We start from the raw sequence: 57,500 nt of genomic DNA, 5'->3' as shown, positions 1-57,500 counted from the left end.
TATTATTTTCATAATTCCCAACACCTTTGCTAAAACGTGTCTCGGTCACACAACCATGAAGTATTTATGGTTGAAGATAAAAGCACATTGGTCTCAGTCAGAACTATGAGTTTGTGACCCCATTTATTTAGGCCAATTACAGAATTCCTCCACACCAATCAAATTGAGTCCAAGTATGGTAATGACTGACGAGACTCTTCACATACACAACCGCAAATCTGTAAATAAGTAAAATAATAGCACATCTGCGGGATCAGCTGGTTTTGGTACGTGATGATGCAATGGAGGAAATGAAGGGTGGCCGGTCAGCTTCATTCCCTCATACTGTCTTCCTTCCTTCTCTCACCGCGTCTTACTGTGCTCTAACACCTCACTGAACACCTAATCCACACTCCCTGGGGCACAGCTTACCTCCTCCTCCTCGGGGTCATCATTGTGCACCTTAATATCGTCGATCGCCATGACTGCGGTGATGGCAGTGCCGAGGTGTACCAAGTCCGGCTGGTGCTGCTGCTGCTGCTGCTGAGCCTCCCGTCTCCACCCCCTTCTTGCCGTCTACTCTCAGCACCCTCACCGATCAATGCATGTTCTGGAGGTCAGTTGTACAGAAATTTCAATTGTTTGAGCATCAGTAGATTTTGCGGTATAAAAGAGGAAAAAATATATAGATCCCTTTATATACCTTATATGCAGCATACCTAACAAATAGGGAGAGGAAAGGAACGTGCAATGCTCCATCATAGCATAGGGAGAAAGGAGAGGAAGGGGTAAATTTGTTACAGTGAGGATCTTATGCCTTTAAACTTCAATAATTCCTTTGTATGTATCATAATAATGCCATAGCTCATCTAAAAGTACCCTGAACTATATATCTATGACTTCTATCGCATTACTGCTTGCTATTTGTGGGGATAATTATTCTGCAAACAATTTGCTTGTACCTTCTTTGATAAAATTATTCGTGTTACCTATTGCCATATTTCATTAATCATGTGAATCTCTCATATATCTCATACGTGATATTTTTATTCATTTCGAGACAGGCTGAGGTTGTCTTGCGCCTGTAAATTTAGTAGGTACATCTACGAAAGTTGTGTCATCATTACCTTGCACTCGGCTGAGATGCAAATTAAACGGTTCTAAATTTTCACTAGTCAGTCATTCAATTACTGGGTTCCATGACCCTGGTTGCCTGTGATCAGCTTTTGGGATGCAGCTGGCAAAAAAAAAAAAAAAAACGAATGCAAGACCAGCGGTGAACTTTGCAACATGCTAAGTTTTTTAATTAATGCCTATGCTGCTTAAGAACAATATGCTTAATGGCTGATTTGAATTAAGCACCTCAATATCGCATAACTGAAACCAACACCAACAACATCCACACCAACAAAGACCTCTCAACAGGGTGATACTTTATTGGTAATAAGCTAGCGAAGTTACTGTTACAATGTCACCATACATCACCTTTGTTGCAGGATTTCTCCTTCACTCACAACACCTTCAGTGCCCAGACAACATATGGGTTTTTGTTAAATGGCAACATCTTAGACAGACAAAATTACCAAAAGGCTCTAGCTAAGCTTGCTGCTGTAGTGTAATAGTTATTTATGTAAAAATATTATTGTTGCATCTGTGAAACCTCATTAGTTGGAAAACGGAAGTGGACAAGGCTGAACGGGTTTTCAGATCAGCATCATCCTTGGATAGAATATAAAAGAAAAAAAAGAAAAAAAAAAAAGAAAAATACTGCAAAAATGGCACATGCTCTAGTACAAGGCATCAACTCTCCTTTCCTGAAGGAAATATAATCTTTAGCATTAATTAATCAATTTACTTCATTCTGCAATATATAGACAAACTGTACCATTTTACCAAGGTGTGTACCTACTAACAGAACCAAATGGCCTCAGGTTATTCAGAACGTAGTTATGCTATGCTATCCATCCTTGGTATTGCTGTTAAGAGACACTAAGTACATGAACAAAAGCCTGCATGAAACCTCTTGTTACATATCTGCAGAATTGGAAGACTTTTGAATATAAAGACTTTTGAATATAGCTTTGATTTATACTCAGTCTGACATTTCATTTGCTTCATTCTCTCATCCACAGCCACACTGTAAACATGTTTCCTATCTACAAGAAAGCTCAAGACATCTTGAACATCCCACACATTCCATATAAGTACTCAGGCTAAACACTGAACACTTGAAAACAGAAATAAGAACAGTTTTTTTATTTGTGATATCTTGTTACTAGAACAAACAAGGGTCTTTAAAGCACTGTCAATATTACACACTTCATGAGGTTCTCAGAACAAAACAGAGTAAGTGTGAAATTCAATTCTTTCACAGGAGAAAGCAAACCTTGTAAAATGCTAATGATCATGTGATTTGAACAGGTTGAAGGGTATGAAAACAGCTTTGTCAAATTAGCATTTTATTAATTACTTATTCCTCCAAATGATTAGCTCAAAAGACATGATGAGAAAAATTATCAGGTTTCCATGCTGCACCTGAATTTATAATGTTAACTGACCTAAACTCAAGATTTAAAAAATTTAGCATGGTGATCAAAATGATCTCCCATGAATGAAGAAATGAAGTAGTAGGAATGGTCATATTCTTCTTGCATGCGCATGATGAGTGGCACCCCACCAGCCGCACATGATGTGACCAGAGCATCTGGTAGCAGTTGTCCTTGGGTAAGGAAGTTGTCAGCCTTTCCCTGAAGTGAAGCCATGAATGGTGATTACTTTAAGACTCATTCTGTGATGTTTATATTGAGTGAGATAAGTGCCTGTACTACAAATATGTGAAAAAAATATTTACACACACACACACACATGTATGTATGTATGTCATCAATGTCATCACCTTATATGAATCAGCTGCAAGACAAAGATCCCTCAATGACTGAATGAAGTTCAGCCTGATACCATGCAAAGTTTGATGTGTATCATGTCTTACCTGATCTACTAAGATTTCCAAGGGAGGTCCATTGTACTTCTTGACCAACTCACATGCATCATATTCCTTCCAAGAATCTTTTTTGTCAGCTCCCAAGTAACCTGAGAAGGCCTTCACTCCCCATGGGCAGTTGATAGGGTTGCATATTGGGGAAAATGCTGACACAGACTTGTACTGGCCAGGGTTCTTGAGGGCACATATCAAAGCACCATGACCCCCCATGCTAAGTAAGAGATGGAGAAAGAGATTAAAAAGGTATTCTGAATGCAGACCAAAGATAAATTTCAATACATTTTGATTTCATATGATTGAACAAGAGTAATATTGATTTTTAAGAAGAAAAATAGGTTTATAAACAGTGAATATTTAGAAGCAAAGTATGTAGCAAGAAGAATAATTAATTTAAACAAGTGATTAGTTTCATTCTATACAAGAACAGAAGCATGGACGGAAAGGAAATACAAAAAAAAAAAAAAAAGTAGTTGAATTATCACAATAGATATTGAGACGAGATGAACAATTAGCATAAAAGCTAAAAAGACAATTCTAAATGGCACAATGGTTATGCCACTAATATATATATACCACAGTGAGATTCCAGCAAGAATAAATTGCATGTTTATTAAAATCAAAGGTACCTAGGAGGTACCTGTGACATAAATATGATGGGAACACTGCAACTATTAATGATGAGTATGTCTGGTGGGAAGAAAGGAAGAAACTGTGACGATGAGAACTAATGCTGCAGGTAAGATAGGACATCTTTCTGTCAAATGTAAAAGAGAGAGAGAGAGAGAGAGAGAGAGAGAGAGAGAGAGAGAGAGAGAGAGAGAGAGAGAGAGAGAGAGAGAGAGAGAGAGAGAGAGAGAGAGAGAGAGAGAGAGAGAGAGAGAGAGAGAGAGAGAGAGAGAGAGAGAGAGAGAGAGAGAGAGAGAGGGTAGGAGTATGGGTAAGAGTGAGTGGAGGGTCTTCTGCTATGACCACCCTCTAATGGAATTTAAAAAGACTGGTTGCCAAAGGAGAAAGAACAAAATAAAAAAAAGTTAAGATGAGATTACCTGTGCCCCATGATAGCTGCTTTGTCACTTGCCACTTTGAAGTTCTCAGTAATGATGGCAGGCAATTCCTGGGTGATGTAGGAGTACATGCGATAATTCTTTTTCCATTTTTCTTCAGTAGCATCAACATAGAATCCAGCACCCGTACCAAAGTCCCAGCTGTCTTCTTCTCCCTCAATGTTGCACCCTCCTGTTGTTTTCAAGAATTAATTTGTTATTATATGCCATTACTGATTCTTGAATATAATATCTTGTTTAGATGATATTCCTGATATAAATACAGAGCCAGATAATAACAGTAGTTAAAAAGCAATGCAATGGGAGAAAAAATGACTAATGTTTATATTAGGAGTAACTTGAGATGGTATGGATATGATAAGAGGGATAAAAACAGAACTGCTTTAAAGATGTTTGGGTGTTGGGAATGAATTACAATCAGGAGAGGAAAAGATCATATGATGTAGACAGAGAACAACAGGTATGAGTAAGGGTGGAAAAAAGTGGCACAAAATAGGATAGACAAGATTTGTCCATGGACAGAATATTCTGAAGGCATTTCTTCACTTGCATGAAGGTTCCTAGAGAGGAATGAGGTGTCAGTGATAATATTCACCACTCTTTCTAAATTGGTGACTGTTATTCGGATTTAAGAACTGATGGTAAATTAACGAGGGTTCTTATCATTTGAGGCGGTACTATAAGGTAATTGAAGTGTTTGGAATTAAAATTGTAATGGGCCATTTGTTGTTGTATTTTGTTATGTTCTTTTACCTATGCTTCTGTGTGCACATTTTTGTATATTCAATATGTTCATTGTTATCTATTTACTTTCTTCTATGTGTCATTTGATAAAGGATTTTGAGGAAGATTATTTAAACTATACTGTTGTAATGACTGAAAGGGGGTGTTAGGAGACTCCGCCCATGTCAGTTAATGTGGAAAGGGGTCAGGTGCTGGGAATTCCTTCCCTTATCTGAAGGTGAAGTGGGCAGACAATGACATGTGGAGAGCTGAGGGGTGAAGCGACAGTTGTGACTACCCATACCTGGAGTGGGATAGTGGTGGCTGTCCCTACATTTATGTGGACTGGTGGAGTGGTGGTGTCACGGGTCATGTGTGGGGATACTGATTGCTGGAGTGGTGGCAATGTTTGCTGCATGTGTGTTGGTGTTGGTGTGTTAAATGGTATGTGTTGACATGATTAGTTGTCAAATGTTTTCCTGTGTTGGTGTGATGCATTATTCTGTAAAATACATTCAATCTTATGATACTGCATTTAGTTATCCAGAAAAGGAGAGTGAAACTGTATGTCTGTGTGCGTGTGTGCCCATGTGTCTGTGCTGTGTGTTGGATGAAACTAGTCCCCCAGGTTAGCTGTGTGTGGTAGTGTGTGGACAGCTATTTGCTTTCCTTGGCACTGCAGTGAGTGGACAGACATTGAGGAAGACTGGAGGTGACAATATATATATATATATATATATATATATATATATATATATATATATATATATATATATATATATATATATATATATATATATATATATATATATAAAATAGAAATTAGTAAATAAGTGAAATGAAATAAAAATTAATTAATATATAAAAGGAATATATAATAATAATAATAATAATAATAATAATAATAATAATAATAATAATAATAACATAATAGAAATAATAATGATAAAGTACAAATAAATAAAATAACAGATATAAATAAAAATAGATAAACAAATGATATGAAATAAATAAATGCAAATAAGTGAAGTACATAAGTGGTAAAGGCCACATATAAAACAGTAATGCATATGCATGACCATGAACCAAGATGGAATTTAGGATGAATCAGTAAGTAGCTAACTTACTGGGACTGGTGTCAGGTGCCACCACCAGGAAGCCATGTTTAGCCGCATACTGCTGGGCACCAGCTTTGGTCACAAAGTTCTGTTCAGTACAAGTGAGTCCTGACAGCCAATACACCACTGGTACAGGACCTGAATAAAAAGTATACATAAATTAAACATTTCATCCATCAATACATTCCTCAATCTTATATCAGTTAGTTGATTGACAATGCTGACAATTTGGATTGTGAAATATGTTTTCAAAATCACAGGATCTTTCCCCATCTTGGTGCAGAAGTATGACACACACACCTCTGGATAATGGTGGACAGAAAGATGGTAATTGTGCTTGTGGCAGTAAACTACCACTTAAAAATAAAATTACATATATGCATGAATATGAAGTTATTAAAACGTGAAGGTTGTTACCAGTTAACTCAAATAACTAATTTTTGGCCAGCTTACAGGTGCACTCCATTGCCATTCACACTGGTTAGCTTTTTAGTACAAATTAAGAGCAAGTTTCATGGTGTTATTCTTCTTTACATGAAATGCAAAATTTATTAATAGCTGACTTTACTGCAAATCACATTTTCTAACAAAAGCTACCTTTGTGATATTTTAAAGTATGATGAAAAACAGAAATAAAATAATCCTTCTGCTTACACTGTTACCCTCTCTTCGTTGGGGTACTCTGATCACAATCTCATATCTGCATCTTGTCCTATCACTCCAATCTCTCTTCAGGATCCCCTAAGCGGAAATGCCTCTGGCGTTTTGTTTCTGCTAGCTGGGGGGACCTGAGGAGGTATTTTGCTCATTTTCCTTGAAATGACTACTGCTTCTGTGTCAGAGACCAGTCTCTGTGTGCCCAGCGCATAACAGAGGAGATAGTGTCTGGCATGGAGACTTTTTCTCGACCTAAACCTTCCAAACCTTGGTTTAACACAGCCTGTTCTTGTGCTAAACATGATAAAGAGGAGGCCCACAAAAGGTTCTTGCACCTCCCATCACCAGAATCTAATGCACTTTATATTTCTGCCTGGAACCATGCCAAGTCTGTTCTCCAATTAGCCAAAACTCCTTCATTAGAAAATGTCAAAATCTTTCAAGATCTAACTCCCCTCATGACTTCTGGCACCTAGTCAAAAGCATCTCCAATGACTTTGCTTCTTCTTCTTTCCCTCCTTTATTTCAAGCAGATGGCACCACTGCTATCACATCTATCTCTAAAGCTGAACTCTTTGGTCAAACCCTTGCTAAAAACTCTACTTTGGAGAATTCAGGGCTTGTTCCTCCCTCTCCTCCACCCTCTGATTACTTCATACTACTTATTAAAATTCTTCACAATGATGATTCCCATGACCTTGCTGGCCTAAACCCTCGGAAGGCTTATGGAACTGATGGGGTCCTTCCTATTGACCTCTGAAACTGCACCTCCGTGTTTGCACTTATGGACCTGATGGGATCCCTCCTATTGTTCTCCGAAACTGCCTCTGTTCTTGCACCTTGCCTAGTCAAACTCTTCCAGCTCTGTCTGTCAACATCTACCTTTCCTTCTTGCTGGAAGTTTGCCTACATTCAGCCTGTTCCTAAAAAGGGTGACCATTCTAATCCCTCAAACTATCATCCTATTGCTTTAATTTCATGCCTATCTAAAGTTTTTGAATCTATCCTGAACAGGAAGATTCTTAAATATCTATCACTTCACAACCTTCTATCTGACCGACAGTATGGGTTCCGTCAAGGATGCTCTAATGGTGATCTTCTAGCTTTCCTTACTGAGTCTTGGTCGTCTTTTAGAGATTTTGGTGAAACTTTTGCTGTTGCCTTAGATATATCAAAAGCTTCTGATAGAGTCTGGCACAAAGCTTTGATTTCCAAACTACCCTCCTACAGCTTCTATTCTTTTCTCTGTAACTTCATCTCAGGCTTCCTTTCTGACCGTTCTATTGCTGCTGTGGTAGACGGTCACTGTTTATCTCCTAAATCTATTAACAGTGGTGTTCCTCAGGGTTCTGTCCTGTCACCCACTCTCTTCCTATTAATCATCAATGATCTTCTATACTAAACTTCTTATCCTATCCACTCCTATGCTGATGATACCACCCTGCACTTTTTCACATCTTTTCAAAGACGTCCAACCCTTCAGGAAGTAAGCAGTTCATGCAGGGAAACCACAGAATGCCTGACTTCTGATCTCTCTTAAATTTCTGATTGGGGCAGTGCAAACCTGGTATTGTTCAATGCCTCAAAACTCAATTCCTCCATCTATCAACTCGACACAACCTTCCAGACAACTATCCCCTCTTCTTCAAGGACACTAAACTATCCCCCTCTTCTACACTGAACATCCTTGGTCTGTCCTTTTCTTATAATCTAAACTGGAAACTTCACATCTCCTCTCTAGGTAAAACAGGTTCTATGAAGTTAGGCATTCCGAGATGTCTCTGCAAGTTAGCTCCTCCCCCCCTCCCAGCTGCTAACTCTGTACAGGGGCCTTATCCATCCACATAATGGAGTATGCTTCAGATGTCTGGGAGGGTTCCACTCATACTGCTCTTTTAGACAGGGTGGAATCAAAAGCTTTTTGTCTCAGCAACTCCTCCCCTCTAACTGATTGTCTTCAGCCTCTTTCTCATCGCCACAATGTTGCATCTCTAGCTATTGCCTACTGTTATTTTCATGCTAACTGCTCTTCTGATCTTGCTAACTGTATGCCTCCTTTCCTCCTGTGGCCTTGCTGCACAAGACTTTCTTCTTCCTCTCACCCTTATTCTGTCCACCTCTCTAATGCAAAAGTTAACCAGCATTCTCAATCATTCATCCATTTCTCTGGTAAACTCTGGAACTCCTTGTCTGCTTCTGTATTTTCACCTTCCTATGACTTGAATTCCTTCAAGAGGGAGGTTTCAAGGCACTTATCTTTCAATTTTTTTTACTACTGCTTTGGACCCTATCTGGGAACTGGTATCCCAGCGGGTCTTTTTTTTATTGTATTTTTGTTACCCTTGGCTGGTGTCCCTCCTACATGGTGAAAAAAAATATATAGAAAAAAAAAAAAAAAAAAAAAAAAAAAAAAAAATATATATATATATACGAGTATATATATATATATATATATATATATATTATATATATATTATATATATATATATATATATATATATATATATATATATATATATATATATATATATATATATATATATATATATATATATATATATATATATATATATATATATATATATATATATATATATATATATATATATATATATATATATATATATATATATATATATATATATATATATATATATATATATATATATAATTTTGCTTTCATATTTACCTGTTTCAGCCTCAGATGGGATGAAAACTCCAAACTTCATGCGACAGCCAAGTTCTTTGCTGAAAAAAAAATTATTGTTTGTAATGCATACGCAAATCAAAGTAAAATGTCATCATTGTATCTAAACAAGCCAGATAAACACAATGCATGGCAGTTCTTCAATGCTGTTCTTTGTACAAGAATTTATACAACCTGAAGAGAAGTTTACAGGTAAAACATATCTCAGAATTAAATCTTCATCTATTATGTAAAGACCATAAAAAAAAAAAGAAAAGGGAAGGAGACAACCCAAAAAAATATCAGAATTGAAAGACTGTGTGTAATAAAAATAGGTCATAAAAAAGATGAGACATACATCTAAAAAAGTTGAGAGCCTTATATAATATGAATACATGCTTCACCTTCATCAGGATTTTGGTTAACTCTCCCATACAACTCACCTGTCATGGGAGTAGACTTTCTGCCACCCTCCAAAAGATTTGTTGGAGCTCTCTTCAGTAATAGATGCCATGGTACTGAAATGTGCTGCAATAAGAAAGCAAGTGTCATATGCAGGCCTGGTCAAAAAAAAAAAAAAAAATAAATAAATAAAATAAATAAAATAAATAAAATAAATGAATAAAAAAATAATAATAATGAAAAAAAGATAAAATAAAATAAATAAATAAAATAAAAATAAATAAATAAATAAATAAAAAACAAATAAAAATAAGTAAATAAATAAAAATAAAATAGAATAAATAAATAAATAAATAAAAATAAATAAATAAATAATTTAATAAAAATGAAATAAATTATATATATATATATATATATATATATATATATATATATATATATATATATATATATATATATATATATATATATATATAATCAAAATAAGTAAAAACTCAGGAACAAGTGAGAGAGAGAGAGAGAGAGAGAGAGAGAGAGAGAGAGAGAGAGAGAGAGAGAGAGAGAGAGAGAGAGAGAGAGAGAGAGAGAATCCAGCACTAAGGAGTGAAAATGATGCTAAAAGTTTAGAGAAAAAAATGCACCTGGATCCTCACTAACCCACTATTCCCAAACAAAGAAATATTTCACTTCATATGATGTCATGACAAGTCACAAGACAGAGGCCACAACAGCCTGCCTGGATGATTTGATATGTACAATCTATTATTTAGGCATTATCTACCAAACATAACTGTAAATAGTTCCTTATTTATTTTTTTTATTTCTATATTGGAATAAATCAATGATGTCTGTCATACTAAGAAATGTGTTGGCTCTTCCACAGGCTGCATTTCTCTGACATGATCTACGAAATCCTATAGGTATGGATTCGCTATCTGGTGGTGTCACTTCCTGCTACCTGATACTTACACCAGAAATCCACTCAATAAAATTATTAAATCAACTTTAGATTTTCATACGAAGCTAGTGATGGGTTGCAGACTACTTAGAAACCAGTCATCACTAGGAATTTGCAAAACACAGTATGGGAATAACAAATTTCAAGGTCGCTTATGTAATCAGTTCTTTTCCATAAGATATTTACAGGCAGTTTGGAAATGACAAGCTATACATTAAATACTTCCCAATTACCGCACTTGGCCACACTACTAAAAGCTGGACTTCCCTATTCTTAGGGGAAGGAAGTCTGGAATTAGCTGTGGCACTACGAGGCTGAGGTCGATCGCATGAAATTCAAGTTATCTCGTAAGTTAAACAAGCAATATCACCTAAAACAAACTGCTAATATATATATCCCCTATATAACCTACTTCTTTCTCTACACAAGACGGCAAGACTCACGCTGCTGTGTTTCCTTGCTAAATGAAAGATGCCGGCGCGTTGTCAGTGAGGGTACAAATGATAAGACGGAAGAATTTCCATAGCAACAAGCTTATTACATTAGTATTACAAACCGCGGCCCAATCCCCATTTAGCCTGTACCACCTCAAAATCATTCACGGCTTAGTACCGATAAATCATTACCTGGGTTACGCTGTATTCCAAGAAGTAATTTGAAGGCTCTTGACAAACACTGCTGCAATGCAATGAAGGGGTGAATCATGGGAGTTGTCGGAAAAAAAATGAAGCCTTTATTACGGCATATCATTATGGAAATATTCTTATCTCGTTATTAGGACAGGATATGGCATTTGAAAAAAAATATATCCAGACCTTCTTATATGTACTGATCAAGGACTTTGCCCTTTTGATTATTATTATTTTTTTTGTTTTGTTTATTCATTTATTTATTTTTTTTACTCGGCAAATGTCTCACGTTAATAGGAACAATATGCCGCATTTTGCATACTGATTCTTCTAGTATTTTTTGTCAAATACATACTAAATCAGGAGACAATAATAATAGTGATGATAAGAGGAGGCGTGGCTTTGTACAGTCACCATCACAAGACGGGCAATTGCGCCAGTGGAGTCGTAGACGTAAACACTGCACAACGCAGGGCACGTAGAGGTAAGACGACCACTGCTGGGCCGCTTTCCTTGTGTACCAAGCAAGAACATTTGTTTTCACCAGTGTCATCAACCTTCACTAGAGTTAAGTGATCGGGGCGAAACTCGAAAAGAGCTTCTTGCCAAATTAAACAGATGATAAAGAGATGATCAAGTTTTGGTAGTTCGTACTCAGTGAACTCGGAAAACTCCACATTCTTTCGTTGTGTAACACAAGTCGCGTGTGTAGTGTTATGCTTGGGAAATTGTCTGGGGAGAAAACTTCTTGTGGAAGATTAAGGTGAGAACAAATACGCTTACGTTAAATTGGAAGAGAGGATTTTCAGACGGACAGAGGAGCTGCAACATTTGTGATGAAAGTAGAGTGGAAACCCTAGAACAGTTCTTGAGAGATTGTACAGCATTAAGACAGACAAGAAGAAAGTTTGATGTGGAGGAAGTAGAAATAAGTAAAATTTTATTATTTGAAGGAGTGGGAGATGGGGACAGTTATAAATGTAAAGGGTGTATTTTGAATTTATGAAATTGCTGAAACTTTTAGAGAGAGTAAGCAGGGAGGGAGAAATGCAGGAGGAGCAAGGGGAGCAGATACCAGAGCCAACACCAGCACAAGATTAATAGAAGAATTCGCCGAAGTCTGGTACTGTTGCAAGAGCTATACTGGACGATATCATCTGATATGATCCGATTGCAGTCAGGGCACTATTGTTGATGTGTTGTCCCTGGCTGGCTGGGCCGTGTCCATTAGGTCTGAGTTGCCAGTTATTCATTTTCCTTGCATTGCTGGGAGGGCCTGCATATGGGAAAGTCCTCGCACACTCTGTGCATGTATGAGCAGTCTTGCCATGTGATTGGCTGCCACCTTCTCATTAGCTAACCTAACTAATCTAATCTAACCTAACCTAACCTAACCTTAACCTAACTACCTTGTACCAAATTACTTGATATGGTCTCTTATTTATTATAACACATTATTTCGGCTTGGTTAGGTACGGTTTGGTTAGTTAAGTTAGATTTGGTTAGGTTAGGTAAGGTTAGGTTAAGTTAGGTTAGATTAGGTTATGTTAAGTTAGCTGATGAGAAGGTGGTGGCCATTCACGAGGCTAAACTTTTCGCACCAATCACTAGGTGAGACTGCTCGCACATGCGCATAGTGTGTGGGGACTTTCCTGCGTGCAGGCCCTCCCGCATTGTTACCATGTCAGGTGAGGATATACTCTCTCTCTCTCTCTCTCTCTCTCTCTCTCTCTCTCTCTCTCTCTCTCTCTCTCTCTCTCTCTCTCTCTCTCTCTCTCTCTCTCTCTCTCTCTCTCTCTCTCTCTCTCTCTCAACAAGAGATACGATCATAAACCACACAATTATTTTCTAGAGAGAGAGAGAGAGCACACACACTATGCCCATTGTGTGGATGTATGGTCCATGTTAATATCTATTGCCTAGAGAGAGAGAGAGAGAGAGAGAGAGAGAGAGAGAGAGAGAGAGAGAGAGAGAGAAACACACACACACACACACACACTAAAATAAACACAGACTATGCACGTCTAGTGATGTAAAGGTGATCATATATCTTGTCTGGAGAGAGAGAGAGAGAGAGAGAGAGAGAGAGTATCCTCATCCCACATGGTAACAGACCGCAAGGAAAGTGTATAACTGGCAATTCAGACCTGCTGGATGCGGCCCAGCCAGCCAGGGACAACACATCAACACTGGTGCCCAGTCAAGTATGTGAAAAGAGGGTAAAATTGCCATCCCAGATTAAATGGAGCTTCTAGGGTTAGTTTTATATGGGGAGGGAGACTGTGAGTGCTACTATATAATTAATTTATGGTAAATTTGTAGTTTCAACCAATACGCTCCCTTTGACCTTCCCCCAAACCTACTAGACACGCCCATAAGGTCAACTGACCTAACCTAACATTTAATGATTGAAAAATTTGGTACATAACTATTGGCAATGAAAAGACTGTGAGTGTGTTGAATGGCAGTATGTGCCTCACCACAAACATGATGGTGGGTATTGTTTGACAATACCTCACATGGTATCCACATGGTATCAAGTGACAGTTAAAGGTATATCCTCAGCTTACAGCAAAACAAGTAAAAAAAGAAAAAAAAAAGCATTTTGGGACAGCCCAACACCATGTTTGTGGTGAAGTTCATACTTGTGTCCCTCATTGCACCATTTCTTCACCAACACACTCACAGTCTTCTCATTGTCAATAGTTATGTGGTGTATTTTTCAATTTCTTTCACCATTCTAGTAAAACTTTAACATTTGTATTATGTAATTGTGGCTTGTTTATTTTCCAGGCATCATACATTACCTTAGTAGAACACTTTGTTTAAAACAAAGCTGTTTTATCAGCTGAAGCAAGGAGTGGTCACAAAAGACATATGTCAAATACTGAATCTTACTGACCTTACTGTCCCTCTTTGTAACACCCCTTTGCTCACCATTCCTCCCTTCTTTTTGAAAATTATATTTTTTGTGTGTAATATGTCATGCATTGTTTCAGAAAATTATATTTTCTGTGTGTAATATGTCATGCATTGTTTCAGACTGTTGTAGGAGTGTGATCCTTCCTGTTGAGAGAGAGAGGTAGGAAGCTATCAAGAAAGGTAGAAAGTAGTAGCATAGCTCGTGATAACTGGATCATGGCTGGCTCAGCAGCATCTCCCACTTCCTTAGTTGAGCTTACTATTTCCTGCAGGTGAGAATGAGAACACTATTAAATTTCATTGATTAGGATTGAATTGCATTTTTTTATATATAAGGGTTTCTATTGTTGACTCACATTGAATTCATTACTGTATCATTTTCAGCATTATACAGAGGTTAGTATCCAAAGTCTTTTGGAGGCACTGTCCTATTGCTGATGAACTAGGGAAATTGGACGTTAAACCAAAAAAAAAAAAAGAAAAAAAAAATATATATATATCATACTAATCTCTCTCTCTCTCTCTCTCTCTCTCTCTCTCTCTCTCTCTCTCTCTCTCTCTCTCTCTCTCTCTCTCTCTCTCTCTCTCTTTATATATATATATATATATATATATATATATATATATATATATATATATATATATATATATATATATATATATATATATATATATATATATATATATATATATATATATATAGGTTAGTTAGTATGCTGACAAATTGGTGAAGGTTGCAGTAAGTGGTATTAGATAGTGGCCACTATTTCTTTGACCTACATTTGGTGAAGGTTACAGTAAGTAGCATTATATAGTGGCCACTATTTCTTGGACCTGCATGTTAAAATGAAGGCTGAAATATCTGAACTTATTTACAAATGTTTAGTAACATTTAGAAAGAAATGTATAAGAAAGAGGCTGTCATCTCCATTTTTATGTGAATGTGATGAATGTAATTATAACCTTTGTTTATACATGCAAGTAGGTGATTGACAGAAGATTGATTGGTGTTGATGTTTAGAGTAGTTTGCTTATTATTTTGAGGAAATAGCATGCAGGCAACAAATCTGAAAGAATATCATTGTCAATAATTTATAAGTAAAAGGTATTAAAAGGATTTGGAGTGCTTCATGTATTGGAAATATTATTGTGAAAACATTGATGGGACTAGAAAGCCTGAAACAGTTACTTCACAGAAACAAAACCTCAAATTATGGAAGTAATTGACAGAAAGAAAAGAATTATCAAAATGGCTGATAATTAGATCTTGTTGAGAGTATAAAGAAAGAAATTCAACAGGTTTAGGTGAGAGAAATGCCTCTAAGATGCTTTGTTAAACTTTCTGAAAGTGTACCAGAACATATTAAAAAAAGACATATCTACCACAGAAGTGGTAACAGTTTCCTTCTCTTTCTCATAGTTGAGAAACATAGATTCTTTGTTATTTAAACATTAAGTTATTAATTTGTGTCCATATACTGAGATTCTTTGTTATTTAAACATTAAATTATTAATTTGTGTCCATATACTGTTGGCTATTTTAGTCATCCACCTCTATAATTTCTTCCCTGTCTGTTGTTTTGTCCTTTTATTAATTTATACTTAAATGAATGTTTCCTTTTCCTCTTTTTTTCATAATATGAGTAACTTTCATATTTCTAACCTTTACTAGGAGAGCAGCATTTATAAGCTTAGTGTAATTTTTGTAGGTATTCTTTGCTTATTGGTTTTCTATTAATTTTTTTGTGTTTTAAATGTATTAACCACACCACAGTTGTATTGATGTAGGTATCATCATTTATCAACATTTTTTGTCATGATACTGAAAGCTACTTTCATATATTTGTAAACCCTGCATATTTTGTCTTATGTACATTACTTTTCATATACTTTTCTGGGAAAAAATAATTCTTATCTGCATTACCATCCTTATCATATTAGTGATTTTTGCTCATCTTCATTTGCAGGACTTTTTTGAATTTTTAACTAGGTAAATGAATGTATGTAGAATGGAATATTCATGGGGAAGATGTATGTCTGTATGTATATATGCATTATTAGTGGGTGGAAACCATGGTATTCATAATAAAGATAGTGTCTTATCATTATTTCAGATTGTATTACATTTGTATTATATAAGGTGTAAAATGTTTAATTAGGTTACTGAAGAAAAATTCTGAGTTGCCTACGATATGATTTAAATTTAAATATATTTGTCTATTTCCAGGAATCTACGTGACACAGATGTCTTCTCAAAGTCAGATCCGTTGTGTGTAGTATTTTATCAGCCTTTTGGATCAAAAGAGTGGACTGAGCTTAAAAGAACTGAATGTATAGATAATACACTCAACCCTGACTTTGCCACTAAGATCCCACTCACCTATCACTTTGAAGAACAACAAAATCTTAAGTTCAAGTTGTTTGATGTTGACTCTAATTCACCATCCCTTGATAACCATGATTACCTTGGAGAGTGTGAATGTACCTTGGCACAAATAGTCAGTTCTCGGACTCTCCAAAAGTCTCTGTTGGATCGCAGCCATCCTGGAGATAGTGGTTACATTATCATCACAGCAGAAGAACTTAGTTCATGTAAAGAGGAAATTGTTGTTCAGTTTCTTGGGAGGAATCTTGAAAATAGAGGCTGGTTCTGTTCCACTATCAACCCATTTCTTGAGTTTTATAAAGCTAATGAAGATGGAACATTCACTCTTGTGCATCGTACTGAACATGTACGTGGAGCAGAAGACCCAGTATGGAAGGAATTCTCCATACCCTTGCGATCATTCTGTAGTGGAGACTATGATCGCAATATTAAGGTTGTTTGCAATAATTTCAAAGTTAATGGTAGTCACAAGCACATTGGCACCTTTTACACTACAGTAAAAAAGATCATTGAAGGACCTGGTGGAGAAACTCCACTCTGGCTGATCAATGAGCAAAGAAAGGTACATATGTTTATTTTTGATATGTATGTGATATTGATAAGTATGAGAAAAAGTGAAAGTACTGGAAATATGTTGGTTTTTATTATAAGTAAGGGATTTAAATTTTAACTATTACATTCTTGATCACAACAGTCAGTACTCTTTTAGACATAAGAAGAGGTGGCTTGTTTCTTTCTAGCTAACATGTTTTCTTAATGGGCTGAACAGATGCAGAAGGGCAGCAGCTACAAAAACTCTGGGGAGGTGTTTGTGAACAAGGCTCACATTCGACAAGTATTCTCCTTTCTTGATTACCTTAAAGGTGGCATGGAGATAAATGCTTTCATTGCCATTGATTTCACAGGTATGTTTTATTTCTCAGTTTTTCAGTATGTGGCCAACCCACATGAGCTGTGCTTGACCTTGGTCACCCCACATTTAACTCTCACCTTTATTATCTTTTTATGACTAATTCTTGAAAAAAATTAGCATAACAGAGTAGTGTCTATCCTTACACTTCTTCCATGCAAGCTCCGGTCCAGTGGTTCCCAAACCCATGGTTGTGGGCCAAGTGAGGTTTTCAAAGTAACTTAGGGTTACTGGATGGTCTTTGAAAAATTGACATATTTATGATATTACAGTATAAAGGCAGAAAATTGAAATTTCAGTGTAGCAAGATTGAGAAATATTTCAGTATTATAGTCAAATTACTTTAACACAATATAAAGATCTCTGTGAGCTATGAAAATTTGTTCTAATTTCCTCCCTATCTTAAAAGGGTGTGTTTATAGTGGTAAGGTGTCATGCTTTCTATTAAAAAACTAAGAGAAGCACACCATTTTCAAACTTTACAAATTTGATTTGAAACAATAACAGTTGCCAGCACCACATGCAAATGTTAAAGTTTTATGCTTAGAGCATTAATTCACACTAGCACTATGCAGATGTTATGTACTGTTATTCTTTGTTTAATTAATGATTGAGTAATCAATAATGATGGTGATGTACACATAAAATTTACAGATTTTCCGTTATTGTGTAATTTACCACAGTGATTTTTCATCCAAAATATTACAAAACTAACTGTTTTATTCCATTATTGTTTTTTGTTGTATTTGTGTAGTATTTCTTGGCCTTTTGTATCATGTTTGCATTTCAGAATTTCCAACCTAAGAAATTTTAGTCCCTTTGTATGCCATAGGTTGACCCCCAATATTTGGAACTCAGAACTTGACCTGTACACAAGAAAATACAGTACTTGATTTGTAATACCCAAGTTCATTACTTTTAACCATATAGTGTTGTCAAGCCACTTCCTTTTCTCAAGCAACAAATTTCAACAATTAAGACTTTTGTTCTTCATCACACATCCAAATATCATTGCATGTATAGTTATTGGTATCTTGATTCTATCAGAAGTGTTGCATTTTTACTTTTATGCTTTCTGTCTTTTTCTTTCACCATATGCCATTTAGATTCAGCAACTTTTTTTCTCTTGTACAGCACAAAAGAGAAAAGAGGTTGAGTCAAGGTTTGAAGAAAGGCATAAATTCATACACACACACACACACACACACACACTTTGTGAAGAATTATAGTTTCCCAAGCAGAAGTATAGAAGCATGGAACAGACTGGAAGAGGAGGTGGTCTGTGCAAAAAAAAACATCCATGATTTTAAGAATAAGTTGGATAAGAGTAGACATGGAGATGGGGTGGCATGAGCATAGCTTCTTTCCTGTATGTTACAACTAGTTAAATGTAACACAAACACAGGAGAGTGTAATGGAACTCTGACAAAACATGTCCAATAATTTTTTTATAATTCTGTACTTTACAGCTTCAAATGGTGATCCCAAGTCACCACAATCACTTCACTTTCTACATTCACAAACTCCCAATCAGTACGTCCGTGCCATCACCTCAGTGGGAGAAATCATAGAAGACTACGACACAGACAAGTTCTTTCCTGTTCTTGGCTTTGGAGCAAGAATGCCTCCTGACTACACACAAGTGTCACATGAGTTCTTTGTCAATGGGGATCCTTCCAATCCCTTTTGTCATCGAGTCCAGGGTGAGTTGTTCGTGTTAGAGATTTTTTGTTTTGTTTTTGGTGTCATCTTGAAACTTCATGCAGTAAGAAAAGATAATGGTATTTACTGAATTTTTGTTTGTTCCATCAGTAGATGTTTTTATGACTTAACAAGTTACCATACATAAAGTGAGACATTCAATACAGCATTAGAACAAAGAAATTTATTCAGGAAAAAAAGTGAAACTGATAACAAATTCAAGTAACACACCTATTACAAATGGGATGGATAGATAGTGTGAAGAGAGTTTGTTAAATGCAAAAGAGATGTCTGGACAAGTTAAAATGCATAAATGGAATACAGCCTCAAGGACCTTCATGGAAGATTCACCTGCATCTGGTCCAATTAGCTGATTAGGTCAGATATGCAAAAAGAAATGGGTCAGATATGGTGCAGCAGGGATAAATCAGTTTCTGTTGTCAGCCTAATGCTAAGAATCCTGGGTATGTTGCATCATTGACTATGATTTTAATTTTATTGGGAAATGTTTGTCACTATTATTGGGAGAATGAGTTTGTGCTTATTGGAGCCTTGCCTCAGCTTCCCTCTTTACTGGTTATGTATATGGCATAGTCATAGTCAGAAGTCTGTTAATGCATCACACTCTTTTCTACTGTCTTTAGCACTTTCCCTTAATCTTAAGTCCTCCGATCTTTTTAAAGGATGCTTACAAAATATAATGACAGAAAATGCAAAGCACAGAGGAAATTAGCATGTCAGGTTTCATGACTTATGACTGGCTTTTCATAGATAATTGCAGCTTCTCCCTCTCTCCTTGCTTCCATTGTCATAGTTATTATTTTCTAATTGAAATTTGAATTCAGGAAACTCCCTGAATTTATATTTGCTTGCTATTTGTCAATTTAGCAGTTTTTAAAAGTGTTATCTCACTTTCAATTAATATCCTGCTGTAAGCTTTACACAGTACAAAAGTGCTTCTATTCAAAAGTTACAAGCTTTGGAAGTTAGTTGCAGTGATGTTCATTAGTTAATATAACATACATAAGTCTTGAATGCAGAAATGAATGAAGACAATTAACAGTAAGTCCACATGGTGAATATTTCCTTAAGCAGATTACTTTCTTTAAGCAAACTATTTTTCAATCATTACAAGCATAACTGTCAAAATTGAGAAAACCCTTGTATTCCTATGACTAATCAACTTCACCAATGTAGTGGAAAGCTGCTACTTGAAAGTCAGTATATGATCTAATAATTACAGGGCTATTTGAATTAATATATTTTCCCTTTAAGAGTCCTTGCTATTTGGCCATGCATGCACAATGATTCCAATAAGTATTGACTGATAGCAATTTATAAGACTTTGTGAGCCTAGTGGTGGTTCATAATTGCTTTTGGATTATAAGCAGTGTTGAATCTGAATTTTTTAATTAAGAGCTTTGATATTTTCTACTCCAGCTTGGCTGCTATTCCAAGACCATGTTAGATAGATATTGCCACCATATCCCCTGTGCTTTGTAAAAGGCAACTAAGGCTTTGTTCAGATTTGTCTCTGTTATTCACTGTCTGCTATCAATATAAAGTACAAAATTTTTCATAAGTTCCTTTCACACATGTTAAAGTGACCATTGTTTTCAGTTCATCTGTACATGATTTTTTTTGCCCCATGTACCAAGTTTTGTGTATACGCAGGAGTTCTTGAGGCCTACTATAACTGCCTGAACCGTGTACAGCTCTATGGACCTACCAACTTTGCCCCAATTGTGAACCATGTAGCACGCTTTGCTGCCTCAAACAAGGATGGGGATAAGTATTTCATTCTTCTGATCTTGACGGATGGGATCATTACAGATATGCCTCAGACCAAAGAGGTAAGTGGGTGTCTTCTCTCCATAGTCTTACTTGTGAGTCAGGAAGTGATCAACCAGTTATTCCAAGTCCCTTGAGGGAGTTCCAAGGAAAAGATGTATAAAATGTATTATATAATTAGATAAGACAGTGCTCCTCATAATTCTAGACTTGCTTGTCTAATGGTTTGAAGAAATAATGGACCATGTTTAACTGTCCCATTAAACATTTAGACTTAGATGTTTTTGAGTAAAGCATCTTGTTAGTGAAACCCATTCTATCTCTTAAGAGGTTATGGTAGAGTCCTCAGAAAAGATATGATACATCATGGACTCTGAATACTTAAACAAATTGACCACATCAGTAAGGTCACAACTTTAACAAGCTGCATGACAAAAGATTGTTTTAAGATCTTCTATAGATATAAATCTGTACAGGTATAGTTTTGAATTACTGACTTATTTTTCATTTTACTGATAATTATTTCAGGATTTTTCAGTTGATCTTCCAATCTTTATTCCAGGCTATTGTAAATGCCTCCTCCTTGCCTCTGTCAATCATCATTGTTGGGGTTGGTAATGCAGATTTTGACAACATGGAAGAATTGGATGGAGATGTGGTGCGTCTTTCCAGCAATGGTCGGTATGCTTCCCGAGATATTGTTCAGTTTGTTCCATTCAGGGATTTCTTGAAGGGGATTGGGGATCCTCGCACGGCTAGGCTTAGACTGGCACGAGAGGTTCTAGCAGAGATACCAGACCAGGTTGTTTCGTATATGAAAGCCAAAAACATCCCACCACAGCCGCCAAAGGTTAATGAGGCCCACTTGCCATCAGATCACACTGCCATTGATGCCTAACACATCTAGTTATGTGTATTTTTTATGAATGTTTCACTTTTATATGGTATTTATCATATATTCTTTATGAAACTCGTCAACTTTTACATTGATGTAATCTAGTGCATGGTGATATCCTGTACTATTGTGTACCAGTCAGTGTTAGAAGTACTTTATGAAGTAAATCTAGTTTATGTAGAACAAGCAGTACATGGCAATCTCTCAGTGCACTTTAGAATTGATACATTTTATAAAGTTTTCAGGAAAATATTGCTGTTCATTGATGATATGGTATATTGATTATTTTGCATGCCTGTCAGTGCCTAAAAAAAATAATCACTTAAGTTTGTTAAGTTATTCAGGTTTAAGCAGCATTAGTTTTATGCTGTAGGTAATATTTCATTATAATGTATTCCATCAGGAAAAGCAAAGGTGTCACAGAATCTTGATTAGTTGGTACCTATAATGGGTAGATGGCAATCAAGTAACTAGTTCAGTGCACGGTGGGTGATATTGCAAAGAAGAAAGTCTTTATTTGCAGACTTAAAAAGATTCAAGGAAGCCAAAACTATTATGAAGACATCATGAAGTAAAAGAAAATCAATATAAATAAAACAATGAAAAGTTAATAGTAAATAGAAATTTTGGAAGGAAATTTCAATTAATCAGTAACGAATATGCAAGTCTCTTATCATCTGAAGGGATGCAATATTTTGCAAATGTGTCGTGATATATGCTTGATGTGTGAAGAAAGTAATAGAAATTGGCAACAATGGTCAAATGATATTTTTTAAAGAAATCAGGATGAGCATATGAAAGGTTAGCAGGAGGTGATACCAGATTGTGAAATACTTCACAATTTTTAAGAATTTCAGTGTGATTCTGAGTTCAGACAGCTGGATGACTAAACTTGCAGGTTATTGATCATATCTTGTTTATTAATGCATATTATTATTAAGGAAAATTATATATATATATATATATATATATATATATATATATATATATATATATATATATATATATATATATATATATATATATATATATTTTTTACTATCGATTAAGCAGCAGAATCTTTGCAGCTTTATTTTTGTGGTGGATATAGATAAGAGTATAAGTTTATTCATGTCAGGAAAATTGATGTGCTCCTCTGATGACCCTCACCAATCTTGAAATATGAAATTACACATGGTTAACCTATCCAAAAATTTTCTCCATGTAACTCTGATGTGCTTTTGCAAGAATTGGAATCCTAAATTGTGTATGGTTATCTTATGATTGTGTAATTAGCACATAACTTGGGTGAATTGAAATGTATCCAAGTTAAGTTTAATTGAATCTTAGTCTGATTTATTGGAATATAAATCAAGTTTATGGCATCATAAGTCAAGTTTAGTGGGACTTGCTTATAGTTTATTAGAACTTCAACTTATTTTGGAGTCAGAAGGACTGCTGAGCTCAAAAATTTGCTTTGCACTACTGGCTCAGGAACTCAGTTGTTGTGAAAGGTGAGAGTCAAGAGGATTTTGCTTCCCACAACACATTTATCCCAACTACAAATAGCTTTTGCATGTTTCTCTCCATTTCATATTACTGTTGTAATCACCTTTAAATTAGTATATGAATATCAAACCCTCCAGTCAGAAATGCAAACTTTTGTTCTGCATTCTACTTTGATTAATAATTATTATTGTTGATTTTCATGTTTTTCATCTTCCAATTCATATAAATGTGCATGATGTGAGTGTTTTAGTGTAAAGCTGCATGCATGGTAAAGTGGGTTCTTAATTTATGTGAAGGATATATTCCAAGTAAATACATGTAATATGTAGTAAGTAATTCAGATTGCAATCAAAATTTAAAAAATACAAATTAAGTTAATAAGACCATCCAAACTTACCATATGCTCTGTATCGTAGTGTTGATTATTTCCATTTCCATGCATATTCATGTTTTAAATATTTTTGTCAAGTTTGGGACACCTCTCATTCTAAATATATGTGCTTCCAACATGTGTAAATCAGGAAAGTCCTGTTCTTCACTGCTACTTAGTATTTGCATGCTTCATGTAAGTTCAATACTTTTCATTGTTTATCATTGGTCACAGATTTGACAAACTTTCTATTTATTTTGTGTATGTCCAATAAATCCATCTCTTTCTGTGAAGTGATTGAAAAAATAGTTCAGTGGTATACTTTCCAGAATTTTGGAAACAATTCATGGAATATCTTTGATCATTATGTGTATATAAAATTCTGACAGCATAAGTAAACCTCCTAGTTACTCCTTTGAAGATGAATTTTATGAGTAAATTTACCCACTAACTAATATTTTTGTAACTGATAATATCAAGGTCATAAAAAAATTCCTCCATCCCATAAGAATGCCTGTCAATGCTTTTATTCTATTGCTCATTTGTTACCTGTTTCTTACATACCAGTAACAATGTGGCATATACTGAACACAAAATTCCATAGGAGTGATTAGATGCTGTTCCTTCTTTCCTTAACTTGCATGAGTGATTTTGTCTTTAGCTGTATGTTGTTTACTTAAGTCCTAATTAGAGTAAAAGTAAATATATTTAGTAAAAAATAACATTTTATAAATAACAAGATATTTGTAGATAACAACTTGTAGTGAAGCACATCATCATGAATAATTTTTCATGATGAATAACCAAGTTAATTTAGTGATATAAATTGTAATGTCTGACAAGAATTTGTGATTTGAGAGATAAGGCCAACTAATGGTCCTTGGAGTTACATAAAGACTGCTACTTTGTATTGTGCGGCAAGTTTAGGTTGGAGTCATAAATGGACAAGAGGGATCAGTGCTATGTAGGTCACCCATACCTGAGAAACAATGGCAAATTATTTGGGAAGGAGGGTGGAGTGCATCTAGGAAATGAATTCAGAGTGAATTCAGCTTAGAGGTAAATATATCATCATGTGCAACATGAGATTATCATTGTTTATTGATAACAAAGAAAAAAATGTATTCAAATGTGGTCATGTATGTTGTTTCTTATTGCTGCACACATTATATCAAAACTAGGACCAAAATGTAGATTACTATGCAGCGTAGTGCGGTGAAGTGCAAATTAAGGGCTTCGTACATTTCTTCATCAAATATCCTTAAATTACAAAGCTCTATAGATAAGTTAACAAATTAATTACAATGTTACAGTATTATTTGTAAAATTTAGGCTGTGAATCAGCCATTTGATTCTGTATTAGCCTTAGGCAAATATTGGTGACCTAGAGACATGTAATACTGTCCTTCAAAAATTTTAGTTTCTTGAATTATGATAGACTGTATTATACTGATTATGTATATGTATATATTATTTTCACCTCTTAACAGTCATGAGTTCATTTAATGTGAAGCTTGTTCTATGGAGAGGTTTGCTATGTTGAGGGTGTGGAAACTCCATTTTTAGATCTTGAGGAACATGTTGAATAGGAAAGCTCTCAGTGTTAGCCACAAAGATCTAAAATCAGTTAAATATGTGAAATACCTGTTCACAAAAGGAAGGAATATTTGTTTTGTAACTTTTGAAGGTGCTGATGCATTACTTGATGCTAAGTCAGTAGTAATAACCCAGACATTGGCTTTTAATTGCTGCTTTGACAGTTTCGTCTAGTTAAATTTATTTGGATTTCTTCGCATTTTTCTATGATAAGGGAGACTTGTTGGTTTGCGTGACTGCATAAATCTTAAGCATGCTTTCCTTTATTTACAAAAATGTACTGAGTTTGGAAGTTAGCTTTTAACCTCTCTTGAGACTTTATATGAAAAGTTGGATGATCAGAGATGTTTGCAAGCCAGGAAGTTGAAGGATAGGGTATCCCCCTGTGCATATACATGTCACATTAAGTGCACCTTAGAGGGATCTCCCATATGTGTGTGTGTGTGTGTGTGTGTGTGTGTGTGTGTGTGTGTGTGTGTGTGTGTGTGTGTGCACCTTAAGTACAGTTATATTAATGTGGTTTTCCTTTGTTTTTATAGGACTTTAGATAAACTTTTATCGTACACAAATAAGATTATTAAAAAGCTTCTTGACTTGAAATATTATGGTGGAGAACACATTAATTAATTACATTCATTATTTCTTTAAAATGAAGCTGGCACCTTTGTTTTCCTTTTTGTTATTTTTTTACTAAACCAGATACAAAGGTTTCAGGAGTAGGATGTCATGTTTAATTTGATTCATACTGTAGTCTTGATTAAGCATGGCCAAACCACTTTATTCTAAGGATTTAAGCATGGATGCCATGGAGATTCCCCTGTCTGTTGCTCTGCTACCTCTGTCACTGTACTATTTTTATTGTCTAGTACATTAACTATTTTTTACTTCAGAATGAATCTCGACACTCCCATTTCTTTTTAAAGTGCCATGAATATTTAGTTTTCTTTTTTTAAGGGGAACAGTATATGCCTTTAACAACATTTGACAACACTGCTTTCTGATGTTACCAGGGCCATAGTGGCTGGCCACAGCCATGCACCACAAATCAAATGGAGGGGGGTGACTGAGGTCATTCCTTCTCTGGCCACCTCACACAATGGAAGCTTCCCTTCCTGCACCTGCCATGCACAGTGGTATTAATTAATTAAATGAAAGGAAGAGAGAGAGAGAGAGAGAGAGAGAGAGAGAGAGAGAGAGAGAGAGAGAGAGATGGCTGAAATGGGGTTGGTAATAGCAAGGGTATTCTTGTACTGTGTAGTCAGATTTGGTCATGCAGTAGACAGCTGAATTCCCAATGGGGCCCACACCTAAATGTATGAACCTCTGGAAATTTTCAGCTTTGGACTACTATGGTGAAGTTTTCTGAGGTTATTCATTATACTAATACTTGAAATATTTGAATGACTACCCTTACATTTATGTGCTGTATCATGTTATGTGCTAGACTGACAGTCTGTGATGGTTTTGAGTATAGAAAAGCATTTTAACATTACTTATATCTACAATAGTTATTATGTATTGATTTTTCTCTTAAGTATTGTTAGTACATTAGATCCCTGTAGATTAATCAGACTTGAATATTTGATGCTGTAGTACAAGATGTGCAGCTAACTTTCCCACAAATATAAAGTAGCAGCATTACCTGGGTTCACTGAATGACCTCTATAAATTCAGAGGATGTAGTTGTTACAGTGCCATAAAGGAATATACTATGGACTAAATTATAGTACAGGATTGTACAGTGCACTACAATAATATTATAGTGCAGTACAGTGCCATATAGGGCAGCATAATTCTCTTATTATACCAGGCATGATTGATTGACAACACAGAGTAGTGCAGTATAATACAGCATTGTGCAGTGTACTGCAGAGTAATGTCATTAATTTTATTAAAAGCACAATGCTTTCATTGTACCAGACATGACTATTTATCATCACATTGTTCACCACATTTTTTTTATTATACATAAATTATTTATATTAATTTGTTCATCATACATAATCTGTGCTCATTTTTATCTGAAAGAGTGCATTATTTTCATCACCAGTGATTAATAGTGATGAATGCTTTTAATTTTGTAAGCAAAATATGACCTATTAAGTCCAGTCTGTGTGGATCCCCTTTTCCCCTTTGAGCTCCCTAATGCATGTTTTTTTTTTTTTTTTTTAATGAAAGTGTAAGGCTTTGCTTGCTTATATCATTATTGTGTATCTTGTGATGGGGTTATGGCAATATGACTCACAGCATTACTTTTCAGTATGCCAGCATAACACATTTTTGGGATTAGTGTGTTTGGCTCACTCCTAAAATGCCTCAGGTGTGAATCTGGGACTGGCAGGAGACAAAATTTGATTTTGTCTCCTTTCCCTACTACAATCCTGTTTATCTTGCATTGAATAGGTACAGGAAATAAGTTGTATAATTGTGATTTTGGCAGGAGTAAGGTGCCAGCAGTCCTTCCTGCTTGTGTGTGTATATTAAAGCAAACACATTTCTACAGCATTTGTTTACGTACCTGGTTTGTCATATAAAACAAGAAAATATGAAAATTTGTCAAAAGCATAATAATCATTTATTTTCTTGGAAGCAAAATAGAAAAAGAAAACTAAATTTAGTCCAACAATGTACTCCTTTCCCAGTGTTGTTAAAAATATTTTTATTGTAAGTAAATTGATTAAGTTAAATTATATTAAGATTATGAAAACATCAAAGATGTACTTGTTGAACACTAGTGTTTGTATATTTGTATGTAACTGTATAATTTAGAGGTATTTCTTTATATATGATAAAAGTTTAAAACTTATAAAGAATTGGTTGTAGGTCTGTTTACCATCTGTTATTTTGAAATGTATGGACTTTGTACTGTAGTGATTTTAGAAATTAACATTCTCTATGATTTTGCCCAAAGGTACCAATATCTTATGTGATTATCTTTTATATTTCATACTACAGTGCCTCCCTAATTCTTCAGCAATTTGTTTATCTAGTATTGAGTATCAGAGATGAGGTACACTTAGTACCATTTCTGATGGCAGACATTTGACCATTACAGTGTATGTAATGTATCTTGTCTTTACTCTTATGACTATTGACCTGGATGTTGAAACATTAATTGTTTTCATGGGTTTGCAGTTTCATACTGATGGAAGAAAACATTTTTTTTGTTGGTAGTAATTGGGAAAAAACTCATTTCTATCAGTAATAGTATATGTGAATGAAAACTGCTATAAACCTCTATGTGGCAGTGTCACAACTACTATGTAGATCAGTGGTTCTTAACCCCTGGGTCGTGACCCAAATTTGGATCACCAAACCATTTCAATGGGTCACCAAGGATATATATGTGCATAGTTTTTTCCCAATATACCTATTCAAAATGTTATCAACATGGTGGGTGTTATTGTGAGAAATTAATGTGATAGTTTATCACGACAATGATATTAGGTTATTGGTTATCTGATAGTTATTTTTCCCACATTATCAATTCATCAGTATTGCCGATACTTTTGGTTCCAAGCTACTGATAATGGATAATTTTAGTTTTTGGAACGTGAGCATGTTGAAGTTTTAATATTTCAAAATCAAATGAAGTTATTTTACTTAAAACAGTACTTTTCATTTGTTAAGAGACAGGATAAACATGTAATTTTTTCTTGAAGTTTTCTAATATAAAGATAAAAATAAAGATTTGGATTTATCAATTTTTTGTTTAAAATATCATTATCGTTATTGCTAGTATTGGAATTTTAGATTCATCAATTTATTGGTTATCACTTATCTGGTGATAAATTTATCGCTAGTTATCGATTATTGCCAATAAGGTTATCATTATTGATTTATCGGTTATCGTGATAATTTTTTTCATTATCGTGCCCAGTTATGGTTATAAAAGTGACCTATTGAAATGGCTTGGTGATCCAATTTTGGGTCGCAACCCAGGGGTTAAGAGCTATTGCTTAATGATCTTTAATGCTTGGTGCTTAAATTCATTCACTCACTCACTCACTATAAAGAGAATTTCCTTGTCATTGCCTTATGGCCTTAGTTGCTTGGTGCTCCAATTTACTCATTCACTCACTTAATTTAGAGAATTACTTGTCATTAAAAGAAAGTCCATTATCAGCCTCTTCACACTGTTAAGTGGAGGACTGCAATGAATTATTGCTTTATAGTCATCTGTCTCACCTCTCATAGAGCACTCTGGTGGTTGCACTGTAGGTCCATAGAAACATTTAAGGGTTACATAATAAATGCAGAAGCATCATTTCATCACTCGACTGAAATTATGAATTTGAATTTATTTAAATCCCTTGTCAAGTGATAAGTACATACTAGTTGGGTACATATGTTAATTGCCTGAAATACAGTGAAATATATATTTGTGCCTCAGAATAAATGCTGATTTAAAAAGAAATATGTATTGCATCACTAGTTGGGGCACATAGGCTAACTTAACACCATTGGAACAGTTGCCATATAGACACTTCGTTAAATGAACTTGGGTTTTTGTATGCTGTTGGGCCTTGCTATGGATGTAAGTGGGCAGCTGTGCTATACCTAAGCTTGGTTGTAATAAGGCAGTCCACAAGACTATCCCTTTCCATCAAGGGCTGATGGGGGTTAGTGTGTGAATGATATGTGTGAGTGGGTGTGGTGCTTTGTCTGGGCCACCCTGTGTGGAATTGGCCTGTTATATAGGTTGATAGATGAGATTTTCCATTCAGCCTAAGAAACAGACTATTGGCAATCGGCAGTTAGGCAATCCCCAGTGTGCTCTTGCCATATTTGCTCTAGGGTTATGATTAATCTGATATTTTTATGTGTAGAGGTTTGTTCACTTCTGTACTTACTACAGATTAAGTCCTGTCTGGGTGAAAATCTAGTGTAATTTCCCACTTTCACATGGTTGATGCTGCAATAATGTTCATTTGTAATAATAACTTGTGGCCATGTACTGTAGTTCCCAAAACACCACTATTGCTCATAGTGGCATAGTCATCCTATGGGTGTGGTTGCTCCTTAGTCTGAAACAATATCCCATAACTACCAGAGCTGTGTGGACATTATTTGTTGCTGTGTGCATCATTCCATGTTCCTTCCTTGCATTAAAGAAAGCCTTATCACTTCTGATGGAAATGAACAAAGCTGAACTATTAGTAATGATAATGAAAAAAGTTGGACTGATCCAAGTAAAAAATAGGGAATGTTCCAAGTCTGTAACACATGTGTATTCACCAACTTTTTTATGTGATGTACTGGACTTGTGCTATACAGCCTGTCCGTTATTTCTACCTCAAGTGTAGAGAAACCTGTTAACTTTAGCACTCTCCTATATTTAGGTAATGTTCTATGGCTGTACCTATATTGAACATGTGATATATTTTATGAATGAAACACATTTGCCATCTTTTATAAATGTAGTTCTAGCTTGGGATATCACATACACTGATGCAAGTGGCATTAATGTATTTAGTTCAGTGTTGGTGTGATCAACATTTTGCACAATTTCTTTTCCAATAAGATAATCTCGTGGCATAATGGTATGTTTAAGATATTTAAGATATCCTTTTAAATCATGAATGATCTTGTACTAGATTTGGGAAAAATGCTGATTTTGAAAGCTAGTCTTGGGTACATTATTTGTGTATCTAATTACTCCACAAAACATGACGTGACAGCAAACATGATTCGTTCCAAGGTAGCATTTGTTATGGCAGATGTGTGTTATTGTGACTGAAGAGCCTATGGGAAAAAAAATTAATTGGTTTCAGGGAACCAGAAAATAATAAAAAAAATTCCCCCCCCCAAAAAAAATGCATCAAAATGAGCACATTTGCTACTACATTTGAATAACACAACATATATATACAGTACTCTCCCAAGTGTCATGCCTTGTCCTAAATTCTTAGTATCCTGAGTTTTGCACTGCTTTGGCAAGTATTGGTCACATTCACCTACTGTTGATGTCACTTGTATACATAAAGTAAATCCTGTCTAAGTTGGAGTTTCTCTCTCTCTCTCTCTCTCTCTCTCTCTCTCTCTCTCTCTCTCTCTCTCTCTCTCTCTCTCTCTCTCTCTCTCTCTCTCTCTCTCTCTCTCTCTCTCTCTCTCTCTCTCTCTCTCTCTCTCTCTCTCTCTCTCTCTCTCTCTCTCTCTCTCTCTCTCTCTCTCTCTCTCTCTCTCTCTCTCTCTCTCTCTCTCTCTCTCTCTCTCTCTCTCTCTCTCTCTCTCTCTCTCTCTCTCTCAGTAAATACTGCACATTTATGAAACACACACACACACACACACACACACACACACACACACACACACACACACACACACACACACACACACACAGTCAAATTGTGCATGTTTGTTGGTCAACACAGAAATTTAGATCAATCAGTTGTTACTTAATTTTCCCCAGTTTTATTCTCTCAAATTGATATTTAATTTTTTATAATATTTTTTCTTGATGTAGTTGCAAAACTTTTATTAAATATTAATATGTGAATTTTATAATGCACTTGATTTACTTATGTTGTTTAATTTTTTTTCTGACTATATATGTCAATGTTAGTGAACGTCATGGACCTACCTGGTTGTCCCTTTGATGGAAATGGTGTGTGAAGTACAACAGGTAGTCGACAAGTAAACTGCAAGAGGGGAAGAGTGAGGAAAAAAGAAGGTAACTTACTTATGTTAATGCTAGAAGGGTAAAGAAAAATTATTATTGATGTATATAATTTTAAGGACAGCATTTTAGGGAATATTTCTGATTCATCGGTGAATATAAGAAAATGAAATGTGGATTATGGGAAAACATAAAAGAATGAAAATGAAATGTGGATTATGGGAGAGCATGCTCCTGAGAAAGGTTAGGGCACATGGGATAGATGGGAAGGTGTTAGGCTGGATAGGGTCATGGCTTAGTGACAGGTGACAAAGAGTTGTAATAAACGGCTCAAAATCTGAGTGGGGTCATGTAATTAATGGGGTGCCACAGGGATCAGTATTAGGGCCAGTGTTATTTATAATATATATCAATGACTTGGATAGTGGAATTAGTAGTGATGTTGGTAAATTTGTGGATGACACAAAGATAGGTAGATTAATTAGGTCAGAATCGGATGCCATCGCCTTGCAGGCAGATTTAGATAGAATGAATGAATGGATGGATAGATGGCAAATGCAATTTAACATCAATAAATGCAAAGTACTTAGCATAGGTAGAGGAAACCCACACAATAGGTACACATTAAACAACCAAACTCTGGTAGGTACAAGTTACGAGAAAGATTTAGGAGTTATAGTTAGCTCTGAACTCCGTCTAGGGAAACAATGCACAGAAGCCAAAAACAGGACAAATAGGGTACTAGGATTAATTTTTAGGAATGTTAAAAGTAGAAGGCTGGAAGTAATATTAAAGTTATACTTGGCCTCATCTAGACTACGCTGTGCAGTTCTGGTCCCCACGTTACAGGAAAGATATAGGTCTATTAGAATCAGTACAGAGGAGAATGACTAAAAGGATACAGGGGATGGGGAGTATTCCTTATGAGGTGAGATTGAAGTTGTTAAATTTACATTCTTTAGAAAGACGTAGGTTAAGAGGGGACCTGATAGAAGTCTTTAAGTGGTATAATGGTTATAACAAGGGGGATGTAGGCAAAATTCTTAGGATCAGCAACCAGGGTAGAATAAGAAATAACGGGTTCAGGCTTGAAAAATTTAGGTTTAGGAAGGAGATAGGAAAAAATTGGTTCTCAAATAGAGTGGTAGATGAATGGAACGGACTCAGTAATCATGTTGTTAGTGCCAGGACACTAGAGAGCTTTAAGAGAAGATTAGACAGGTTTATGGATGGGGATAATAGATGGAAATAGATAGGTATATTTCATACAGGGACTGCCACGTGTAAGCCTGGTCGCTTCTTGCGGCTTCCTTTATTTCTTATGTTCTTATGTTCTTATGAATATGCGGTTGATGGGGCTTAATGAGTCGCAGAGGAACAGGATATTATTTACCTCTGTAATACATTTGTTCTCTGTGAAAGAGTGGAATGTTTAGCAAGCATGGAGGAGATCCTTTCAGTGTCTCCAGTATCCAAAAATTACAGTGCATATTGGAAAGAAAACATAAATAAGTAAGTAAAAAAATAAGGTGATAGTAATAGGGAATCAATATTTATAGCAAATGTAAACTAGGAAGAAGTAAAAAGAGTATGTGAAATAAATAAATTTAAGACAACTATAACACTGACATAAACTAAAGAATTTGAAGGGAGGTGATGAGATTTCTGCCATGGCTTTCCTTCTTAGAGGTATTCCAACCAAGGCATTGGTTTATACAATTTTCTTGGACTTTATTTGGTTATTTTGTCATCTGTGCCTGTCATGTATGTGTTTAATTACAAATATATTGCTACATATATATATACTTAAGATTCTTACATGGCTTACATTTTAGAATGATCTCTGGAGTAACTTTCCAGTTTTAAATTTTTGATCCCTTTTATATAAGTAATGCAATTTAATTATCTATATATTTTTAATTAAACATTGAGGTTTGCAAGTACATAATATGGTAACAAGTATTGCCTCCCATGTGGCCTTGTTATAACATTAAGAAGGCTTGATAAAGATAATTGCCAATATCATAAAACTGTTTTACTGCAAGTAAACATAGTGTGGCACTATTGTGAACTTGGCAGTTACATTTTGGTTTTAATTTTTTGAAAGATGTAAAACATTTTTTTTTCTTTACTTAGAAATTGTCATCACACACACACACACACACACACACACACACACACACACACACACACACACACACACACACACACACACACACACACACACACACACACACATAGTGGAATACAAGTAGACCATATGAAGAGGTTATAGAGGCAAGGAATGTACACCAACTAAAGAAAAAAATAGATGTATTGGTACAGAGCCAGGATCACATAAGTGTAATGCAGGCTGTGTGTGCTACAACTACAGCTAAATACACAACTGAAAAAGCTATAGTACAGTAATTAGTGAAATAGCTGTAGTACTTGTACAAAATGAAACAATCAACAACGAAATGCACAAAGCTGATACAGCAGCATCTTTGTTATGAAGTATAACCTGTACAGAAGTGTAAGGATTCTGGAGCTTAACTTTTAGGATCACTGAATTTGAAGGCAAACTGATAACCTTGGAGGTGAAAATATTGAAAGCATATAAACTTATTAGATTGTCATGAGCATTACATTAGCAATGAATGTTGGAGTTATGAAGCATTGCAGTCACTTTCAGAATGAAGACTGATCTGTATACTTTAGATAATAAATTTTATGTAAAGTATCATTCAGTGCATCTTAGGTATTCAATAATGAATGTTTATATATTTTTACTTAACATGAAATGCATAAAAACAAGACTTGTTGAAAATAGGTAATACCATAAGAATCTTTGGAGTACTACTTTTTACAAAGGGAATCAAAGCAAGATAACAGATTCTATCCCACTATTCTGCTATTGCATTAATTTCTATTCTTTGCCATGTCATGTTTTGATGTAGGAAACCAAGTCAAGTTGGTCCCTGCAAATTACTCTTGTAATCTCATATACCAAGTACAGTCTAGATCTGATTTTTATGGACACACACACACACACACACACACACACACACACACACACACACACACACACACACACACATTACATATACTATACTGTACTTTGCTTTCAATGTATGGAAGAATGAAGTATGATATTGAATTAGATCACTAGTGCATAATCACTATGACCTATTGATGGATGACAAAACTGTTACAAGCATGCTCATTAGTGATTTAATAAATTCACTTTGCCTCAGTCATTATCATGGTAATGCAGTAACTTCCTTTTTATTATGAAGATCAAGCGTTTTGTGTTGTGTGGTATAATGGTAAAATAATGGGAAACAAGACAGTGATGTATTGATGATACCCAAATTCTTAAAATATTCTGAAAATGTTAAATTTAGTAGCTCAGTTTGGGATAGATCAAAACTAAGGACATTTCAAAACTCATGTTATTAAGGTAAAAGTGACTCTAGAACAGACTAGTAATTGCTAACACATGGTCATAATTAAAAAGTCAGAGAAATATAAGATGCAGAAGCAATCTCCTACAAGCCTCTCCACAAAGATCTCAGGTTTTTTCATTACAGAATCTGTCTAATAAGTATTTAGAGAAGTTAAAAGTTGTAAGAAAGCCTTTTATTGTAGTAGTTCTTTGCATAGACAAAAGAATGCACTGCACAGCACATTGAGAGTAGATGTACATGTAAGATGTGTACAAAATGGACCATGTTTTACATGACATAGGGATTCAGCAGTACTAGAGGAAGTATGCATGTATATCTAAACTTTGATAATTTATGAGGTAGCTTATATTGTCTTAGTGGATTAATGTGACTTGCATGCCAGTTCACTAATTCCTTCCATATTGTAAGGATGTAAAATGTACATATGGTTCCTGAAATAAGGGATGAGATACATGTTACAAGGTTGCATTCACTTCAATTGACACATGTATACACAAAAATAGGTACCTATGAAAAAGACTTAATGTGTAGTGTGATCTCTTTTATACTTTCATATACTAATGTTAACAGGGCATCGTTTTACTATGAAGTATTTCCACCTATGGTTATTTGTTATATTTGTGTGATGTATTTTTATTGCTCCAGTTTAGAACATCCAGTTAAATGTATTGTATGTTTGAAATATATATATGCCAATACCTTATCAAACTGTGGATCATTTATAAATCCTGTTTGAAATATATATATATATATATATATATATATATATATATATATATATATATATATATATATATATATATATATATATATATATATATATATATATATATATATATATATATATATATATATATATATATATATATATATATATATATATATATATATATATATATATATATATATATATATAAAATGTTAACTGTAGAATGTTGTTTCGCACAATATAAAGAAAAAAAAAGTTGATGTAAAACAAAAATGTGTGATCCGGCCCGCCTTAGTTGAAGTTAAAAAACATGTAGTTGGACATCTAGTTAATGGGGAGTTTTCGGAACTAATTAATTAGATGTCATTGCTACTGCATGTCTCCTTGTGACATGAGCCAAAATATCGTTATTGTAAATCCCATGTGCATACAGATGATACTTTCAAAATTCTGCATCGACTTTCAAATATCTTGCATGGATAATTTTGAGAGAAGTTGGTCAAAACATAAATATTTTTCGTGATTATTTAGTAATACTGTGGTCAATATTTTGAATATGGCATATTGCATATCTAAATATTGATTTGAACAATAAAAAAAAAAAAGACTACTGTATAGTAGGACTTAACATCGTGATATATGGATATATTTATTTTCGAGGGGAATTCACCATCTCTTTCAGGAAGCGGAAAAAAAAAAAAAAAATCAGGACTGGTCTGGAGTAACAGGGCAGGAATACAGGAAGCCACAGGTTCATGGAGTAGTGGCAAGGACACTGCAGCAGGAATTAATTGGTTGTCCAACTACGTGTATAACTTCACCTAAGGTGGGCCAATCAGATGTTTGTTTTGGTTAGATAAACAACATTATTTTCGGTAAGACACTCGAGTTACCTATTTTCAATTAGAATTGTTGTATCCATATAGTAGGAAGTTGATCTATGTAATTTGGAGCTTTAAATGGTACAGACATATTCTCTTCATTTTTACTATCTTCTACATTAATACGTTCCAATCAATGGTGTGCTTTTTTGGAAATCTCGAGATGAGCAAATGAATCTAAATGCCAATTCACTAGAAAATCAACTTAAATACTTTTGTTCATGAATACAGTTCAATTTTGCCTGTGTTACTACTTTGAAGGAATTGTGTAAGAAATTATAATATATAAGCTCATTGCATCTTTATGTGTATAGAATGACAGTGTAGACATATTTGATATTGCTCCTGTGTGAGAAGGGGACATGTCTGGTGCTGCCCCCTGGTAACACTTACTTGTTTACCATACTCCCCATCACTTGAAGTATACATATATTTTAGATATTCATCTTGTTTGTATTAATTATTATAATGTTTGAATATGCATTACCATTTGATTTCTGAAACAGATGTTTTGCTTTTAGATCAAAGAATCGCGATAGATTTAAAATGTGCAACTCGATCTACACTTTTCTGACATTTCCCTTGAACGCGATATTTCACTGTGACCTTGAGATACCTAGGGTAATATGTCGATCATGACAGAGTCTGGATCTATTTTTCACCTTCCTGCTATGATCTTGAGGTAAAAACAACTGTGGGAATACCAGGGAAATGTGGAAGCTCTTTATTTTTTATTTCGTCCCATTAGTCAAAGCGCACCACCCACCACGTCCTGCAGTTGACATGACGCTAGGTTCTGCTGCGGTGGCATGTGCAATTTTTGCATGTCGGTAAACACCTACTAGATGGTAGTCTTGGTAGTGTCGGACGACGGGGCATGTGTTCGTGCATGCATGGTATGTCACAGTGCGTAGACTCAGCGGTTCATTTGTTCGTGCACAGATAATCAGCGATCACTGTCCCTAAATTTTCAACATGAATCTGTGTAAAACTGTAAAAGCTCAAGCCAAACAGTCTAGCTCCTGCCTTTGAGTGACGATGGCGTGTGGCGTCTGCCATTTATCATTTAAATACATCATTCAGAAATTTAAAAGAAAAGATGAGCTGTATCTTAAATTTCTTCAAGAAGACGGCGTAGTTTATTTTAATAACACCTGTAGGAACTGTAGTAAATCGTATAAAATTAGAAAAAAAAAAGAAAATCCCGCCTGATCACAGGCAAGAAACTAACCCACAAAACAAGCGGATAGTGTGGTGCGGATTCACAGCAGGTGTTTACAAGAGTACCTGGCTGGAGAAGGCACGTGTACCTCCAAGTGTTGCCCTGCTGTTGATTAACATCTGTTTGACCAAGTTTTTCTTCCAGGCGTACTGTCAAGACAGTTTTGAATTTTGGCAGTCATACCACTGCAGGCTGGAGAAACTTTTGTGGTGAGGTGTGTGAGAGGTGGATGAAGGAGCAGCCTGCTATAGGTGGTCCAGGTGCCATCATCGAAAGTGACGAAAGTAAATTTGAAAAAAAAAAAAAAAAAAAAAAAAAAATTAGCCGGTGTGTGAGTATTTGGAGGGATTAAGCTTCTTTCACACGATGCCACTGGTGGCCGTCACTGGTTACGCCAGTATGAAAGGGTCGGGTAATTGCAAGAAATAAGTGATCGCGCGCCACCGTCAGTAGCGGTTACCTACATGCACTACCGCGATGGCCTCGTATGAAAGACTTCATTGGAAACTATGGGACTTAAACTAATGGTGGCTACTGATAGCGTCATGTGAAAGGGGCCTAACAGAGAGGCTGCTTCATTGTTGCCTCTCTGCACCAAGTATGGTGTATGGTGAATGCTGGAAGGCGTACAGTGGGCTGACTGCTCTTGGATACGAGCGCCACACTGTAAATCAAAGCAAACATTTTGTGGATCCAGTGTCACACGTCCACACCAGTAACATCGAAGGGGCGTGGAAAGATTCGAAAAGGTGGGTTCTCAGAGCGGAAAAAAAAAAAAAAAATCATTACAAGGAATACTTCGCTCGCTACTCGCTACCCCTCCATAGCCACACTGATCCTCGCATCGTCCTTCACCATTTCCTTCAGCTGGTTGCAACCTGATACCCACGCTCCACCTAATGGTAATACCGAGCATTACCCCTATATTTTGAGAACCATTTGCATATTTCCACTTGTGTAAAAGTTTGTTAGCATTTAAGATACACAATATATTTAAGCACAGTAGTGGTCTTAGGTTTTTATTAATTTACTGTATTCATTTTCTTATGGCAGAGTTTTTCTTGAACGATGACGTGCTCCATCTCCAGTCTGTTTACCAAATGACTCGCATTTACTGGATTTTTCTTGTTTGTTAAATTATAGTTCATGTATAACTGATTTCATTAGACAGATGGAGTAAAAGTCTACTTTGGTAACTGTGATCATATCAATGTGAAACGTGTTGTTCAAGATAACTTTGCAATATTATTTGATAATCACAATATTTTGAGGACGTGCGTGTGTCAAAGTTTTCCCTCGCGTATCTCTTGAAGTACGCGTACCTTAAGTTAGTATTTTTGGAATTAGAGCGCTTTCTCTCTCTCTGTCTCTCTCTCTCACACACACACACACACACACACACACACACACACACAAAAAAAAAAAAAAAAAAAATGCCACCGGCATTAATTAGCCGGAGTGTGGCCCAAACCAGCCCTACCTCGGATGATTTAGGGCTTGTTCTTCCCTCTCCTTCACCTTCTGAATACTTAATGCTACCCATTAAGATCCTTCGTTGAGATGTTTTCCATACTCTTGCTAGCCCAAACCCTCGGAAGGCTCATGGATCTGATGAGGTCCCTCCTATTGTTCTTCGAAACTGTGCCTCTGTGCTTGCAGCTTGTCTAGTCAAACTCTTTCAGCTCTCTCTATCAATATCTACCTTTCTTTCTTGCTGGAGGTTTGCCTTCATTTAGCCTGTTTCTAAAAAGGGTGACTGTTCTAATCCCTCAAACTACCATCCTATTGCTTTAATTTCCTGTCTATCTAAAGTTATTGAATCTATCCTTAACAGGAAGATTCTTAAACATCAATCACTTCACACCCTTCTATCTGATCGCCAGTATGGATTCTGTCAAGACCGCTCTTTTGGTGATCTGGCTTTGCTTACAGGTTTTGGTCATCCTCTTTTAGAGATTTGGGTAAAACTTTTGCTGTTGCCTTAGACACATCAAAAGCTTTTGATAGAGTCTGGCACAAAGCTTTGATTTCCAAACTACCCTCCTACAGCTTCTGTCCTTTTTTCTGTAACTTCATCTCGAGTTTTCTTGATCTTCTAAACCAAACTTCTCGTCCTATCCACTCCTACGCTGATGATATCACCTTACACTTTTCCGTCTTTTCGTTTAAGTCTAAATAAAGAATTGAAGCAGGGAAGCTAGAGAACGCCAGACATCTGATCTCTCTAAAATTTCTGATTGGGGGAGAGCAAACTTAGTATTGTTCAGTGCCTTAAAACTCAGTTCCTCCATCTACTCGTACCACTTCGACACAACCTTCAAGACAACTATCCCCTCTTTTTCAATGACACTGAACTGTCCTCCTCTTCTAGACTGAACATCCTCGGTCTGTCCTTTACTTAAAATCTGAACTGGAAACTTCACATCTCATCTCTAGCTAAAACACCTTCTATGAAGTTAGGTGTTCTGAGGTGTCCGTCAGTTTTTCTCACCTTCCCCAGTATCCGTCCATGTATGGAGTGTGTTTCACATGTCTGGGGGGTTCCACTCATACCGCTCTAAAAGACAGGGTGGAATCAAAAGCTTTTCGTCTTATCAACTCCTCTCCTCTAATTGACTGTTTTCAGCCTCTTTCTCATCGCCGCAATGTTGCATCTCTTGCTATCTTTTACCATTATTTTAATGCCAGCTGCTCTTCTGGTCCTGCTAACTGCATGCCTCCCCCTCCTCCCGTGGCCTCGCTGAACAAGACTTTTTTTCTTTCTCTCATCCCTATTCTGTCCAACTTTCTGATGCAAGAGTTAACCAGTATTCCCAATCATTCATCCCTTTCTTTAGTAAACTCTGGAACTGCCTGCCTCCTTCTGTATCTCCACTTCCTATGACTTGGACTCTTTCAAGAGGGAGGTTTTAAGACACTTATCCTGTGACCTTATTTATTTATTTATTTATTTTTCAGTTGACTTTATTACAGTTTGGCCGGTGGCCCTCCTACATAAAAAAAGAAAAAAAGAAAAAAATGTCACCAGGTCCAGGCCTCGTATTTTGAAACGTTTTGCTTTCTCACTGCGCCTATTTTCAAACAGCATAGAGATGATAAGCCGAGGTCTCAAAAGTGCTTCTCCTGTTAATAATGTAGAAATCTTGTTAATCTGTCACTTGAACCGTAAAAACATCATTAGAAATAAATAAAAGGGTGTTATGAAGGTAGTCAGGGTGCGACACAGAAGCGCTTCAGAATATGGTCCTCATTATTTCAATAGTAACACTTCTTAACGTAAATTTGAATAGTAACTCGTTCTTGCGTATACTTTGGTCATCATCAGTTGTGTTCTACTCGTGCTGCTAAAGCCTCCATGAAACCACCACCTCTGAATTGTCTGCTTTATAAGTCTTGTCTCTGGAAATGTGGTGAAAGAAATGCGAGTCTACACAGTCAGCGAGATTGTACTTGGTGTTGTGTCCGATAGGATGCGTGATGTGTCCGTGGCCCAGCAAGGCGCCGCTGAAGCTGTAGGTGCCATAGCTGGTGATGTGGTGGTCCCCGAGACTCATCACTGCCATGTCCACGGCCGCGGATGCTTTGGCTGAAAACATACACGTTTTTATTTATTTATTTATTTATTTATTTATTTTTCATGTAGGAGGGACACTGACCAAGGGCAACAGAAATCCAATAAAAAAAAATAAATAAATAAAGCCCACTGAGATGCCAGTCCCAGAAAAGAGCCCAAAGCGGTTGTCAAAAAATTGAAGGATAAGTGTCTTGAAACCTCCCTCTTGAAGGAATTCAAGTCATAGGAAGGTGGAAATACAGAAGCAGGCAGGGAGTTCCAGAGTTTACCAGAGAAAGGGATGAATGATTGAGAATACTGGTTAACTCTTGCATTAGAGAGGTGGACAGAATAGGGGTGAGAGAAAGAAGAAAGTCTTGTGCAGCGAGGCCGCGGGAGGAGGGGAGGCATGCAGTTAGCAAGATCAGAAGAGCAGTTAGCATGAAAATAGCGGTAGAAGACAGCTAGAGATGCAACACTGCGGCGATGAGAGAGAGGCTGAAGAGAGTCAGGTAGAGGAAAGGAGTTGATGAGACGAAAAGCTTTTGATTCCATCCTGTCTAGAAGAGCGGTATGGGTGGAACCCTTCCAGGCATGTGAAGCATTTTTTTTTTTTTTATGTAGGAAGGACACTGGCCAAGGCAACACAATTCAATAAAAGAATATGCCCACTGAAATGCCAGTCCCATAAAAGGGTCAAAGCAGTGGTCAAAAATTGATGAATAAGTGTCTTGAAACCTCCCTCTTGAAGGAATTCAAGTCATAGGAAGGTGGAAATACAGAAGCAGGCAGGGAGTTCCAGAGTTTACCAGAGAAAGGGATGAATGATTGAGAATACTGGTTAACTCTTGGGTTAGAGAGGTGGACAGAATAGGGGTGAGAGAAAGAAGAAAGTCTTGTGCAGCGAGGCCGCGGAAGAAGGGGAGGCATGCAGTTAGTAAGATCAGAAGAGCAGTTAGCATGAAAATAGCGGTGGAAGACAGCTAGATATGCAACATTGCGGCGATGAGAGAGAGGCTGAAGAGAGTTAGAGGAGAGAAGTTGATGAAACGAAAAGCTTTTGATTCCACCCTGTCTAGAAGAGCGGTATGGGTGGAACCCTTCCAGGCATGTGAAGCATACTCCTTACATAGACGGATAAGGCCCTTGTACAGAGTTAGCAGGTGGGGGGGGGTTAGAAAAACTGGCGGATACGTCTCAGAACACCTAGCTTAATAGAAGCTGTTTTAACTAGAGATGTGATGTGAAGTTTCCAGTTCAGATTACAAGTAAAGGACAGACCGAGGATGTTCAGTGTAGAAGAGGGGGACAGTTGAGTGTCACTGAAGAAGAGGGGATAGTTGTCTGGAAGGTTGTGACGAGTTGATAAATGGAGAAATTGAGTTTTTGAGGCATTGAACAATACCAAGTTTGCTCTGCCCCAATCAGAAATTTTAGAAAGATCACAAGTCAAGCGTTCTGTGGCTTCCCTGCGTGATATGTTTACCTCCTGAAGGGTTGGACGTCTATGAAAAGACGTGGAAAAGTGCAGGGTGGTATCATCAGCGTAGGAGTGGATAGGACAAGAAGTTTGGTTTAGAAGATCATTAATGAATAATAAGAAGAGAGTGAGTGACAGGACAGATCCCTGAGGAACACCACTGTTAATAGATTTAGGAGAAGAACTGTGACCGTCTACCACAGCAGCAATAGAACGGTCAGAAAGGAAACTTGAGATGAAGTTACAGAGAGAAGGATAGAAACCGTAAGAGGGTAGTTTGGAAATCAAAGCTTTGTGCCAGACTCTATCAAAAGCTTTTTGATATGTCTAAGGCAACAGCAAAAGTTTCACCAAAATCTCTAAAAGAGGACGACCAAGACTCAGTAAGGAAAACCAGAAGATCACCAGTAGAGCGGCCTTGACGGAACCCATACCGGCGATCAGATAGAAGGCTGGGAAGTGAAAGATGTTTAAGAATCTTCCTGTTGAGGATAGATTAAAAACTTTAGATAGGCAGGAAATTAAAGCAATAGGACCGTACTTTGAGGGATTAGAACGGTCACCCTTTTTAGGAACAGGTTGAATGTAGGCAAACTTCCAGCAAGAAGGAAAGGTAGATGTTGACAGACAGAGCTGAAAGAGTTTGACTAGGCAAGGTGCAAGCACGGAGGCACAGTTTCGGAGAACAATAGGAGGGACCCCATTAGGTCCATAAGCCTTCCGAGGGTTTAGGCCAGCGAGGGCATGGAAAATATCATTGCAAAGAATTTTAATACGTGGCATGAAGTAGTCAGAGGGTGGAGGAAGGGGAGGAACAAGCCCTAAATCGTCCAAGGTAGAGTTTTTAGCAAAGGTTTGAGCGAAGAGTTCAGCTATAGAAATAGATGTGATAGCAGTGGTGCCATCTGGTTGAAATAGAGGAGGGAAAGAAGAAGAAGCAAAGTTATTGGAGATATTTTTGGCTAGATGCCAGAAATCACGAGGGGAGTTAGATCTTGAAAGGTTTTGACATTTTCTGTTAATGAAGGAGTTTTTGGCTAGTTGGAGAACAGACTTGGCATGGTTCCGGGCAGAAATATAAAGTGCATGAGATTCTGGTGATGGAAGGCTTAAGTACCTTTTGTGGGCCACCTCTCTATCATGTATAGCAAGAGAACAAGCTGTGTTAAACCAAGGTTTAGAAGGTTTAGGACAAGAAAAAGAGTGAGGAATGTACGCCTCCATGCCAAACACTATCACCTCTGTTATGCGCTCAGCACACAAAGACGGGTCTCTGACACGGAAGCAGTAGTCATTCCAAGGAAAATCAGCAAAATACCTCCTCAGGTCTCCCCAACTAGCAGAGGCAAAACTAGCAGAGGCACCTTCGCTTAGGGGATCCTGAGGAGGCATTGGAGCGATAGGACAAGATAAAGATATGAGATTGTGATCAGAGGAGCCCAACGGAGAAGAAAGGGTGACAGCATAAGTAGTAGGATTAGAGGTCAGGAAAAGGTCAAGAATGTTGGGCGTATCTCCAACACGGTCAGGAATACGAGTAGGGTGTTGCACCAATTGCTCTAGGTCATGGAGGATAGCAAAGTTGTAGGCTAGTTCACCAGGATGGTCAGTGAAGGGAGAGGAAAGCCAAAGCTGGTGGTGAACATTGAAGTCTCCAAGAATGGAGATCTCTGCGAAAGGGAAGAGGGTCAGAATGTGCTCCACTTTGGAAGTTAAGTAGTCAAAGAATTTCTTATAGTCAGAGGAGTTAGGTGAGAGGTATACAGCACAGATAAATTTAGTATGAGAGTGACTCTGTAGTCGTAGCCAGATGGTGGAAAACTCGGAAGATTCAAGAGCGTGGGCACGGGAGCAGGTTAAGTCATTGCGCACATAAACGCAGCATCCAGCTTTGGATCGAAAATGAGGATAGAGAAAGTAGGAGGGAACAGAAAAGGGGCTACTGTCAGTTGCCTCAGACACCTGAGTTTCAGTGAGGAAAAGAAGATGAGGTTTAGAAGAGGAGAGGTGGTGTTCTACAGATTGAAAATTAGATCTTAGACCGCGAATGTTGCAGAAGTTAATGAAGAAAAAGTTGTCAAGACACTTAGGGTCGTCGACAGAAAGGCAGTCCGACCTGGGGACATTTATGGTCCCCTCCCCAGATGGGGACTCCGAGGCTGGTGTAGGAGTCGCCATGATGATTTTAAAATTTTTTGAGTGAAGGGTGTGTGTGTTATTAGGTGCTTGTAGTTTTGTGTGGAGGAAGAGAGTTGTCTTTAGAGGGCAGGCTGTGACTGCCCCCTTGTGTTGTGAGACACAAAGGGAAACGTTCAGTGAGGTCACAGCTGGGTTTAATGATAAGTTCACAGCACTCCCTGAACAGTGCTTTAGACCTCACTGGGAGTAATTATCGTTTCGGCAGGTGTCTGCTGCCTCCTCCAGCATACTCAATACATGGACGGATAAGGCCCCTGTACAGAGTTAGCATCTGGTGGGGTGAGAAAAACTGGCGGAGACGTCTCAGAATACCTAACTTCATAGAAGCTGTTTTAGCTAGAGATGAGATATGGTTTCCGGTTCAGATTATAAGTAAAGGACAGACCGAGGATGTTCAGTGTAGAAGAGCGGGACAGTTGAGTGTCATTGAAGAAGAATGGATACTTGTCTGGAAGGTTGTGTCGAGTTGATAGATGGAGGAATTGAGTTTTTGAGGCATTGAACAATACCAAGTTTGCTCTGCCCCAATCAGAAATTTTAGAAAGATCACAAGTCAGGTGTTCTGCGGCTTCCCTGCGTGAAATGTTCACTTCCTGAAGGGCTGGACGTCTATGAAAAGACGTGGAAAAGTGCAGGGTGGTATCATCAGCGTAGGAGTGGATAGGAGAAGAAGTTTGGTTTAGAAGGTCATTGATGAATAATAAGAAGAGAGTGGGTGACAGGACAGAACCCTGAGGAACACCGCTATTAATAGATTTAGGAGATAAACAGTGACCGTCTACCACAGCAGCAATAGAACTTGAGATGAAGTTACAGAGAAAAGGATAGAAGCCGTAGGAGGGTAGTTTGGAAATCAAAGCTTTGTGCCAGACACTATCAAAAGATTTTGATATATCCAAGGCAACAGAAAAAGTTTGACCAAAATCTCTAAAAGAGGATGACCAAGACTCAGTAAGGAAAGCCAGAAGATCACCAGTAGAGCGGCCTTGACGGAACCCATACTGGCGATCAGATAGAATGCTGTGAAGTGATAGATGTTTAAGAATCTTCCTGTTGAGGATAGATTAAAAACTTTAGATAGTTAGGAAAATAAAGCAACAGAACGGTAATTTGAGGGATTAGAACGGTCACCCTTTTTTTAGGAACAGGCTGAATGTATGCAAACTTCCAGCAAGAAGGAAAGGTAGATGTTGACAAACAGAGCTGGAAGAATTTGACTAGGCAAGGTGCAAGAACGGAGGCAGTTTCGGAGAACAATAGGAGGGACCCCATCTGGTCCATAAGCAGGAGGGAACAGAAAAGGGGTTACTGTCAGTTGCCTCAGACACCTGAGTTTCAGTGAGGAAAAGAAGATGAGGTTTAGAAGAGGAGAGGTGGTATTCTACAGATTGAAAATTAGATCTCATACCGCGAATGTTGCTGAAGTTAATGAAGAAAAAGTTGAGGGGGGTGTCTAGACCCTTAGGGTCGTTGTCAGAAGGGCAGTCTGACCTGGGGACATTTGTGGTCCCCTCCCCAGATGGGGGCTCCGAGGCTGGTGCAGGGGTCTCCATGATAATTTTGAAACTTTGAGTTAAGGGTGTGTGTGTGTTATTAGGTGCTTGTAGTTTTGTGTGGAGGAAGAGAGTTGTCTTTAGAGGGCAGGCTGTGACTGCCCCCTTGTGTTGTGAGACACGAAGGGAAACGTTCAGTGAGGTCACAGCTGGGTTTAATGATAAGCTCACAGCACCCCCTGATCCAGTGCTCTAGACCACACTGGGAGTAATTATCATTTCGGCCGGTGCCTACTGCCTCATCCTCCTCGTGATGTGGTCACGATCGCATTTACACACCGGAGATGTCAGTGGCGTGGCCTAGGTGCTACTTGGTGTGTGGAGGGCAGAAACTGAGGGACAGTGCAGGTTGTCAGTGAGTACCACATTTTAACTGAAGGACCAAAACGCAATATAGTGCAGTACATTTGGAAGGGAGGACTCATGTAGGCAGTGAGTATAGTCGTCAAATAATGTACTATGCAATTTGGAAAAATGGAGTCCACTACACGATAACGGATAGTAATGGACCAAGGAGGAGGAAGAGGAGGAAGAATAGAAGGAAGAGGAGGAAGAGAAAACAGGAATCGGTTTTGTCATCAGTGGCTCACCAATGACTATCACGTCCTTGGCCTGCAGGTTTCGCCTGCACCACTCGCGGTCGTCACTCAGCACCAGGAACAAGGGTCGTGGCAACCTGTTGGTGGGCCACCATTGAATTGATTGTCTGAGTGTTCTTAACTATAGTGAGTGAGGCAACAACCGCACCCTGCGCCGGACCAAGTTATATTTTCTGAGAAATGCTCGTGTTAAGGCTTCTACTTATGAATATCAAAATTATGTCGGGTGTTGAAAGGACAAAGTGAAAGTATAAAAAATGATCATTATTCAAAGAAGTCTTACCTTTCTTTGTAAAATTCGAATGCTCTTTCGAAGTACAGCTCGTCAAGTTGCGTCAGTTTAAATTTTCCTTTGATGTATCCTGTGTAGTCTGTCCGGCGAACGTGAACAGTGACAATCGGGAAGTTTCGTTGGCGGTAGGTAGCGTTGAATGAGCTGAGGGCCTGGTCGATGTTTTCTATGGCCTTGTTGACAATCTCATCCCGGAACGTGAGGAGAGAGCGTATCAGATCTCTGTGGGCCATCAGAAGGGATCGCGGGCCTGGGTTGTTAAAAACGTAGTAGGAGGCGTTGAGTAGCTGTTCCTTAATGTTGTTGTCTACGGCTCTGGCCCTGGCTTGGGCGGCGGCCGTGTAAAGCTTCATGTACATAGTAACAAACCTGACGTTTTCTGTTTGATTGGTGAAGCATGTGTTTTTTGCAGGCAGAGTTATGTTTTTAAATATTGCGTTGAGATAATCGTGCATTTTTTTTGTTATAGTCACCTGGAAAGAGAATGTCAACGTGATGATTATTTTCTATGGAAATAATTTATTCAAATTGTTAAGGGCTAACGGACAAACGATCGAATAAACATTAAATGTCCAGCATCATAATAAGAGAGAGAGAGAGAGAGAGAGAGAGAGAGAGAGAGAGAGAGAGAGAGAGAGAGAGAGAGAGAGTTTTAATTTTTTTGTTTATTCTTCCCACTTTGTTTAATTTTTATACTACCATCAGTTGATTGAAATTATGAAGAAAAAAAAGTAATGAAAAAAAAGAAAAAAAAAAAGAAACAGCTTAAGATGAAGGTGCATAGTCAATGAAAGGGGCAAAGCGAAAGTGCGCTCACAGATAATCTGCTGGTTAGGTACTACATAACACATTTTTTATTGCTCTGTTTTGAGTGTTTCAAATGGACCGCCGCAAACTGGTATTTTACTAATTAACCGAAATGAGATATGGTGAATCCGTGAGTTCTCAGCCGATACATTAGGAAGGAAGATCACTCTCAGTACAGTAACACCAGCAAAAATGCCCTCTTAATTTCAACTACAGGGAGTCCCCGCTCCATATATCACAACGTGAACGGAAGGGATAGGAACATATAAGAAATGAAGTGAGAGAAAGCTTGAATAGACTACTTGTTTCCATCCTGCTTCACCACCGAAAGAAAATCATGACTGGGAGCTGCTAGTTTTGTGCTTTTGTGAAGTGAAAACTTTTCTTTTATAGGAAAAGAAGGTAATCAGTTATGCTATTTGCTACAAAGCCAAAATCTGTATTTCCTTAAGAGGAGGGGACACCTTAAAAAATGACATTTTTCGATCCAGTGGTAAAATTGAGTTATTAACATCATAGTCACCCTTAACATGTCTGGCGTTTTCTGTGAAAACCACAAGTTGATACCATTATTCTTTATATCATTAAATCGCTTTTATTTACCATTATTAAAGGGCTTTAAATGTCGTGCGCGCCACGTGCTTGCCACATGCTCGGTCACCTGGCTTCAAAACTCATAATTTTAAAGCATTTTTTTTTTTTTAACTTCCTGTTAGTGTTTTTCTTTTTCTTTTTCTTTTTTTTTTTTTTTTTTTTTTTTTTTAATATATATGTGGAACTTCAGTTAGCAACATCACTGATGAGCCACGAGGGACTCATGAGGGAGGCTGGCCACTGCGGTCAGTCCTGCCAGACGTCGGAGTGTGTTTGTGCTCCGCTATCCAAGGTTACTTCATTTTCATATGTATTTGGAAGCAAAGCGTGCACAGATAGATGCGGCAAAGAAGATGAGAGAAAAGAAAAATAATCAAGAGGAGTTGCGTTGTGGCAACAAGTCGCCACCACACGCTGCCTTTCGCCACCACCACCATAGCATTCTAATCTCTGGGCTAAATGCAGCAAAACTAAGTGTATTGGGACCAAAAAAGTCAATTTTGTTGTCACTGTGACCGTATTAGATCACAACTTCGTGTACTTGAATCCAAGTTTACTAACTCATCTTGGGTTTGGTGCCTCACAAAACACTCTCGCTGGGTTAGGCATTCAAGAAAGCAGAACAACTCCTGTTCAGAGGAGCACCGAAAAGAAGCCCCATTCAAGAGAAGGAAGTGAAGACTACCAGGCAGGCAGCTGCTAATGATCCTGGCGACAAAGAAGAGGGTGGCGTCCTCTGATAAATTCATCTGCGAGTGAGGACCACTTGCCAATTAGCCCTGAATATGGTCACAAAGGATGATTTCCTTTTGGTTATATAATTTTTATCCTAATGGATATAAAATTTTACCAGAAAAAAACCCAACATATGGAATTACACACACTTCTCAGAAGAAAACGGCTTATTTCTCAAAACTTAAGTTTTTCATACATAAAGCGTTTCTCGTTCGTTGTTGTACAAGATAACTGAGATGTAAAGTTATTGCTGGAAAGAGGAAAGAACGGGCTATTTTTCCCCAAAGATAGATTTTCAAAGAAGGCTCTGCATATTGTGCTAGATTTTTTTTTTGTCAAAAAAAAAAAAAAAAAGAAAAGGTTTGAAGAAAAAAAATCTTAGTTTTTATTTCAAAATGAAATGTCTAATGAAAAATCTATCTTTGGAGAAGTGAAGATACATGTATGTATATTATCGACACTAAATTTATAGCAATTGGTTGAAAAACAAGTGAGAAGAAATTTTATCAGTCACTTTTTGCTTGAAAAAAAAAAAAAAAAAAATCTACAAAACTAATTGGCGAATTTCAGCGAAAATTGAGGATTTGCTTTTGTAAGTACTAAGGTACATACACACCAAAAATAATGAGGATCAGACAAATACGAATGTCACCTGTAAGAGTAACAGGAGTCCCTTCCCCTTAACTGTTGGTGTATCTACTGACCCTGACGCCGAACAAGTAACGTAGGAGGTAGAGGCTGGCGTACTGGCACAACTTGTTTCCAAGGCGACCTCCTTCGTTAATTAGAACGTGAGGTTGTTCACAATCTGTAATTCACAACCTCAGTTACTTACGGTAGTCTCATTCCATACTTTGTGTAAAAAAAAAAAAAAAAATCAATCTGTGAAACACAATCTCTCCTGTACCAAACCTCATCTTTTCCTCACCAAAACACAGGTGTCTGAGGCAACTGACTAACGCCTTCTCTGTTTCCTCCTTCTTTCTCTATCCTCATTTTCAATCCAAAGTTGGATGTTGTGTCTATGTGTGCAACGACCTTACTTGCTCTTGTGCCCACGCTCTTGAATCTTTGAATTTTATACTATCCGGCTACGACTGTAGTCACTCTTAAACTAAATTAATCTGTGATGTACCTCTCACCTAACTCATCTAAAAAAGAAAAGAAAAAAAAAAAAAAAAAAAAAAAAAAAAATATATATATATATATATATATATATATATATATATATATATATATATATATATATATATATATATATATATATATATATATATATATATATATATATATATATATATATATATATATATATATATATATATATATATATATATATATATATATAAAGCTTCGAAAATGGAGCACATCCCGACTCTGTTTCCTTTTGCAGAGATCTTCATTCTTGGAAACTTCAATACTTACCACCAGTTTTGGCTCTCCTCTGGCACCTCGCCAAAAATATCTTTAATAACTTTGCTTCTTCATCTTTCTCTCCTTTATTTCAATCTGATGGCACCAGTGCCATCTCATCCATCTCTGAAGTTGAACTCTTCTCTGAAACCTTTCCTAAAAACTACCTTGTTCTCTCTCCTCCACCCTCCGATTATTTCCTCCCATCCATTAAGATCCTTGGCATTGATGTTCTCCATGTCCTCTCTGGTCTTAAACTCCGCTTACACTGCTCTTCTAGACAAGGTGGAATCAAAAAAATTTCGCATCATTTCCTCTCCTCTGACTGACTGTCTGCACCCTCTCTGTCATAATGTTGCATATTTTCACGCTAATTGCTCTTCTGATCTTCCTAACTGCATGTCTCTCCTCTTTCTGCGGCCTCGCTGCACAAGACTCTACTTTCTTTCACTCTTATTCTGTCTATCTCTCTAATGCAAGAGTTAACCAGTTTTCTTAATCTTCAATTCCTTGTTTTCCTATGACGAACTCTTTCAAGAAGGAAGTTTTAAAACTCTTATTCTCCAATTTTGGAAAACTCTTTTGACCTTTCTTTTAGGAAAAGTTTCTCAGTAGACCTTTTTTTCGCTTTTCTTCTTGTCTTTGGCCAATGTTCCTCTTACATAAGAAAAAATTCTCATTGGTTAACTCACCTTCCTCAGGGACGGCCTTAACACACAGGTCTTTGAAGAAGGGCAGACACTCTTCTTTATCCGTACTGACTGGAACAAGCAACGGTCGAGGGCGTTTCCCTGGCGCAGGAGTGATGATGGAATTTTCATATTGGAAAGGAATGCCTTCCTGAGAAAGTTTGTTTTGACAGTAATTAGGGTTATCGTTTTTTGAGCCAGTTCTTGTGTTGTAACTATTTTGTGGTAGTAACTGAAGGTAGTTCTTTTGATAAAATGCATAATGTATTATCGATATCAATGCTGATCCTAGTAAGAGAGCAAAAAATCCAGTACGTCTTGATGCCATTATGATGAACAGCTGCGACTACCTTCTTCAGATGCAGCGTGCCCCAGCCGGCCTATTGAGTAGCGTTTGAGAGACTGTGGCTCGTTTGTAAGGATTTTGCAACGTTTACTAGGGTACCACAGATCTGTTCATTTTAAAAGCTTACAAATCTAAACACATTTCCTCACGCACCACTGCGTTGGATTGCTTGCAAGCGTTGCTATACTCTTGAACCTCAGCTAAGCGTTATGTCACACGAAGGATAACTGTGACGGTTGAGTGTTCTGGCAGACTGAGATGCGCTTGCCTTTTACTGATTTTAGTCTTTAAGAAGCCAACTTGCTTGCTCTTGGTATTGCTGGTTCCTTAATGCAGACTGCGGCCCGTCCCCTGACAAGCGTGCGGTACTTGGCGAGTCTCGTGAACTCCCGCTATGAGCTCAGACTGTTGGCAGAGCTGAGAAAGAAAAGAAAGGAAAGGGCAATTAATATAGCGTGATTTGAATTTTTTTTACTTAGTTCTGAAAGAAAAATCAAACCTTTGTAAACGTATCGCACATAAATTATTCAGTGTGAACTGTAGTTATGATGTAATGTTCTTTTTTATGTAAGTTTTATGTAAGTATGTGCCAGTCCGTTAAGAGTAGACCCAAAAGCATTATCCAGAATTACAGGAGAAGTGTCTTGAAACCTCTTGAAAGAGGTAAGTCATATATAGAAGAAATACAGAAGCAGGCAGGGAGTTCCAGAGTTTACTAGTGAAATGGATGAAAGATAGAGAATACCGGTTAACTCTTGCATTAGGGAGATGGACAGAATAGGAGTGGGAAAAAAAAAGTAGAAAGTCTGCACAGGGAGGCCGTGGGAGGAGGAGAGGCATTCAGTTAGCAACACCAGAAGAGCAGTTAGCGTGAAAGTATGAGTAACGAAAGAAGATAGCAAGAGATGCAACATTGCAGCTAAGAGAGAGAGAGAGAGAGAGAGAGAGAGAGAGAGAGAGAGAGAGAGAGAGAGAGAGAGAGAGAGAGAGAGAGAGAGAGAGAGAGAGAGAGAGAGAGAGAAGTCAGTTAGAGGAGCGAGAAATGCTTTTGACTCAACCTTGCTGAAAAGAGCAGTATAAGTGGGAACCCCTCATGTGAAGACAGTCCATAGATGGACGGCTAAAACCCTGTCCAGAGTTAACAGCTGAATGGGGTGAGACAAATGTGGAACACCTAACTTAATGAGCTGTTTTAGCGAGAGACGAGAAGTGGAGTTTCAAGTTTAGGTTATTAGTAAAGGACAGACCGAGGATGTCCAGTGTAGAAGAAGGGAGAGTTGAGTGTCAATGAAGAAGAGAGGATAGTTATCTGAAGGGTTGTTTTAAGTTGACAGGAATTTGGTTTTTGAGGCATTGGACATTACTAACTTTGGTGTGCCCCAATCCTCAATCAGAATTTAGGAGCTCTGTGACTTCCCTGCGTGAATGGATTAATTCCTGAAGGCTTGAAAATCTAAGAAAAGACTGAAAAGTGCGGGATTAAATGATGAACGTATAATTGGACAGTACAATACATTTGGTTTTAATCAATGGTGAATAATAGGAAGGGAGTAGGTGACATGACAGAACATGAAGCTGTTTTTAATGTTAAAGGCAGGAGCTTGAGGTGACATAAGGAGAGCTTTCGGAATCTGGTCATAAAACAGTCAGCTGAATGGAGCGTACCTTGTCTGGGTGTTATGTTAAGCTGCCCTACAGAGAGCCTTGTCACCTCAGAGTTATTTTGGGGCGCCATTTCTACACGCTGGCGATTGCACAGGTGATTATATGAGGGTTTGGAAAGAGAATGGAAGAGCATGAGTAAGAGGAAAAATGTTTGTGTGAGAGAGAGAGAGAGAGAGAGAGAGAGAGAGAGAGAGAGAGAGAGAGAGAGAGAGAGAGAGAGAGAGAGAGAGAGAGAGCCCTTATAATAATAATAATAATAATAATAATAATAATAATTAAATGTATAACGAAGCCAAAAAACCTGAGTGGAGTCTTGGCAGCGAAAGGCGATTTTCCTCCCGCACCTCTAGCTGGTAGCGGCGAGTGGCGGTGATGAGCGTTGCCGAAGTGTGACTGAATGAGTGTATACTGCTTGACTTTGGCAGGTGTGTGTGTGGGTGTGTGTGTGTGTCTGTGTGCGCGCGCGTGTTGTTTCACCTACGGTCGTCTGTTGCATCTCTTGCTATCTTCCACCGCTATTTTCATATCAACTGCTCCTCTGATCTTGCTAACTGCATGCTTCCCCTCCTTCCGCGACCACGCTGCAGAAGACTTTCTTCTTTCTCTCACCCTTATTCTGTCCACCTCTCTAATGAAAGAATTAACCAGTATTCTCAGTCATTCATGCCTTTCTCTGGTAATCTCTGGAACTCTCTGCCTGCCTCCGTATTTCCACCTTGCTATGACCTCTACGTCAGTGGACTTTTTTTTTCTTTTTGCAATTTTTATTGCCCTTGACCGGCGCCCCTCCTACACGAAAAAAAAAAGAAGTTTTGCTCTCATTAAAAAAAAAAAAACAGAAATGAGTATTCCAAACAAAAGACACTAGCTGTTGTTTATCCTTCCAGGAGGAGGCAGTAGACACCTGCCGAAACGATAACTACTCCCAGTGAGGTGTAAAGCACTGTTCAGGGGGTGCTGTGAACTTATCATTAAACCCAGCTGTGACCTCACTGAACGTTTCCCTTTGTGTCTCACAAAACAAGGCGGCAGTCACAGCCTGCCCTCTAAAGACAACTCTCTTCCTCCACACAAAACTACAAGCACCTAATAACACACACAACCTTCACTCAAAAATTTTAAGATCATCATGGCGACTCCTACACCAGCCTCGGAGTCCCCATCTGGGGAGGGGACCATAAATGTCCTCAGGTCGGATTGCCTTTCTGTCGACGACCCTAAGTGTCTTGACACCCCCCCTCAACTTTTTCTTCATTAACTTCTGCAACATTCGCGGTCTAAGATCTAATTTTCAATCTGTAGAACACCACCTCTCCTCTTCTAAACCCCATCTTCTTTTCCTCACTGAAACTCAGGTGTCTGAGGCAACTGACAGTAGCCCCTTTTCTGTTCCCTCCTACTTTCTCTATCCTCATTTTCGATCCAAAGCTGGATGCTGCGTTTATGTGCGCAATGACTTAACCTGCTCTCGTGCCCACGCTCTTGAATCTTTCGAGTTTTCCACCATCTGGCTACGACTACAGAGTCACTCTCATACTAAATTTATCTGTGCTGTATACCTCTCACCTAACTCCTCTGATTATAAGAAATTCTTTGACTACTTAACTTCCAAAGTGGAGCACATTCTGACCCTCTTCCCTTTTGCAGAGATCTCCATTCTTGGAGACTTCAATGTTCACCACCAGCTTTGGCTTTCCTCTCCCTTCACTGACCATCCTGGTGAACTAGCCTACAACTTTGCTATCCTCCATGACCTAGAGCTATTGGTGCAACACCCTACTCTTATTCCTGACTGTCTTGAAGATACGCCCAACATTCTTGACCTTTTCCTGACCTCTAATCCTTCTGCTTATGCTGTCACCCTTTCTTCTCCGTTGGGCTCCTCTGTTCACAATCTCATATCTTTATCTTGTCCTATCACTCCAATCCCTCCTCAGGATCCCCCTAAGCGAAGGTGCCTCTGGCGTTTTGCCTCTGCTAGTTGGGGGGACCTGACGAGGTATTTTGCTGATTTTCCTTGGAATGACTACTGCTTCCGTGTCAGAGACCCGTCTTTGTGTGCTGAGCGCATAACAGAGGTGATAGTGTCTGGCATGGAGGCGTACATTCCTCACTCTTTTTCTTGTCCTAAACCTTCTAAACCTTGGTTTAACACAGCTTGTTCTCTTGCTATACATGATAGAGAGGTGGCCCACAAAAGGTACTTAAGCCTTCCATCACCTGAATCTCATGCACTTTATATTTCTGCCCGGAACCATGCCAAGTCTGTTCTCCAACTAGCCAAAAAACTCCTTCATTAACAGAAAATGTCAAAACCTTTCAAGATCTAATTCCCCACGTGATTTCTGGCATCTAGCCAAAAATATCTCCAATAACTTTACTTCTTCTTTCCCTCTATTTCAACCAGATGGCATCACTGCTATCACATCTATTTCTAAAGCTGAACTCTTCGCTCAAACCTTTGCTAAAAACTCTACCTTGGACGATTTAGGGCTTGTTCCTCCCTCTCCTCCACCCTCTGACTACTTCATGCCACGTATTAAAATTCTTTGCAATGATGTTTTCCATGCCCTCGCTGGCCTAAACCCTCGGAAGGCTTATGGACCTGATGGGGTCCCTCCTATTGTTCTCCGAAACTGTGCCTCCGTGCTTGCACCTTGCCTAGTCAAACTCTTTCAGCTCTGTCTGTCAACATCTACCTTTCCTTCTTTCTGGAAGTTTGCCTACATTCAACCTGTTCCTAAAAAGGATGACCGTTCTAATCCCTCAAAGTACGGTCCTATTGCTTTAATTTCCTGCCTATCTAAAGTTTTTTTAATCTTTCCTCAGCAGGAAGATTCTTAAACATGTATCACTTCACAACCTTCCATCTGATCGCCAGTATGGGTTCCGTCAAGGCCGCTCTACTGGTGATCTTCTGGCTTTCCTTACTGAGTCTTGGTCATCCTCTTTTAGAGATTTTGGTGAAACTTTTGCTGTTGTCTTGGACATATCAAAAGCTTTTGATAGAGTCTGGCACAAAGCTTTGATTTCCAAACTACCCACCTACGGTTTCTATTCTTCTCTCTGTAACTTCATCTCAAGTTTCCTTTCTGACCGTTCTATTGCTGCTGTGGTAGACAGTCACTGTTCTTCTCCTAAATCTATTAACAGTGGTGTTTCTCAGGGTTCTGTCCTGTCACCCATTCTCTTCTTATTATTCATTAATGATCTTCTAAACCAAACTTCTTGTCCTATCCACTCCTACGCTGATGATACCACCCTGCACTTTTCCACGTCTTTTCATAGACCCTTCAGGAGGTAAACATATCACGCAGGGAAGCCATAGAACGCTTGACTTGTGATCTTTCTAAAATTTCTGATTGGGGCAGAGCAAACTTGGTATTGTTCAATGTCTCAAAAACTCAATTCCTCCATCT

General features: G+C 37.5%; 4 protein-coding genes across 8 annotated transcripts in view; 1 reads left to right on the top strand and 3 right to left on the bottom strand.

Moving 5' to 3' along the window:
• LOC135102969 (cytochrome b-c1 complex subunit 6, mitochondrial-like) overlaps positions 1-558 on the bottom strand; it is a 4,096-nt gene extending 3,538 nt beyond the window's left edge. Inside the window, exon 1 of the mRNA XM_064008730.1 lies at positions 412-558. Coding sequence (XP_063864800.1) covers positions 412-462 — 51 coding nt within the window. The 5' untranslated portion in view covers positions 463-558. The remainder of the gene's footprint in view (positions 1-411) is intronic.
• A 1,863-nt stretch (positions 559-2,421) lies between these two features.
• On the bottom strand, positions 2,422-11,369 carry LOC135102967 (S-formylglutathione hydrolase-like). Of its 2 annotated transcripts, none has more exons than XM_064008726.1 (7): positions 11,215-11,369; positions 9,672-9,756; positions 9,232-9,290; positions 5,895-6,023; positions 4,027-4,216; positions 2,969-3,191; positions 2,422-2,726 (listed from the first exon to the last, which is right to left on the bottom strand). In XM_064008726.1, exons 1-7 carry the CDS (start codon positions 11,336-11,338, stop codon positions 2,544-2,546), a joined length of 993 nt encoding a protein of 330 aa, XP_063864796.1. In that variant the 5' UTR covers positions 11,339-11,369; the 3' UTR covers positions 2,422-2,543. The 2 variants fall into 2 exon arrangements, with proteins under 2 accessions (XP_063864796.1, XP_063864797.1); XM_064008727.1 differs by lacking the exon at positions 11,215-11,369 and adding an exon at positions 11,032-11,113.
• Positions 11,370-11,543: 174 nt separating this feature from the next.
• LOC135102963 (copine-8-like) lies at positions 11,544-36,052 on the top strand. Of its 3 annotated transcripts, none has more exons than XM_064008709.1 (7): positions 11,545-11,701; positions 14,260-14,411; positions 16,367-17,087; positions 17,295-17,430; positions 18,905-19,138; positions 20,811-20,989; positions 21,490-36,052. In XM_064008709.1, exons 2-7 carry the CDS (start codon positions 14,356-14,358, stop codon positions 21,823-21,825), a joined length of 1,662 nt encoding a protein of 553 aa, XP_063864779.1. In that variant the 5' UTR covers positions 11,545-11,701; positions 14,260-14,355; the 3' UTR covers positions 21,826-36,052. The 3 variants fall into 3 exon arrangements, with proteins under 3 accessions (XP_063864781.1, XP_063864779.1, XP_063864780.1); XM_064008710.1 differs by lacking the exon at positions 11,545-11,701 and adding an exon at positions 11,746-11,980; XM_064008711.1 differs by having other exon boundaries at positions 11,544-11,701; positions 20,811-21,629.
• A 5,372-nt stretch (positions 36,053-41,424) lies between these two features.
• LOC135102961 (galactoside alpha-(1,2)-fucosyltransferase 1-like) lies at positions 41,425-54,795 on the bottom strand. 2 transcript variants are annotated; one of them, XM_064008705.1, is made up of 6 exons: positions 54,383-54,795; positions 52,074-52,833; positions 50,673-50,776; positions 47,824-48,305; positions 47,532-47,617; positions 41,425-41,742 (listed from the first exon to the last, which is right to left on the bottom strand). In XM_064008705.1, the coding sequence occupies exons 2-6, from the start codon at positions 52,396-52,398 to the stop codon at positions 41,501-41,503; spliced, it is 1,239 nt and encodes a 412-aa protein (XP_063864775.1). In that variant the 5' UTR covers positions 52,399-52,833; positions 54,383-54,795; the 3' UTR covers positions 41,425-41,500. The 2 variants fall into 2 exon arrangements, with proteins under 2 accessions (XP_063864775.1, XP_063864776.1); XM_064008706.1 differs by having other exon boundaries at positions 54,426-54,795.
• Positions 54,796-57,500: the final 2,705 nt, after the last annotated feature.

The sequence above is a fragment of the Scylla paramamosain genome, chromosome 8 (assembly GCF_035594125.1).
Source record: "Scylla paramamosain isolate STU-SP2022 chromosome 8, ASM3559412v1, whole genome shotgun sequence".
In the NCBI taxonomy this organism is placed as follows: domain Eukaryota; kingdom Metazoa; phylum Arthropoda; class Malacostraca; order Decapoda; family Portunidae; genus Scylla; species Scylla paramamosain.
This window is presented reverse-complemented; position numbering and strand designations above follow the sequence as displayed.

Bases quoted from the DNA above. Each gene is read 5' to 3' on its own strand.
- LOC135102963 (XM_064008709.1), top strand. From the start codon at position 14,356: ATGGCTGGCTCAGCAGCATCTCCCACTTCCTTAGTTGAGCTTACTATT. The intron at 17,431-18,904 runs GTATGTTTTATT...TGTACTTTACAG, and splicing joins CATTGCCATTGATTTCACAG to CTTCAAATGGTGATCCCAAG. The intron at 19,139-20,810 runs GTGAGTTGTTCG...GTGTATACGCAG, and splicing joins CTTTTGTCATCGAGTCCAGG to GAGTTCTTGAGGCCTACTAT.
- LOC135102961 (XM_064008705.1), bottom strand. From the start codon at position 52,398: ATGGCATCAAGACGTACTGGATTTTTTGCTCTCTTACTAGGATCAGCA. The intron at 50,777-52,073 runs GTGAGTTAACCA...TGTGAATTACAG, and splicing joins TAAGGCCGTCCCTGAGGAAG to ATTGTGAACAACCTCACGTT. The intron at 47,618-47,823 runs GTAAGACTTCTT...GCCCACCAACAG, and splicing joins TTCGAATTTTACAAAGAAAG to GTTGCCACGACCCTTGTTCC.
- LOC135102967 (XM_064008726.1), bottom strand. From the start codon at position 11,338: ATGATATGCCGTAATAAAGGCTTCATTTTTTTTCCGACAACTCCCATG. The intron at 9,757-11,214 runs GTAATGATTTAT...TTCTTATTGCAG, and splicing joins TGGAATACAGCGTAACCCAG to CACATTTCAGTACCATGGCA. The intron at 9,291-9,671 runs GTGAGTTGTATG...TTTTTTTTTCAG, and splicing joins AAAGTCTACTCCCATGACAG to CAAAGAACTTGGCTGTCGCA.